Source organism: Apus apus, chromosome 2 (genome assembly GCF_020740795.1).
Source record: "Apus apus isolate bApuApu2 chromosome 2, bApuApu2.pri.cur, whole genome shotgun sequence".
NCBI lineage: Eukaryota > Metazoa > Chordata > Aves > Apodiformes > Apodidae > Apus > Apus apus.
The window spans coordinates 90531830-90603918 of NC_067283.1; the positions used below are offsets into that span (position 1 = coordinate 90531830).

The 72089-nt window shown below is 39.9% G+C and overlaps 2 protein-coding genes across 2 annotated transcripts; one reads left to right on the top strand and one right to left on the bottom strand.

The window, feature by feature from the left end:
• Nucleotides 1-25090: 25090 nt before the first annotated feature.
• On the bottom strand, nucleotides 25091-25864 carry MRPL36 (mitochondrial ribosomal protein L36). Its single transcript, XM_051611439.1, has one exon. The coding sequence runs from the start codon at nucleotides 25862-25864 to the stop codon at nucleotides 25535-25537; it is 330 nt and encodes a 109-aa protein (XP_051467399.1). The 3' UTR covers nucleotides 25091-25534.
• On the top strand, nucleotides 25848-30874 carry NDUFS6 (NADH:ubiquinone oxidoreductase subunit S6). The gene is made up of 4 exons (XM_051611438.1): nucleotides 25848-26294; nucleotides 27240-27293; nucleotides 29448-29570; nucleotides 30729-30874. The coding sequence occupies exons 1-4, from the start codon at nucleotides 25863-25865 to the stop codon at nucleotides 30792-30794; spliced, it is 675 nt and encodes a 224-aa protein (XP_051467398.1). The 5' UTR covers nucleotides 25848-25862; the 3' UTR covers nucleotides 30795-30874.
• Nucleotides 30875-72089: the final 41215 nt, after the last annotated feature.

Sequence of the window (72089 nt, forward strand, 5' to 3'; positions counted from 1 at the left end):
GTTGGAAGGGACCTTAAAGATCATCTAGTTCCAATCCCTCCCTGCATTTCTTTAAATGCCTCTTTTTTGCTTTGTGCTTCTGCTTTAATTGAAAAGAGGCCTCATAGTGAAAAAAATATCAACTCAAAGGCAACAAAATTACAAGATTTAAAAAATCAATACTCCCTAAAAGGTAAAAGCATATCTTTTTATTGGACATGACTGCAAGTATTTCCAAGGCATAGTCAGAAACAGAGGCTCCAAATGGGTACTATTCACTATTTTCATCAAGGACCTGGATGAGGGAACAGAGTGTGCCCTCAGCAAGTTTGCTGGTGACACTAAACTGGCAGGAGTGGCTGACACACCAGAAGGTTGTGCTGCCATTCAGAGAGATCTAGACAGGCTGGAGAGTTGGGCAGGGAGAAACTTGATACAATTCAACAAGGGCAAGTGTAGAGTCTTGTATCTGGGGAAGAGCAACCCCCATGTACCAGTACAGGTTGGGGGCTGACCTGCTGGAGAGCAGTGTAGGAGAAAGGGACCTGGGGATCCTGGTGGTCAGGAGGATGACCATGAGCCAGCAGTGTGCCCTTGTAGCCAGGAATGCCAATGGCATCCTGGGGTGCATTAGAAAGGGTGTGGTTAGTCGGTCAAGGGAGATTCTTCTCCCCCTCTATTCTGCCTTGGTGAGGCCACATCTGGAATATTGTGTCCAGTTCTGGGCCCCTCAGTTCAAGAAGAATAGGAAACTGCTTGAGAGTCCAGCGCAGAGCCACAAAGATGATGAAGGGAGTGGAACATCTCCCTTACGAGGAAAGGCTGAGGGAGCTGGGTCTCTTTAGCTTGGAGGGATCTGAGGGGCGACCTCATCAGTGTTTACAAATACATTAAGGGTGAGTGTCAGAAGGATGGAGCCTGGCTTTTTTCAGTGATGTCCAGTGATAGGACAAGGGGCAATGGGTACAAACTGGAACATAGGAGGTTCCATGTAAACATCAGAAAAAACTTCTTTATTATGAGTGACAGAGCACTGGAACAGGCTGCCCAGAGAGGCTGTGGAGTTTCCTTTGCTGGAGACATTCAAAACCTGCCTGGACACGTTCCTGTGTAATGTGCTCTAGGTGACCCTGCTCTGGCAGGGGGGTTGGACTAGATGATCTTTTGAGGTCCCTTCCAACCCCTAGGATTCTCTGATTCTGTGAAACTAGAAAGAATAATAGGAAAACTATTCCAATTTAGAAGATATTGAGAAGTGTAGAATATTTTCCCATTATTGTCAAGGAAAGTACTGAAGAAAGCGATATCAAAATTGGTTTTCTAAAACAGTAGGGAGATGTATGAGGTTTTTGTCCTGTGATCATTAGATTGTGCAGATGGACTTCAGAACTGGTCTGAATTGATTCCTGCCATCTCAAGTATACAGAGGATAAGAGAGAACAAGTAAGAAACCAACTCAGGTCAATGGAAAGACTTCCATTGACTGCAGTGGCCTTCAAAACATTTATTTTAGATGCCAAAAATAGTTTATTTGGTAGGTGGTTTTGTCAAATTAGGTCTGTTATATGTAACATAATATTTGTAATTTTTTACATTGTTATATTAATGAAATATTTCTAAGGTTGCGTGCAAACTAAGATAAGATTTTGGTGTTCTGTGTACAGTGCTTCCCCTGCTTGCCCTGCCCTCAGTGTGTGGAATTGGTCCTAGATACCAAAATGACTGCCCATAACTCTTCACAGGGTAGTCACAGTGACTAACAGTGCACTGCTGCTTCTGAGAATGGTCTCAGATCTCCCTGGTGCAGTTACAGAACTTGGGACCATATAATCCAGAATTATGAAGTGGGGTTTATCGTCAACAAAATTATAAGGGGAAAAAAAATTAAAATTACTAGTTCTCCACCATTCATTGTGATCCAAATTGATTTTTTTCTTACTTCTTACAGAAAGATTGGAATAAAGAAAAACTTTATTGAATAAATGCAGATTCCAGTAAATATTTCAATAAGTCATGATTCAGTCTCATGCCCATTTCCTATTAATATCAATATAGGGCCAAATTCTTTTGGCTTTATCTAAGTGAAGGAAGCTTTATTTAGCTTGCTGGGACTATTTATCCCAGCTTTGCGTCAGAATATATAATAAATGCAAAGTGCAACCTGATTTGAATGAGCTATTCCTACTGGGAGCTGGAAAGAGAAAAAAAGGGAAAAATCAGTTCTTTGAGGGGAGAAAAAAAAAGAAAATCGTATTCTTTATTATCAACTTTTATTTAAAAGATAGAGTTGTAATTAAGAATGACATTCTTTTAATTTGAAAATGAGTCTCTCAATGATATAAACTGGTTCATGGTTTAAAGTTTGCACTAAGAATGTATTTCATTGCATCATAATTTTAAAATGATATTGTGTGAGTCTGTTCACTTCACATTTGTCCTCTTTCTCCTGCCTTTTTTGCATAATATATTGGTAAGTAATAAGACACAGCAGTGCAGCTACAATTTAATGGAAAACACAACTGTTTATTGAACCAGATACCTATTATTAATTTAACAACTGAATACAAACGCTTCTGGCAAACACTGCAATAATTCTGTTTCCTTGATTATTTAAGGTTTGCCATTGGCTTCAGTAGAAGCTTAATCCAACCCTCAGAGGGGAGAAGTGCTGCTTTTTAACACTTGTAAAGGAAGAACAAGTTCCAGCCTAATTCGGTTATCCTGCATGCATTCCCTCTGTCAAACACAACTCCCATGTGGCTTTTGGGAGAGATTAAAAGTATTCCCTTTTTCATAATTTTCCTAATGTTTTACAACTCTATTGGCATGAAAAATACGTGCAATAAAGAGGCGCCAAGTAATTTTTTGTAATGAGTTACTAGAGCTCATAGTAAAGTGAAAAAGATTCCCATCTTTGTCTGGAAATTGTAGTACCTACTTTTTCAAGCAAGCATTGTAACATTCAAGGTGGAGCACTGCACAATGGGCCCTAGAAAGACGTGAATGTTTCAAAGCTAATCTGGAGCCAGAGGAGTTAACACCAGAGGTTAATTTGGCCCAATGAGACTCTAGAGGGCAGTCTTGGTATAGTAAAAGAAAAATATTTTTTTCTGTCATTATAAACCTCAGTCATGTAGAGTCAGTATTAAATGTTATACCATAGTTAAAAAGCATAGCTATTTTTAAAGAAGATTTTAACTAAGTTGGTTAATTTTATATGGAATATGAATACTTTTGATGTAAGATAATAGTTCACAATAACATAATGAAATTAAAAATTCTATATATTTTTGATATTGTTAAGTAGGATAGCCACAGGGCATAATGAATGCATCAGAAGCAAAAGAACAAAATATGGTTTGCTTCTCTGTTGTAGCTGGTTCAAGCACTAGTCAATTCACACAATGCATTTCCATTAGCAGCTCAGAACTCTACCAGAAGTCCACCAGAAGTCCTTTGCTTAAAGAGGATAGAATAAAATCCAACATACAGGGCAGATGCAAATTTAATGTCTGTTTTTAAAAGATGTGTTTTACTTTATAAGTAATTAATCTTTATACACAAGTTTTGACTATTGTCGGCAGAAATCAAAATTGCGTGCCTTCTAAATTTTTAATTGAGCAATTCCTAGATTAAAAAAATGCATTAGTCACTTTGACTATGTTTAATATTTTAGAAGAAGTTGTTCTGCAAGAAAACAAATCATTGGTAATGAAAAACAATGTGCAGCTTGTAAGTACTTACTGTGCAAACTTTTGAAACATGTAACCTTTGTTTCTTTGCAGGCAAACAATATTGCAGGGTTGTTTTAAAACAGGAATGAACTTCCTCTGCAAGACTTTCATCTGTATATTTCAAAACAGTTAGAAGGAAAAAGAGAATAATTTTTCCCATTGTATAGAGGGGCATTTATTTCTCAGTCGGCCTCAGCAGTCATACTGCAAACTAGTCAGTGGAACAAGGTTAGTCAAGAGACTGAAGGTTGCCTGATTTGAGTAATGCACACAAGGAGGATGAAAGATAAGAAGAGTTGCAAGACAGATGACAGGCCATGCCGCAGGCCTGCAAACTTCTGCTCAGCTGTCCTTCACTCCTGAAGCGTTTGAACTTCCTAGATGCCACCATCTTTGACCTTGAAAATTTTGTGGAGCAAAGAGCCTTACTTCTGCCCATTCTCCAGGCAGGAGAGATCTTTCTGCTGCAGCTCGGCTTGTTTGTGCTCATGCTTGAGCTGGACTGTGAAATTATTGGCTTCTCTGCCCATGTCACATGGGAGGCTGATCAGGCTGATCAGGCCTCTGACCAGTGTGGATTCGAAGTAAAAAATATAGCTGCATGTACTTACATAAGTCAGGAAAAAACAAAGCCAAGTTTAAGAAAAATTATCACCTGGTCACAAACCTTTATTTTTATCTGGCAAGTAGAGCTTTCCCCCAGTACCCAGACGTTACATTCAGTTCCCCTGCTGACCAAGGGCTTAGTGGGAGAATTACAGAGGAGCTTGAAGATGGGCACATTTTAGGGCTGTCCTTGCTAACCACAGGCAGCTGGGATGTCCTATCTGTTAGACAAGGTAAGAAGTGTTTACTGAACAATTCTGCCTTTTCTATGATGTTATTACTGTTTTTAACACTGTAAATCCGTGGCCTGTGCTGATGCAATGCATTAAAATAATAGCAATAACGATCTGGTCTACTGGAAGTCCTATTCTTTTTCTGCTTGTGGATGTGTACCTCTCCCTGAAAGCATACAGAGAAGCTTTCTCAAGTTATGGGTATTTTTGGTTTGGTATTTGAATTTCAAAATTGGATCCACCATTTCTGGAGATTAGTGCTTATGCTGTTTTGCAGCCTGTCTAAAATGAGGCTTCTTTCTCTCATAATTTAAAAATATATATAAAAAAATGACCACCCAACCAAAAACGACGCCATTCTTTGCGTTCTATAAAATGCCGTCGGATTCCTGTTGATGAAAAGGGCCCTTACAGAGGTTTTCTTCTGACATCCAAATTCTTAATTGTTTGTCATTGATTTTGTGTAACGCTTCATTAAGATTAATACACAAGAGCATAATACTGAAAAACAAACAAACAAACAAACAAGAAAACTTGCAAAATCTCCTCTGTCCTCAATTTCACGGCAAAATTTACTAAGGAATAAACTGTAAGTGTGAGCAACTTCATACACACTTAAGGTTTTGAAATATATAGATCACATGAAGCAACTAATGCTTTTGTTGATTTTGTTCTTTTCAAAGGAAAAATGTTTATTAAAGACTGAATTCTTTTAAAATATAATGATTAAAAGAATAGTGTAAGTAAGTCTTTTGTGTGCAAGTGTCCTCCAGCTAATAAAGAAAAAGACCTTAGGACTATTTATTATTTCCTCTTAGACAATTAATTGAATTTTAAAAAATACCATTCAGGAAAGCAATGTGTATTTCATGAAAAATTACTTTTTTGTTACAATTCATGCACTTGTTAGTAGTGCTAGTAACCCTCACAGAAACTGAGACAGTTGAATATTAAAAGCAGTGCTTATGCTAGAGAAATGTAACAGACAGTAGAGTACATGGAAAGCAGTTTCATCTAAACAAATACTATGTTCTTATTATGCAAGTTTGCACTTTTAAAAAATGTTAGAGCAAAGTCCTTCAAAAAATAAAAATTATTACTTTACAAAGGCAATGTCTTTATCCAAAGCAGGGCTCCATGCCTTATTCTCAGTTCACATAGCATTTTTGTGAACCACAGTATATATTTTTAACTGACAGTCTCAGTAGTAGTAGTACCAGAATTTCACTGTTGTGAGAATTCGAGTGGAAAAAATATAAAACTCAGAAGCTCTTTTATTTTCTTTTGTGGAGAAACTGCCAGCATAATAAAATGACTGCATTTATTATTTTCAGTGTTAAAATACAGACTTAGAAATATAGACTATTGTTGCCTCTTACAAGCTTCCTGTTGATCTGTCCTTCTCAAAGGGAGCTCATGTACCATAAGCAAAACCAGCTGGGGTGGCACACATGAAGTGGCAGGACAGCACATGGCAAGGCAGAGAAAAGGGGAAGCTCACTGAATCTGGTGCCACTGTTGGAGACTTAAGTGGAGGCACCATTGAAGAGCAGCAATTGTGTCTCGCCTGGAGCTTGTTGGGACTTTGTCGCTTCTCGTCAGGCCTGGCTACAGGGTTTGAGATAGAAGATCAATTGTCTCCAATTGTTTCAACTGGTCAGTTAAGACATATCACCCTTCTCTACCAGTCTTGTTGGTAGATCTTTCCCAACAACTTATACATGACCCCTTGCCACAACCCCCCAACCTCCTCCCTCCCAGGAATACAAGTAGTTTTAGTTAGATATACATGTAATAATGAACTGTCATGGTTTGGGCCTAACACAACAACATAGAATGAGCCACACGGTCACTCACTCAACTCCCCACACACACACACATTGTGGGATGGGGAGGACAAAGGCCAACTAGAAGGTCATGGATGGAGACAAAGGACAAGGAGGGTTCTTCACCTATTAGGGTCTTGGGCAAAACAGACTCAACTTGAGGAAAAATAAATACTTTAATTTCACACTAATCACACACACACAGGACACAGACACACACAGAGCAGGGCTTGCATATGTTACCCCAGCCCTCCCTTCTTCCCAGACCCAAATCACTTTGTTCCCGGTTTCTCTCCCTCCTTCCCCCCAGCAGCACAGGGGGACAGGGGATGGGGTTTGGAGTCAGTTCACAGGCTGGTGCTTCCTGCTGCTCCTTCCTTCTCAGGAAGAAGGATTCCTTACAGTCCTTCCCTGCTTCCCCACGGGGTCTCTTTCACAGGAAAGAGTCCTCCACCAACCTCTCCTTCATGAGTCCTTCCCATGAGGTACAGTCCCTCAGGAGCAAGTTGCTCCAGCATGGGCTTGCCATTGAGTCATGGGCTGCATCAGGAACAGTCACCTCCCCTGGTGTGTGGTCTTCCATGGCTGCATAATCCAATTCCACTGGCAGCAAATCCACATTCAACCCTCCTGGTGTCTTCAGGGAATCTTCCACCATGTTTCTCCATGAATACCTGGGGACAGCCTGCCATCTCGCCATAGGTTTCAGGGAAGCTTCTGCTTGGGCACTTTTTTCCCCTTTCTTCCTCACCAACCACAAGATCTTCATCCTTCTCCAGCTCATCTCCTTCTAGCTGTCGGCTCTGTTCAGGTCTTATCTTAGTTCTTCCGTATGTTAATCACAGAGATGCATCTATTGTCTCTCTAATGGCTCCTTGGCTCACTGGTATTGGAGCTGGCGGAGTTTCTCAGTTTATTACTGGAGTCACCTGTGGGGCCCTTCCCCCACTACCAGAAAACCTGGGAAACCAAACTAGCACATGAACTTAATAACATTATTGCCCCCAGACACATCCTCAGTTCTTGCCCTTGTAAGCATTTGGAAGGGCACACTGATTTCTAAGGAGAAACTTCATGGGTGTTGACAGGCCTCTAGGTACCATAAATTCCTATAGATGGAAACTGAAATGCTTAAATCCTTATCATCTGCAGCTTAGGCCTTTCTAGGTGTTCTTCTACCACCTGTCAAAGTATGTGGAAAGGAAAGTGTATACTCCAATAGTCGCAAGCATTTAGATACGCTGGATTCAGGATAAAAATGTGTAAAATGTTAATCATATCTGAAGTCACAGTAGAATTTCTTGAAAGTTTTTAATATTGTAGTAGACCATATCATCTAATAAACTTCAGATTGCTTAGACTAAAAGTTGTTAAAGATACAACAGCTTGCCTACCTCATCCTAAAGCAGCAGATGATGTGATAAATTTGAGGGTTTCTTTTTGTGCTGCATTCTAAACCTTTTGAAGATGAGATAGCTGTTTGTAGCAACAGCTAGACACAATTTCTGGTAAAAAGGTTAATATCAAACTAAATCAACGTAACAGTAGTAAAATAATTGATTACAGTCTGTTGATCTCAAATGGTAATTATAAATGACAATACACAATCAAATGGATATACTGTCATAACACAGGTTATCTCAATATTGATGGAACTGTAAATAACAAGGTGCCTACATAGAACAAGCAGATTTTTTACAAAATTACAAAAGGGAAGGGAACACTGTGTTCCTTCCAGAGCACAGAGCAGCAACTGAGAAGCATTTATATTTGACTATGAATAACCAATTGAACTTGAACCCTCCTGTCCATTGCTGAGACTAAGACTATATTTTTACAGTCATCCACAAACAGGTATTATCCATATCACTTAGCCCATGTTCCAAACCAAGCAAAAATCAGTTAGCAGCATTAATATACTACTTAGACAAAGTCAATACAGTTTGCCTTGCTCAGGGCTTTTTGTCTGCTCTTAAAAAAGTACTAACTACAGCCAACATGCATTGGAAAGTGGAGCTGAACTTGCTCATCCTTGCCTAAAAAACCAGAATGTAATGGTACCGTACAAACTGCTAATCTGATCTTGGAGGGAGAGGTCTACTTTTTCAATATAAGTAAAAAAGGAAGAGATAACCAGTAAGTTTAAGGAGTTTAAGGAAATGAGACTACTCTCCACCTGCATTCTAGTGCTCCATGGTCTCAAAAATCTTATGTTGATAAGTCTAACAATAGAAATTTCCTCAAACTTCACTTCTGTAAAATGGATGGTGAGCAGTCAGCCCCTGCTTTAGCATTTTCTCTAATATGAAACACAGTTAGCAAAGCTCGCAGCAATTGCAGATGTTTCTGCAGCTTGCTGGGTTAGAAGCCAGTCCTTCCAGAGACACTGTCAGTACTTCCAGGTAAGTGCATGTACAACACTGCAGCATTGAGGTGGTGAGCGTTGTTTGTGTTCACTGTCTGAGTACACTGAATAATTTTAACCACAGGCGTGGTCAGCCTTTGCAAGAATTTCACCTGGCATAACCTTGAACTCTCAGCTTTTTTTCTAGTCATTATGCAAAAGTCACATGAATATAGATATAAACACTGTTGACTGTCTCATCTGCCTGTACGTATTTACTTCTCCAGGAAGGAGGGTCCTTGTTTCTTCTCCTTCAGGGAGGAAGAGAAGATTTTAGAGACCTACGTCCTGAGTGAGAAATGGAAACAGAATACACAATGCACCTGACTTCTGTTATACAAGCGCTTGGATACTAGCATGGACTGAAAAAAATGGGTGTTTTAGGCAAGGTTATTTACACAGTTGGGTGTGCTGAGACCTTGTGGTACTACAGTGAGTCCAGGATTTCCCCTCCTGAGTGGAATAACTAACAAATAGCTACAGCTGAAGACATTTCAGTATGAACTAAGAGAGATGTAAATCACTGTCAAATTAACAAGGGTGACAAAGTGATTCAGAAGTTCAGCCCTGCTCTCTCAAACTGGGAAAACATAGCACAGAGAATACAAATGAAACCTGTGGGGCTCCTCTTAAGGGTCATTAATCTTCATACCATGCTAAAGGTCTACCCAAAGTTTATTTACAAAAACTGCAAATAGACATTAGTTTGGATCCATGGAAAACCTCAAAGATATTTAGATATTCTTTTCTTTAAGATACTGGGGCAGGGGTACCTCACAGACATTTAAGGGGGATTTGGGCCTGGGCAAATACAACATGCTAGATCTGAAATGGAAGGGTTATTGCTGGAGCAAAGTTAAAAGACCTCTAGCTGGCTCTTCACTGTACAAGGGGAACCTTAGCAGGCAAAGGGCTAAGGAATAATCTCTTCAAGTATAAGGGAACTGTCTCATAAAATGATTAATTAGGAAAGAGTGGCAATTCTTCTATCAAGAACATGCTAGAGCATTACTTGTCTTGCTCTTCCCTGTCAGGATGGAAGATTCTTCTCGGTTGAAAAGACTTGAGTGCTAGCAAGGTCAGCATTATTACTTTTGTTAATCTTGATGTGGTGCAATGTTTCTTATTTAATGCTTGTTATTTGTATATCTTTATGCTGTGCGAAAAAGAGCTGCTGTCTTAACTTCCAATTATGATGTGTGACTGAGGTAATGTGAATGGGACTACAGGAGTGGGAGTATGCCAACACTGATGAGTTCTCTCTTTCTGCTGCTAAGCAGTTGTCTTCTTGTTTATTCTCTAAAATTACTAATTGCCACACTGCAGTCACATAAAAGCCAAATGAAAACATCACCCAGGCACTTCCACAATTTTCTTTTGCTGGTGCATTCAACAGATGCATGAGTCAGGGCTCAAGGTATTTCAGAGTTCTGAACTCTATGTCTCCCCAACAGAGACTACTGTGCCCTCAATGGAAGGGGTATTTTTAGAGCCAACAACAGATGATGTTCATCAGTAGGCATTTATCTGTGGCACTTGCTGCTGTAAACTCAGTCCACACCTTAGCATAGTGGTCCAAGCAGAAACAGTAAAATGTAACATTTAGTTCATTTTGTAAACAACAGAAACATGACAACAGGTCTCAAAGCCCTTTTATCAAGGGAAAGCAACTCTTATTTTGTCACCAAAATGAGTGATACATTTCCTGTCAAAGTGAACTAAAATGTGTGGACAAAGAGTTTAACCTATACACAACAGGAGATCCAGGAGGAAATTCCACTGATAAATTCTACTTTTCTAAGAGCAGTCATGATCACAGAATCATAGAATCATAGAATCATAGAATCATAGAATCATAGAATCATAGGGGTTGGAAGGGACCTCGAAAGATCATCTAGTCCAACCCCCCTGCCAGAGCAGGGTCACCTAGAGTACATCACACAGGAACGCGTCCAGGCAGGTTTTGAATGTCTCCAGTGAAGGAGACTCTAGTCACTGTCACAAAATAATAGAAAAACATTGTCAACCTAAATAAATTATTGTCTTTTTATTTATAAGAATTTTCATGCATGTGTGTGGGAAAAAAAAGTGTGCTAAGACGTGTAAGCATGGCTTTAAACAATTAATGTATTATATGGAGAAGTTCTGACCTAGGAATCTTAAAATATTTTTAAATACACACAAGTATATGTGTTTATATGCATATATAAAAATAGAATTTTTTAACCTGCCCATAAATCAGCTTTGTTAATTGACAAATTAATCAGATTTTTAATATACATTCAAACACAACTGTTGAACAGTAGGAAAGACTCTTGCGGGTATTCCTTCTGATGGTGCCACAGAGAAGCCAAAGGCCTCAAATATGGAACAATCAACACTCCAAGCCTAATGCCTGTAAGTGGGAGCACAACCTGTTTGCTTTTCCATTAAATAAAAAGAAGGAATAGCTGATATGTTAATGAGGCCAACTATTATAGACAGAAATTTTTTTCCTCTTTGTTTTCATTACTACTATGGGATCATGATCAGGGACAACACATGCTTATTTTTTTTTATCCTTGTACCATCAGAACAATAACTCCTTTTAATTCTGAAGCAGTTAGTTCACAAGGCAAAATAAAGAGAAAACCTACATTTTCTACAGTCTTGTTTGAAGCATTTCAATGGACAACTAAGATCTACATAGCTGGTTGGTTTGCTTTTTTTATTCTTCTGTGTTAAAATTATTTTATTCTAGGTTTATACCGCTGCTGCTATTTTTAGCTTCACTAATGTTACTATCACCTTTTCTCTATTTTCAAGTTGTTACTTGTTTGGATTTTTGGTGTTTCTATCTTTGTTTAACTGCTCTTTATTGTTGTTTTCCAGTGTGTTTTCCAAAACCCAGTTGAACCCAAGACCTAGACAATATTTCAATAATAAATGCTGGAATTTTAAAAGATATCTGTGTCAAATACATTCGGAAATTTATTGCGATTCCACTCGAGGAAGAAAATCTGAAGGATGCTTGGCAACTGACGAGGGAAAGTTGAGGATAATTTAACTGTTGTAGGGAAAAAGATGTTATGTAGCAAGCAAAGGGGATGAAACAGACAAAAGCATCCTGTGTGTTTTTATCCTCTGCTCTAGAGAAGTGCCAGCACACCATACAACAGAGAGTAGAGAGGAAATAAGGATCTACAGCTACAGAAATCATTCTGTTGTGCAAACAAACAAAAGAAGTCTCACGTCTGCCCTGCTCCTCCCCAGTGCTGCCCTCACAAGCTCCCCTTTCAGCTGCCTTTAGCTCAGGGAGATCCATGCAGACACCACCAGTGCAGAGGGATGCACTGCGGTTCCCCTCAGTGGCTCCACAGCTAGGGCTAGCACAGAAGGGTACTTAGCTCCTGAAACATGGAGGAGGGCCTTGGCCCATAGATGCCTGCCCTGCTGACACAAGGGTGCCAGTGGTGGCTGGAAGAGGCTGGAAGAATTTAAGAGAGCAGGCTCTCCGATGGGGGGAAGACCATTTGTCCCTGTATGCAGTTGCTGGCTGACCGCTTTTAGATCCTCTGACAACAAATGCAGAGACTTCATATTCCAGGCAAAGGCATGAAAGGACAGAGCAGGGCTTAGTTTCCCTCAAATTTGGAGAGAGAGTTGTCCAGCACAACAGCTGACGTTACTACTGGGCCCTCTGCCACACACCTTGATGAGATCCACCAGGCTGGGCTGGCAAAGCCATTGCTGTAGTTTCCCCACTGGAGTCCTGTGAAGAAGAGACTTTGAAGAAGGACTCCCACTGCTGGTTCTTGGTTCACCACTGACTCAATGTGATGACTCTCAGGCCAAACCCTCGGAGTTGCTCTCTTGGGTGCTCACTATTAAATCCCTGGGTACTGACCATGGACCAGGCACCTTGCATTCCTGACCAAGTCTTCAGGTAACTGCACGCTCCTTCCCCCAGGGAGGTGAGCTGTGCTCACTCTGCAGTTGAAGGGGAGTCTTCATGAGCTGACCGGGAGGCACATATGACTTCTGGGCATGATTTTTAAGAGCATTTCACTACAGCATGGATACATTTTGGGGAACGTAATCCATTCGAGCCAGAAGCTGTGCTTTCTTGGACCAAAACTATCTTTACGATGTGTGCTGTTTCCAAGATCTTTTCTAATGGACTTATGAGGATCATTTGGCCATCTAGCCTTTGACCAAAAGGAAGTGACAGACAGGCTGAACCATCACTGTTTTATGAGCATCTCCTCAGTCTCTAAGGGCTCTGCTATCATTAGCTTCTCTTTTACACCTGTCACAACATTTCCTAAGAGAACTTTCAAGCTGCCCTCCTTTTATCAGGACTTCCTCAGATTCTGGAAATCCTTTTCTGTGATCAGGTCCACTATGACAACTGAGCCAGGAAACTGAGAATTTCAATCAAAAAGTAAAGTCTTCAGTGTAATGAACTAGAACATTTTGGTATCAGAAACAAGAGTATATAAAATTCCTAATAATATGTAAACTTAGGCAAAAATTATACAGCTAATTCTTTATTGTAGCTATTTCAAGGGGAAGAGGTGGGAAATAGGGAGAAGAGAGAAAAATTCTAAACTTTTAACTTCAGAGAAGTGTTGCTGAGGTACTTTCTATTTTGAATGAGTTTTATTTTTCTTGACTGTGGAGTCATAAGATTTGGGGTCAATCAAGTTTCTGAAGGAAGAAAATTCTACATTAAGAACACTCATCTTTCTCTTTGCTTCAGAAAGGCTTTTAACGCTTCTGTACTGTCAACTTTAAAATATAGAGCAAAAGGGTGGGAACATTTAATATGGAGCTGAAACTAAAACCTGGACAATGAAGCATGAAATGAAGAATGCTTGATATCACAGAGAAGGAGAATTAACAAATAGGTAAGACAGGGAAAGTATGTAAAAGAACAATCTTTATGAATAAAAGGACACTAGGATGATTGTATCTTGAAGAGGACAAAATTAAAGATGGAATGCATTTTTGAAGAAATAGGTTACAGCATGTATAATCATCAGAACACTTAAGGATGTATCATAAAAATCTCTTTTCTCCTCTGAAATATTTTGGAAGTGATGCATGACTGGATTATATGAAGAACACCGAGTGCCTCAGAGGTGTAGGAATTTAAATTATTATAAAGCAATTAAAAATTACATTTATTACACTGCCTTGTTTGATTCTATTACATACTTGCCTCTTTTGAAGGAAAGACATTCTTCTGTTTCCAGTGACAAGCTTTCTTAAGGAGAAACCATAACAACAAGAGAAACATAGGAGTTTCTATAACCTTGTAATCACACATGTCATACACAATGTACTCTTTCCCCTCTTTATAGCAGAAATGTTCAGAAATAATATACAATAGATGCTTCAAATTATGTTTTCTGTGACAGAAGTTAATTCTAAAGTAAGTATTGGCTGAAAGAGAAACAGAGAAAATATTTTTACATGTCTATCATTTGTCCTTAGAGGACACAAAACAAATATGTTTTTTAAAGCTTGACACTGGTATTATTCTGTGTGGCCTCCGGCTATGTGCTTTTTCCAGTTTGTAGAATTGAAGGGATAAGAAAACAGCTTTGCATTAAGAGGAACACATTGTACAGGTTAATCATAACCATGCAGAAATCAAAATGCTGCCAACAAAATAATGGTGTACCAGTGCCAAGGGAGTCACCAGGATGACTGTGAGGGAAGCTGTGGGAGAATAACAACTCCTTTGCATGTGGGGAAGTATTTCAGGCATGTGCTTCTAAATTAATTATTGATGTGGCTGAAACAGAAGTTTTTACTACTGTCGACAATAGCAAATACTTGTAAAAAATTAATTGGCTAAAAGTTAATTTCAGTGTTCCTCAATCATGAAATGCATTAATTGAGAAAAGCCTTTTTTAAGATGTTTAAATTTTAAAAGGAAATAAAGCAGAAAAGCAGAATCAGGCAGGGGAATTTAACAAATGTAAAAATGTTGACAGAAATGAGAGTCATTGCTTAGTCAATATTGTATCAATTAACCAAATTAACCGTAGTCCCTGATGAGAACTAAGTAGAATGGCATAATTTTCTAGTTTGTCTGACTCATTCACATTATACATTATGTGTGTACATTAGTGTATACAAATCAGACAAACTAAAAGGCAGAGACACATAAAATGTGGAAGAACTACACAAAACAGTGTTTGTAGGGATTTTAAATGTTCTAAATCCATTAAATAATAAATAAATCATATGTTGTACTGGTGACAGTTGCTACTTTTGAAGAAGAGTGGCTAGTCTGCTCTCAGCTACAAGCTTTCCTTAGGCTGCCAAGAGAAACACTTGCCTGTATTCTAAGCAAATAGAATCCCAGGCTATTGTTAGAAGTATTTTTGGATTTTCATTTTAATAGTTAAAGTATAACTATAAAAGACAAGAAAAGTGAACACAGATTCTTTGTGAAGATGCGTGACATCAGGCTGAGACTGACATAACTGCAATGATAGATCTTTTTAGGCAATACAGACACTAAGTTTTTAATTCAGCAGAGTTGAACAGTGTACTATAGTCATATTTAAATAACTGAAAGAGAAAACTACATAAACTATTGGAGGGCAAATCTTGTAAAATATTTTCTTTTCACTTACTGAGTTTATATTTTTAGCCTTGAGCATGTAATATTTCTGTACCTCTGAAAAGCTGCTGAAAAGAATCTGTACAGAAGGGACAATGTAAAAGATAGCAGCATGCAATATTATCACTGGAGCAGGAGCACAGCCTTTAGTTCCCTTTGAATATAGGGGTATTGTGGGTAACCCAGGATAAGCTCGTATATTTGCTATGCCTGCCAAGTGTCTGAACACATCAATAAACTCCCAGAAATACCTGAGAAGGCCACTCACCCTCCAATTCCTGCGTGGTGAAACTTCTTTTCACACTGATATAGAAACGATGGGGAAGCATAAGAGGAAGTGTTCACAACACTGAGATTCACTGTAACTTCCATATTTTCTCTTTCTGGACATCAATGAGAGTGAAACATGTCAGTTAGCAATACTGCTGGCACACAGCCTCATTTGATGTTCTTGTGTCACCACTGTTTATTCCATAGGGCAGCATCAAATAGAAAAATATGGTCAATTGATTTTATTTAGTTATTTTAACATTGACAGTCATAGATAGCTGGCATTTCTTATAAATTTTTGTATTCATTTTTCTACTGAACTTCCTTCTAAAAAGAAAATTTAAAATGTTACTGATTAGTACAGGCCAGCTTTTAGCTCTGTTTGGATTAAACTGTGCAGGAAATTGTCCTAAGATCATTCCAGCTATGAGGTTTACAGAAATAACACCCACCCCTGCCTGATGTATTGGTTTGTGACAACTATGGTGATCTAACAGGTGCCACAACACACCTTCCCATTGTAGCTGATTGAAATTGATTACCAAAATGTACTACAGTAAACTTGACTAAAGCATACCTAGATCACAGATGGGTACATCTCATTCTCTTTCATCCTGCAGTTCAGAGACTTTAATATACATTCATTTGGAAGAGAGTCAGACAATTCAAATTATGCAACAAATTATAAAAGAAGACTCAACAGACAACCTTTTGTCTGTATAGTTTTGCCAAGACTGATAACACAATATCACTATAATTAGATCTAATCAACAATATTATCCATTGAAAATAAACTATTTACAGTGTGAACTTTGGATTTTTTAGGGACTAACTTTTCTACTGTTCCTATGAAAAGAGTGCAATATAGGTAGCCAGTGGCAAAAGCTTTAGGCAGTGTGTGTTCCTGTTTAACTGAGGCTGGATCACTTATTAAAAGAAAAATCTTCTGAAGGAGCTTATTTGTACAGAAGCTCAAGATTTGGTCTGAAAAGGCTGCTTCATGGGTTAATGTATTCACCTATAAATAAAAGCAGTGACAGCTCTCCTGTCAGTACATGCTGATGGACGGTTTCTTTTTCCACCATTACAGCCTTGTGAATGTGGGAAAATTAATTTAAGTGGTAGTTAATTTCTAATGAATTCCATTCAAGCGGTTAATATGGTCCCTTGATGTTATGGTAACCTTCATGGATCATTGCATTATGTAAATAAATTCTACTTTATGCTGGTTTATTAAAAAAAAGGAAGATTGGTGAGTCCAGTCAAACCTTCACATATACAAACATGCATAAAATTTCTTAAGAAATCACTAAAAAGAGATTGTTTTAGAGGAGTACGCTTGATATCCTACAAAGCATACCATTCATCTTTATAAGACATCTAATTTTTATATCATTTTGGCAGGATCATCTATTATTTGGAGCTTAGAATAATAAGACTTTTGGAAAGGAAACCCTCTTCACTCAAAATTGTATTAGAAATGCAGCTTTCCTGTCCTTGAGGGCCTCTCCAAGCCCCTTAGATCAGCTGTTTTGCACAGGCATGAATCACTGGACAGGCTTCACATATCCCAGCTCCTACCTTATCCCCTTCCCAGGAGACACCTCTGACAGACTGTGCTGTGCAGAGAACATATACATGGCATCTTACTCTGCAAAGTCACTCAGCTTCTTCCCACTTACTTCAGTGGTATTTAGATCAGGCCTACGTGATTTTACTGAAATTCTATAATCTTAAAAAAACTGTGCAATACTTCTTTTCAAATGTTAATGTATTTCAGTATCAAAATTCATTTACATCTTTTGAAAGACAATGAAGGGTTCTTTTTACTCGGTCATACATATTAATAGAAACACAGAATCATAGAACTATTTAGGTTGGAAAAGACCCTTGGGATCACCGAGTCCAACCATCATCCCTACTCTACAAAGTTCTCCCCTAAACCGTATCTACCAGCACCACATCCAAACGACCCTTAAACACATCCAGGGATGGTGACTCAACCACCTCCCTGGGCAGCCTATTCCAGTGTCTAACCACTCTTCCTGTGAAAAATAATTTTCCTAATGTCCAATCTAAACCTCCCCTGTTGCAGCTTGAAGCCATTCCCTCTTGTTCTGTCACTAATTACCTGTGAAAAGAGACCAACAACAACCTCTCTACAATGACCTTTCAGGTAGTTGTAGAGAGTGATGAGGTCTCCCCTCAGCCTCCTCTTCCTCAAACTAAACATTCCCAGCTTCTTCAGGCGTTCTTCATAAGATTTATTCTCTAGGCCCTTCACCAGCTTCGTTGCCCTCCTGTGTACTCACTCCAGCACCTCGATATCTCTCTTGAATTGAGGTGCCCAAAACTGGACACAACACTCCAGGTGTGGTCTCACCAGTGCTGAGCACAGGGGGACAATCACCTCTCTCCTTCTGCTGGTCACACTATTTCTAATCTAAGCCAGGATGCCATTGGCTTTCTTGGCCACCTGGGCACACTGCTGGCTCTTATTCAGCCGCTTGTCAATTAGAACCCCTAGATCCTTTTCTGCCAGGCACTTTCCAGCCACAGTTCCCCAGGCCTGTAGCATTGCCTGGGGTTGTTGTGGCCCAAGTGCAGGACCCAGCACTTGGCCTTGTTGAAGCCCAGACCATTAACATCAGCCCAACGATCCAATCTATCCAAGTCTCTCTGTGGAGCCTCCCTATCCTTATGCAGATCAACACTCTCTCCTAGCTTGGTGTCACCTGCAGACTTACTGAAAATACACTCTATATCCTTATCAAGATCATCAATAAAGATGTTAAACAGCAATAGTCCCAACGCTGAGCCCTGAGGAACACCACGTGTGAGTGGCCACCTGCTGGACTTGACTCCATTGACCACCACTCTCTGGGCCCGACTGTCCAGCCAGTGCTTGATCCAACAGATTGTATGCTCATCCAGGCCATGAGCAGCCTGTTTTTTTATGAAAGTTCTATGGGGAACCGTGTCAAATGCTTTTTGGAGGTCCAGAAAGACAATATCCACAGCCTTTCCTTCATCCAATAGTTGGGTCATCTGGTCATAGAAGGAGATCAGGCTCGTCGGGCAGGACCTGCCTTTCACAAACCCATGCTGACTGGGCCTGATCCCCTGGTTATCCTCTATATGTCTTCTAATGACACTCAAGATAATCTGCTCCATGACCTTCCCTGGTACTGAGGTCAGACTGACAGGTCTATAGTTTCCTGGATCCTCCTTTCTGTCTTTCTTATAGATGGGTGTTACATTTGCTACCCTCCAGTCCACTAGGACCTCCCCAGTTAGCCAGGACTTATGGTTAAATAATGGAAAGTGGCCTGGCAATCACACCTGCCAACTCTTTCAGCACCCCAGGATGTAGCCCATCTGGTCCCATAGACTTGTGTGCATCTAAGCGGTGTAGCTCTTTCATTGTGATGACCTCATCCTGCATCTCCTCCCGTCTCCTAGCTCATGTGGCTGTGAACTTGAAAGACAGGAAAAACACTCATGTAAGCACAGAGACTTCTGTGGTGCATGTGTTGGGTGGTTAAGAAATGCTTGGAGTTTTTGACATTAGTGGTAGTGTGTCCTGAAACAAAACTTTTCTTGTCCTCATGATGAATCGAATACACATTTGCAAGCATTTTAAACACAAGTTGTTTTCCCTTGTGAAAACATGAGTCCTTACCTATGTCTAAGCTTATAGGGGAGATAAGGACAGCAAAATAACCTTTGCTATTATTTACTGTTTCAAACAAACAAAAAAAACCCCCAAACCCCCAGCTCTTGTTCAGTCTTTTTGTAGCCTTACACAATCAACAACTTGATGACAGACAAAAATTAGTGTTTATCTAGGCACAAGTACAGATAATTTATGACCAGGAAACTTTAAATTTATGACCAGGATATTTTTGACCTATTGATTTAATAATTTTTCAAAATACTGAAATACCAGAAGTTGAAAGTAAGTACCACAAGCTTGTAAGCTAAATTCCAGTGTAAGTTTTTTGATACGTGTCATGCTTTAACCCCAGCTAGCAACTATGCCCCTACACAGCCACTCGCTCATTCCCCCAGTGGGATGGGGGAGAGAATTGGAAGGACAGAAGTAAGAAAACCCATGGGTTGGCATAACACAAAAGCCATGCACACAGGCAAAGCAAAACAAGGAATCAAATAACTGCTTCCCATGGGCAGGCAAGCGTTTAGCCATCTCCAGGACAGTCGGCCTCCACCTTACATAATGGCTACTTAGGGAGACAAATGTCATCACTCTCAATGCTGCCCCTTTTTTTTTTTCCCCCCAGCTTTATATGTCATATGGTAAAGAACAGGCAATATCCTTTAAAGTGCCTGGAGACACTGCAACTACGTAATGCTTAACGTTTCGCAGGCCTTAACACCAACGGCTGCTCATGCCATACACAGTCATTGTATGATTCACACTTAGTACCCAACCACACCACCTCTCACTGAGTGTCTTAATGTGGGAGGCTTTTAGTTTTGTTCTTTACTTCTTCAAGCAGCATCAAGGGATGCACTCAAAACTTGCCAGATAGGATCTTCCATCACAATCTTCTTGTCTTTCATTGCCCGTTTTCTGTCCTGAGCCCCCTTTGAACATCACACTTTATAAATCTTAAATTTATTGAAAAAAAACACCCTGCATTTCCTTACTATGTGCCCAAGATGATAAGATGGGTGATTTGCAGCCTTCCATGTCTGTGCTTTCATTGGATGACACTAAGGATGTGTGTGCATGCAGAAGGCCACAGTATGAAGTAATGTGAGAGGCTGGCTGGAATAGGACCAGAGACCTGGGATGGGCTGAAGGAACCAGCCATACTCTATATGAGAATAAGCTAGACTAGTCTAGACACTGAAAAGTTTCTGGGCTTTTTCTGAGGAAAGAAAGCATCCTGGAAGCTGTCCATTGTGCATGCAGGGCAGATGATCAAGTGAACAAAATGCAGGAGCAAAGCCAGAGTAATTAAAACTGACTCATGAGACGTCTTATGTTTCAAAACCTCTAAAAAACACCTAGTATACGTATACGAATTAACCACTGCTTGAATAACAATGTCAAAACATAACTGCCAATGGGAACAATCATGAAATTTTAATGTTTTTCACTGAGTTTCAGGGGTAATAGGACAAGTGACAGATAGCCTGTGTTTTTATTAGTGACTCAGGAGTGATATACCTCAAGCACTGATAAATTCAGGGTAATAAAAATCAGCTAAGAAGTAATAATGACAACTAAGAGGGAAAATTTTATGCTGCTCAACACTCTGAAACTAATCATAACAATTTTGTTTTCTTACCTTCAAATTCAAAGTTGTACATCTAGGGATCAGGCATTGCAGCTACCTCTGCAGAACAGAGGGCTGTGAAGTGTTCAGCAGCAGAAAGCCCTTATTGGTCATAGAAAACTGACAGCAAACATGAACTCTTTATGGAAAGCTGTAGCAATAATGTGATCTTCAGGTAGAGGAAGCAGAAGATTGGTGATTGCAAAAATCAGGAGCATTTTAAACTCATTGTTCAGCATTGCTAAGGTTGATTCTGCCTATAGTTCCTGTGTCTGTATTTTTAAAAAGAAATGGGGGGAAGGTGCAAAAATTAGAAATATCCAAAGGCTAGAAAAAATACTTTACAGCGAGACACCTAAAATGATTAATCTGATTAGTTTACCAAAAGACAAAAGAGTGATTCCAATTTAGCAACTCTGTACCTTCTGAAGAAAAAAAAATGCAGAACTCTAACAACGAAAGGCACAAGAAAATTCAGTAACTGCAAATTAAAGCAAATGAGCTCACATTTTTAACAGTGAAGTAACAGTTATTTCCTTTGTAGTGATGTGTCCCTTTTTAAACTGTATAGACTCTGAGACTAATTGTTCCCAACATTTTCCTCATTTAGGCACTGCCCGTTACCAATGTTCAATCATGTACAACAGAGAGACTTGAATTCCCTGCCTGTTCCTTTGCATATATTCAACCACTAAATGGAATCCATGTAATTTTAGATTGAACAACTTCACCAAGTTATTTATTTTTTTTCCTTTTTTGTACCTGGTGGCACATAAAATTTGAAAAATACTGCTCTCTCTCAACACTGCATTCACATTCACAGATTCCAAAGTCCAATGCACAAGCTTCTAGGTGAAATGGTGAATTTTTCATTTCTGGAGGCAGATGGATGACTCCAGCAAGTGACAGCTTTATCTTGGGTGCCAATATTCTCCCCGTATCCACTTTCAACATTTTTAGATCAGGTTCAATGTCTTCACTGTGATGCTCTTATAAAGATTGCTGCCTCCACTACAAGTGGGATATGGAGCAATAACAAAACTGCTGCAGTTTATCTCCCAGGGGTATAGAAGTAAAACACCGTCACTTACCTAAATAAACTGGGCTGTAAAGTGTGACAGTTCAATAACAGCTTAGTGGGCAGTTCAGCTATTCCTACAAAAGACAATCCAGTCCTTGAGAACAGAGGAGACCGGACAGGTGAGGATATGGCTCCTCACAAGCGTGGTGAGTTAAACTGTGCCAGCTATTCAGAAAGAACTCAGTCCATTCTCAGCCTCTTGTGACTAACATGTTTAGCCCCCCACTCCAACTTAAGCTACTGGTACAGATTTCAGGCACCAAGTTAACAATCTGATGAGCTGCAATTGAATGAATGCAAGTATTTAAATGCATAATCAGCCTTATTAAACTGACTGGGACGACTGTATCCTTAATTTGCATCTTAAATGTCATTTGATGGCTTTCAGCAGTGTGTATCCAGGTATACCCACCCTGGTTGATTCAGAACTCTAGAATATGGTAACACTGCAGATAAAACCTCTCTAGTATCAGGTGCATGGAGTTCATTCAAACCACGGAAAGACCTTGGTATTACAGAGCAGATGCTCTGAGCAGTGCCTGCAATAAGGCATTGTGTCCGTTTGCACTGTTAAACAAGAGAAAGCAGCCTGCTTCTCACTTCCTTTTTTTTCTTGTTTAAGAGTATTTAAGGTTTAGTTTTATTTTTCTTGTAAAATAATATTTCCATCTTGTAATTTTCCTTTGTCTAGCTAGAGACGCATGGATATTATGGAACAGCTGAGTCGTCTACTTCATCTCTACCAGTAAAGTTTCTGACTGTTGATACTTTGCAGAAGCAGTAGCAATTACTCTTAAGGTTTGCTCTTTTTTTGTGGTTTTTTTTTTTTTGTTTTTTTTTTTTTGCCTTCGTACATGGCATGATAAACGCAACACTGCACCTGCAGAACCAAAACATAGCTAGCACTTTAAGACTGGGAAACTGACTTTGGTGCTGTCAGAATCTAGAAAAGTTACCTGTCAGCCAGCTCACCTCAGCATGTATTGCCTTGACCCAAGCAGACACAGCTTCCCCAATAGTAGTTTTCCAAGACTCCTCCCTAACCTGTCATTATTTAAGAGCTATTGTCCTAAATTCAGCAACCAATGCTGTAATTCCCATACAGGCAACTACAGACAAAGTCTGACAGTTGTTAACATGCTTGAACTGTAAGATTTATCCTGCAGTTGACCTAAATAAATCTCTTCCTGTTGCATATCAGGAATCTGACAGTCTCATTTCCTGGAAGAGTCCCAAAGAGTTAAGCAAGTTCAGTCACTCACAACTGCAAATTATTTTCGTAACTTTACAATGGACACAGTCACAGGTGACATCAGTTGTCATGCTCCTACTGTGGGGACTTGAAGAAGAATGAAGAATTTCTGGAAGGGGTAACCTAAACACAAAACCAGAAAGAAACCAAAAGCTGAAAATTTAATTGGAGGATGAGTCTTAGTTATTTCAGTGTGTTTTAGTTCAGTCTAATTTCAATTTTCAGTGTTATGGATTCTTCCTCCTGAGTGATTTGGTCCTATTTGCCCCCTAAACATTTTACAATCTAGCTGCACCTTCCTCATAATTCCTCTCCTTTTCATTCTCTGCCCACATAACATCTGTGGAAGAGGGAGAAATAAAAAACACATACAATTATGGAACTACTACAGATCTGAATTTTTAGCATTCCAGGACTAATTTTTTTTGCCTGGGTATCTTAAGTAGCATTTGTGTATTCTATCCTTTAAAAAATGCTGTAAGTGGCACGATGTTCAGAAAGTCTGTAATGAAGGATGTGAACCCTTAGCTACCAACTGATACGCTACTTGGCTGACATTATTTCAGCTTCTCATTTTGTAGGAGCTGTAAATAAGCCTAAAATAAACACACACCACCAGCAGCTCTACTCACCTTCCTCATGTCATCCGAATTACAGAAAGCTATAGAATACGGGTTTTTTTTTTAGAACACTTAACAGTTTGTGGACATCAACTGAAAAAAAGGTACTTAGAAGTGTGAGAGCCAATACTCCTGCCTAACAGGTGGAGAAACTGAGACAAATGCAAAATTGTTTTTTCAAAATTATATAGCAAGTCAATGGCCACGTACAATTACAGTTCAGAGCCTTCTCATTTCTAATCCTATAATCCTCTTTCCAAAATCTATTAGCACAACCAAATAGGCTGTTTCAGTGATGACTGTGAATGCTCCATTCTTTGGAACACTCCACCCCAAGTATCACAAACTGACCACTCAGGTGATGGCAGATGAGTAATTTACAGCTACAGTAAACATCTGAATTCAAATTACTTCACATGGCTTTGTGAAACAATTTTTCCTAATTATTAGTTGTTGAAATAGGCCGTTGAGTTGGCATTGTAAAAAACCTTAAGCCTTAGGTTAAAAGGGGAGGTGAAAACACTAACTTGTGCCTCCCTCTCCTTATAAATAATCCTGAATTTCACTCCCAGCTGTTGAGCATAGAACCACATTTAACAGACACTGACCCAGCATGAGTAAATCTGTCCCTAAGTCCCACACACTATTAAAGAAGTCTGGCCAGAGATCACTTGCTTCTCCTAACCCTGGGAACTTGCACTCACAACTGCCTCTTCACCATCTGATGTTGTTCTTGACAAGCAAGCCCTGATTTGAACAATGCCCCAGCAACCCACCCTTACAGCATGTTTTGTACTGGAGAGCTGCCCCTTTTTTTCTGACAGAACCAAGCTGTGGGATGAACTGTTTGGGAGGCAATAAGGCTAGCTGCTAACTACCTTCCTTAAAAAAAACCGCAGACCCTCACTTAATCTGATGGCAAACTCATTCCATACATTGGTATTCCTGAAGCTACATGGGACTGTCTGCTGCATTCAGTACTTAAGACTTTTTACCTCACCTGTGAACCAAGACAAAATCTGAAACATCGTATTTCAATATAACGCATTTAATATTATTTGCTGCTTAACAGCCCACCCGAGCTTGAAACTATTTGATCTGTTATCACAGTTTTCAACATCTAGGTTTATTCAAGAAAGATTAACAGTATACCGCAATAATTCACAATCAGTGGTGTTTATTTTCATTTTGCTTTAATGAAACACGCAAGCACCTCAGAGCCCGATTCGGCTTTGCCCTTACTGAGCAGCGAGGTGACGGCAGGTTAAGGCTTCACGGCTAAGGTGGCTAAGAGGTCCCGAAAGCTGCGACTTCCCATTTCAGTTCCCAGCATCCACGATCCGAAGTTGGGGCAAGCGCCGTCAAAAACTCGACTGGCTCCGAGTTCGCCTCCAGACGAAAAGCAGGGTCGCCGCCGGCAACCCCGTGCGAGCCGTGTCCCCAGCGGCAGGACCTCCTCAGGCCCGGGGGCAGGGTCTCCCCAGGCCCGGGGGCAGGGTCTCCCCAGGCCCGGGGCAGACACAGCGCTCCCTCGCAGCGGCGGGGAGCGGGGCCCGCACGGCTCCCCTCCCCGCCAGCCGCCCGCAGAGCCCCCGGCCCCGCGGCTACAGCTTCCGCTGCTTGTGCCGGGGGTTGGCCTTGCAGAGCACGTACAGCCGCCCGCGCCGCCGGACGACGAAGCAGTCTTTGCAGCGCCTTCGCAACGCGGTTTTCGTCTTCAGCCCCGCCAGGAGCGGCGGCGGCAGCGGGCCGGGCGGCGGCGGCGGAGCCAGCAGGCCGCGGGGGGCGGCGGCAGCCCCGCAGCGCAGCGCCGGGGCCCGGCTCCCCGCCGCGGCCAAGGCCGCCGCCCTCCACGGCGGGACCAGAGAGGAGAGGGCCGAGCGGCCCAGCCCGCCGAGCGGCCCGGCGGCGGCCCTGGCCAGGAGGGACAGCATGACCCGCGCCCTGCGGGGACGGCGCCGCAGTCAGGACGGACGGACGGAAGGACGGACGGAAGGACGGACAGACAGACGGACGCCCCCGCTCCCCCCCCCCACCCCTCGCAGCCCCTCCCAGGCCGCGGGCACTGACCGGCCCCGCCGCCGCCTCGCGCCGCAGCCCGCCGCCTCGCGCCCTGCCGCCGCGCACGCGCACGCGCAGGCCCCGGTCCCGGCGGGAGGGGCGGGGCAAGGGCAGCGCGTGCGCCCGCCGCGGCGAGGTCACGTGGCCGGCCTCAAGATGGCGGCGGCCGCGGCGACCTTCCGCCGCCTGCGGGCGCTGGGCCGCCTGCCGCCCTCCGGCCCCGGCGCCGCCGCGGCGGCCCCGGCTCGGCCCTACGGCGTGCGGGCCTCCGCGACGGGCGAGCTGGTCACGCACACGGGGCAGGTGAGCGCGCGGGGCAGCCTCCCGGGGAGCGGGGCCGTCCGTCGCCGGGCCGGGCCGGGCCGGGCCGCGTCTCAGCGCCGCGCCTGCAGCCCCGGGAACGGCCCGCCCGGGGCGGCGAGCGGCAGCGCTGCGGCGCCGCTTCGGGCGGCAGCGAGTGCTCCGGGGAGACGCGCGGGCACGAGGTGCCGGCGGCTTGAGGAGCCAAAGCCGGGGCTGCTGCTCGGGGGCCGGGTCAGGAGCGCTGCGCGGCCCGAGCCCCGCGTTTGGCGCAGGTGGGGAGCGGAAGGGCAGGACGGACCCGCGTGTCGGCGCCTTCTGGCGCCCGGTTTACCTGTGCTCCGGTGTGAAGGCTGCGCGTGGGAACCGGGAGGTGTGCGCAGGGAGAGGGGCTGGGGAGCTGCGGGAGGGGGGGGGGGCTCCCTGCGGTCACGGCAGTCGAGCGTAAATCGTGATGAAAAACTTGGAATGGCCTCACTTCGTTCACCTTACAGATGGCAGCGTGGGATCAAGGAACAGCGTTATAAGTCATATTTCTTGTGTTTGTCTCTCTCAGAGCTAAGGCATCTGTGTCGTAGAGTGGTTTGGGTTGGAAGGGGCAGATCATGTAGTGCAGGAACACCTCCCGCTAGACCAGGTTGCTCAAAGCCCCATCCAACCTGGCCCACTTCCATGGACAGGGTGTCTGCAGCTTCCTGGACAACCTGTTCCGGTGCCTGCCTCTTACTGGCTTTAAACCACCACAACACCCCTTCTTTTCTGCTTTAAGTATCTTTTCCTTCGTGAGATAAAGCTACTTTTCCTGTGCTGTGCATACTTGTAATCAGTGATGGCAACACTTGAAACTGAGGAAGCTATTTAAGCTATTTAGTCTTGATAGTGCTGTAAGCCTTTGTGTTCTTTATTTATGGTCGTTGCTTTTAAAATAAAGATTATTTTGTACGTTAGGTCTATGATGAAAAGGATTATAGAAGAGTACGATTTGTTGGACGACAAAAAGAGGTAACTCTTTACTTTTACTCAAGGTGTGTAGGTGGGGGGGGTGGTGTTTTTATACCTGATATCGATATCCTCAAGTTGATTGTAATTTTAAAAAGTAATCAACAAACCAGCCAAACTCCAAAACCAGGACCAAAACCAACTAAACAAAAAACAAAACAAAAAAACCCTATCAAACCCAGGCTGGTTTGGATTTTGGGCTTCTGCATTTTTGTTTTTCACTGTGGTGAAAAGTCTTATTTTAAGACAGCTTCTGTGTACCTCTCTACTTTTGGCAAATTTGGAAAATTTGAGGCTAAGCATATACCTGTTAAGTGCTTACAGTGCCATTTGTGTTCAGAAAAATCACATCATTAAATGCTCTGCTGAATTGTGCATTTATATGTCTGTTTAAATGTGTGTTTTGAAGCTTACTTGTTTCTGCATAGTTAAAATCTTGATCTTTACCCAAAAAGTTTTTAAAGAGGCCACTTCATTTCCAGGGCCTGGGAAGCATTTGCTGAAACAATGATATGACCAAATAAAACTAAAATTCAGAGAATTTTGAAATGGCAGAGTCTCAAAGGCAAAGTTTGATAACACCATCATCAGCCAAATGTACTACTGTGAAGTTAGCTTGTAGGCCTGTTGCTAATCAGTAGATTAGTACGTGAAATTTACATTTGTTAGCACCAAGTTCTGTCTAATATGTGAGCAGCACAGCTCCATGAGGGATCTCGCAGCCTTTGGGAGAGAAACAGTCTTTGTTTCAGCTAAATGGTGTTCTTTCATGCTTGAGCATCTGATTAATTCTTTAGTGTTTGTGCTATAGATGTATATTTATAATAGAGGCATTAAATATAAGGTGTGGTAGATTCTCTGTGTAGTTGTCTATGATTGTTCCCTTCCTGAATTAACCTGAACTCATTATTCTGAGTTTTTGTATTGAGCTCACCTCACTCTTTCATGGACACAATTTAACTCGTGCTGTGTGGCAAAAATGGGGATTCTACACAGGAAATAAGTAAATGACAATGCCACTTAAAATGCTGCAGGAGTTCACACTCTGTGGTGAGGAACACCCAGGGTTTTCAGTTCGGCATAGTTCCTTCTTCTCCAGCAAAAGGTGATCTTGAAGTCTGAAGTTGTGTACGAGAACTATACAAAAATACTATTGTGGTTTTTAGGGATTCATTTAATGGACATTTAGCTATTTTTTTTTCCTAAGAAGCTCATCTTCATTCTAGTACCAGCATGCTTATGAACCTTATGCACAGAGCAGGAGATAATGCCTTCTTTGGGTGTACATGTTATTATATACTCTTGCATGTGTAATGTTACCTTTGAAAATGGGCCCTTCCTGGAGCATGTTTACTTGAGGGATAGGGTTGGTTGTCAGCTCAGTGCTGGTGCAGACCAGGTTGGAAGAAGCTGATGTGGATGAGGGAGGAAGATGCAGTGGCTGGGTGCTGTAGGTCCTGCAGTGGTGAACATTGCTGTGTTCAGACCTGTCCAGAGGTGAATACATTTGCTGGGCCACGTAGGCGTGATCTAGGAAAAAGCCCTACTTATCAGCATATTCAGGAAGCATGTATAAGGTGGATTTATGAAGTGGCATAGTGAAATTTAGAGATTTTTTCTTTATTCTAATGCTGAGCAGTTTGCCTTTCTGACTGATGTTAGGTACCATATTCATGTTTTCCTGAGATTTCTGTGTGGTGATGGAATAAGGTACATGGCAGGAGGCTCTAAATAACCAGCAGTTGTTTTATCTCACTCCTGACCATACTTGTCCCACCATTATGTTTTAGTTATCAGCAGTGAGTCTTCTGCAGTTTTATCGAAGCACAATATAGAGGCAGTGTCAGTTAAATATCGTCTGGTTTTAGCTGCTTTTTCCTGCTTACCTACCTGCTGAATCTGCTAAGGTCATGTTGTAAACCTGAGCACTGTTGTGGCCTGTGTGTCAGGGGAAGGGGGTTCCTTTTGCAGAGCTTAATGTGTAGTTCACTGATCTGGCTTATAGCTCAACCTAAGAGTTGGTGCAGGAGGTGGGAGGAAACCTATGCAGGATCTTCTCAAGATGGCTGTAGTAGAAAAACTTGGGGAGGTAGTAAATAGCAATTCCTTTCTGTCTCAGTGGGGAAGGTATCTGAAAGCTTCCTTTTTCTCTTACAGGTGAACAAGAACTTTGCGATTGATTTGATAGCCGAACAGCCTGTGAGTCAAGTTGAAAGCAGAGTGATATCATGTGATGGAGGTGGTGGAGCTTTGGGACATCCTAAAGTATACATAAACTTGGTAATATCTTTATTTGGCATGTTTTGCCTGTAAATTCTTGTTTGTAAGATTGGCATGATAGTTTAACAAAGTAAAAGTAATCACCCAAGGTGCTAATTTTACTCGGGCCCTAATAATTAAGATTTCTAATCACAAGAGTTAGAGGGTTTCCATTTGAAGCTTAAGAAATTTTGTTTTGAAATTTTTGTTTGATGAGATAATAATGTTTTTTTAAAAAATAAATTAACTGAAGTAATATGAGCAAGTAATGCTTTGGAGCAAAAACCAACATGCTTGCCGTGTTTTGAAACACTAATAATTTAAATGCCACTGTGTAGATCAAGGGTACATTTGCAGTATTCTTAGGAATGTGCAATTTATTTTGAATCTTGCAAGTTCAAGAGGAAAAAGATGCTGGAACAGCTTGCCAGGGAAGTTATGGAAGCCTCATCCCTGGTAGTGTTCAAGGCCAGGTTGGACAGGGCTCTGAGCAGCTGGGTCTAGTGGGAGGTGTCCCTGCCCATGCAGGAGGTTGGATCAAGATGATCTTTAAGGTCCCTTCCAACCCAAACCATTCTATGATTCTATGAAAAACAAACCAACCCCTCTTTCAGTCTTTGGTAATCTTGCTAGTTCTGAAGATTGAACATTTCAATCATAGTCATAGAATCAGTGAGGAATAAATGTCTTCTTATCCTCAATCCTGTAATACGGAAGGGGAACCATGAGTTTACTTTGCTTCATGACTGCAAATAGGTATGTCGCTAAATAACAGATTACTACAATAGCAGCTCACAGTCACATTTCTAAAATTTTTAAAAAATGTATCTTTTGGACAGAAGAATAAGATTTTATACAGTAGTAACTGCTCCTTTTCTTCAGAACATTTTCTTTTAGAATTTCTCACTGAAGCCTACTGAAATTTCCTCCTTCCTGCAACTAACTCTGTCAGTTTACATTATTGGTCAAACTTCCTGTCTAGATATAACTTGGAAATGCCAAATCCTATTCTGTATTCAAATAACTATGAAACTACCTTGCTTCTAGTGTTTCAAATAAGATTAAACTCTGCATTTCAGCTATATTAATCCATTTTAAGTTGGCACTTACGCATAAGAGGAAATTTGTAGTTTCTGATGATTTTATAAAGTGAAACTAGCAGCTTTTATATTTTTGCAGGACAAAGATACAAAGACTGGAACATGTGGCTACTGTGGACTTCAGTTTAAACAGAAACATCACTGAAAGGTCATCACTGCATGCTTGCAGATTCTATTCAGATGTTAATGTTTAACGATAAATAAACAATATGTTTAGAAACCCAAGATTAGTGCTTGTGTTTATCTTAACTATGGAAAGTCAAGTCTGTACCTTTGTAAAACCTAGCTTGTCAGGTATTCGAGAGCTGAAGGGTATTACAATATCTGCTTTGTACTTAATTTGTTTTTTATGGAACAAATGTCCTGACTTGTTTGGCAGACCTCTCACAGGCCTGGAAGTGGCCTCTGGGTGCAGCATAGGTTTGGTTTATACTGGGTAGATTTGTTTTCTTTTCAACAATGAATTGGATGTAACTGTTTACCAGGGGATTAATCATCTGAGGTGTTCATCTTTTGGTATTGTTTGACACTCCTAATTTATTCATGGCCTGGTATCTCTAGCTAGGTTCACAAATGGAAGCACAAATATATGATATCAGCATTACAACACTCTCTTCTGGAAGCAAGATTGTCATCCCTGAATTAAGTAACTACTCTTGCTACTTGTTTTAAAGAAATAGCCAGTGCCTTAGAATGGTAATCAGTGTGAGCCAGAGAGTCAGCTAAGCTGGCAGATGTGAAAGGTGATGATGACATAAGCATTTGTCATTCAGTTCAGAGGATCAGAGTGTAAATACTTGATTCTGCTTGGGATTCACACCCTTGAAACCTCTTTAGGAGCTGGGTCTTGTCAGGATCAAAGTAGGGATTGCTCCATTACAGGTAGCAGCTTCTGCTACTTTAATACAGATTTATCTGACAATGAGAGCATCCACCTATATGTAATACTGCCTAGGCCATGTGAGGTTGTAGGATGTTATCTACCTTCTTGCTTAAGTTTACTTACGTAACATTCTGTCAGGGTGTGTGTCTGGAGGAGGAGGGTCTGAGCTTTGGTCTTTGCTCCAGAGAGCGTTTTAATCTATTGTCACTAAGTGATATCTTATTTCAAATGCTGGTGATGGAGCATGGTCTCAGGTAGTAATTGCTCCTCAGCCAAATTGAACAGGGTGTGATTCTAAGCCTGCTGTTTATTTTTGCTTTAGTTAAATTTGTGTGGTGGTATCAAATTGAACCAAATTATGCAGGTCTATGGCTGCTTAGCTTACCTGTGTCAGTTTATAGATTATGTTGAACCAACACAATCAGGCTTGAGGCAAGATCTGAACTATTCTATCTGTGGAAGTTGTGTGGTTAGAAGCTATTATTTGCACACCTTCTTTTTTCATTCATTCCATCCATGAGAGCTTAACCTCTCTTTCTGTCTCTTCCCCTTCTTCCTTTTTTCCATTGCTTTTTGGTTTCAGTGCTCATCTTACTGGCCTTCAATTAATTCTTTGTAATGACTTAAATTTAGGAATTCATGCATTGTAATTTCAGTGTAGGTAACTGAGCATTGACTTTTCTATAAGCCCAGGGCCTGACTGAGGCTGTAGTGTTAGTGCAGTGGCCAGGTTCAAGAAGACAATAGATGCTGTATTTTGAGTAACACCTGAGTGTGTACAAAAATGGCAAAGGATCCGTACATAAAACCCAGTAACTTACATTCAACCTGACCTTATGCAAAGAATCTGTCAACCGAGGATAAACATGACACTATAAATGGTCTTCTGGTAAGTCCATTTCATGGTCTAAATACACAATTACTTGAACTTGCAGTGTCTGTCTTTAAGTGTGAATCTGGTTGCTCTGCAGTCTGGCTCTCTACCAATTTGTAGAGTGTCTTGGCTGGCACAATTCTCTTATGATACAATCATCTCTGCAAAGAGGCCTGAAACAAGTAATCATATGTGGTCCCCTTTCTTGGCCCTTTGATTTTCTTATGAATAATGTATCTGTTTGGATCACTGCTGCTCATAATAAATTAACAATGTTGAAATTGGCACAGCATCTGCTGAGGACCCAGACAAATCCCATCCCACTAGTTTCAACTGTGGAATGCTATTCTTGCATATTCTCCCTGCAGTACTTACGATATGTGAAGCTGTTGTCACCTGTGAAACAAAGAACGCCCCTGCTTTGCTCTGATGTTCTTCATAAGAAAACATCAGACTTTGTTCCTTATAATTTCCCAGGTCTTAAGTTTATAAATATCTAGTTGGGAATGGCTGTTTATATGAAGCCTTGCACTTGGAGCCACAACATCCGCAAACCTTTGGAAAGCTAATCTTGATCTGCTGGAAAAAGAAGAAACTGCTGGAAAAGCAGAAACTCCTGCTGTGGTGGTCACAAACAGAAACGTCTGAAATGGATCTATGAGGACAGACTAAAATACATCAGTATCAAAGTGAAGATAGGCTAAAACAAGTAAGTATCAAATCAACATTACAGTTCTGGGGCAACAAATTCAGACTAAAAAGCAATACAGAATAAAACGCTCTTAAATGCTATCAGTCACTTTTTTATTTTTCATAGATTATTCATCCTGGGTTGGAACTATAGTCTCCTAGTTGCCAGAGTACAAACCATAGTTAATACTCACTTACTATGGAAGTATGAAGTTTTCTGCATCTGTGTAGCTCATGTTAACTGTATCTTGCCTTTGCCTACTAAAGCAAGATAGCCTCTTTTCTCTATACATATATATATATATATACACACACACACACATATATATCTAGAATATCTATATAAAAAAAAAATAAACGAAGCTTTCCTTGGTGAAAGTCACTATGTATTTAAACTTCCAAAACAATTAAGGACCATCCTTCCTTTTTGCCATATTACCTTGTAGCATTCTGACCTCTAGTGAAGAGGTAACTAAAATTAATTTACAAGAGAAGTCCTGTTCACAAGAGTGCAAAGCACTACTAATAACTATGGCGTAATATGCAAGTGCACCTCTTTCAAAAGCTTTTTCAGTCATATGGCACCTGACTGTGCTCTGGAAGTTGCTCTTGTAACAGGCTTCTCCAGCAATTGGTATCCCTATGCTTTTTACTCCCTGACCTGTAATACTTGCACTTTTTATTTAATGCTGTTGGCAAATATCAGCTAAAATACAGCATACTGTACCAGCAATCAAAATGTTTGGTTCTGTAATATCAACACTGTTGGCATTCTTTGGTGTGTTCACTGCTATTGGTCTATGTTGTTTTGAGAGGCAATTACTTTCTGTGGTGGTCTTGAAGCATGTAATCTAAATTTAAAGCCAGGGAATCTTGAGAAGCTCATTTGGCAATTCAGTCTTGCCAGTGGAATAGACTGATAACAGAAAACTGACTCTGCCTTCTCACCTTGTCATAAAGTTCATGGCATAAATTATGATACGTCCCCAGTTCCAGAGGTCCATCAGGACTTGTGTAATTAGGGAAGAATATTAGTTTCAGTTTTTATAATCAGAGGCAATATAGCAGAGATAAAAAGTAGAATTAAAAACAAGATATGCATCATTGCTGTAAATGTCACTCTGATGTGGATGATCATCCTTTCATGTGTTGTTGGCTTTTTGTTGTTGGTTTGTTTGTTGTTCTGTTGTGGGTTTTTTTGGGGGTTTTGTTTTTCTTTTTTTTGTGTTGTGTCTTTTTTTGTTTTGCCTTTGCTCACTGTGAGTAGCCTGTGCAACAAAATGTGTGCTGAAGACCTTGCATGCCTAGGTAGTGCCAGCTTTTCCTCCAGGCTTTCCAGATCCCAAACCATTTCTGCTGACTGATTGCAGCGGGGGACGCGAGTGGAACATGATGTTTATCCATTTTTCCATGCACAAAGCAGCTTGTGGGATTCGGATGTCTTTGAGATACAGTGAATTTAACTGACAGGTACTGGGTCTTAGTTTTCTGCCCCTGAAAGTTAGGCAGTCATTATTGATTATTCCAGGTTTGTGTTGCCATCCAATCATTTGATGCTCATTTCAGTATCCAAAATCATCAGCATTCAGGTGTCAAAAATTGAGTGGACAAAGCAAAAATTGCCATGCAGAAGAACAGATGATGAAAGTACAACAGAGAACCAGGAATGCAGTATGTGCAACACAGAAATGATGTGATGGAGCACTGGGAACATTGCCTTAAAGCACCTCTCTTTTTTTAAAAGGGGCTGTTAGTTTCCCTTAGTGTGATACAAATCCTATGAGAATAACCATGCTTATCCATGTATCTTCTGCTGATACAACATCCTGCTTTAGTAACTCTTCCCCATCAGCCTGCTGTGTACACATTTTTATTGACGTTGGCAACTGAATGCCTGGATAAATGCTATCAACAGCACTTTCTAGTGGAGGTGTCATTTCAGTGAGCACTAGAATTCAAGTTAAAAGTTTCTACCCTAAAGCAGTATAAGTGTGTGAATCCAGTTGTGAAATGAAAATATACTTCAGCATTATGAAATTTGTAAAACTAGCTCTAGTTTGTAGGTATTTTCCCACCTGTTCTAAACCTTTGGCTCTGGATTTATATTGTCCTTCACATTTTTGAAATTCTATTTTCATTCTTGTGTTGGTCCATGTTTCTGTTGCTCCTTCCCCCCCACCATCCCATTGTTAAGGACTTAGTCTTTGACAAAGCAAAATAAAGTTGTGTCTTTGGAACAGCCACTACTGCTTATCTCCTCCTTCAATAAAAGAGTGCCTGACTCAAAAGCCTGTTCTTTCTGAAACTCTGTCACTTGGTCTAAAGCATAAGTTAAAGTGATCTAACTAGACAAGCTTTTGGCTAGATTTTCTCTTAATGTTGTGTGAATCTAGAACTCTAGATGATTCTCACTGCAGTTATCAATTATTGAAATGAGATCTCTTCATTTTGGACTAAGTACAAACATCGGAGAACGGTCCAAGAGGAAATTTGAGACTTTATTATAATCTGGTAAAATACTGTATAAACTCTACTAATTTTCACCTAAGATTTGTCTTGACACCAGGTAATTTCTGGCTGTGCTATCTTTGTCTAAATATTGAAATTACTGACATTTTTTGGCATTAATAACTTTCTAAGATTTTAGTTGAGGAGACATAAAGAAGAGGAGGAAATTAGCAGAGAAGCCTGCTGTAGTATATCTGTTTGGGACTGAATGATTTTTAATCATTTTTTCCAAAATACATAGTTAGGAACACACATGATTACATATTTTTCTGGCCATATACATTTCTCTATGAAGTGTTGATTTGTTTTAAAAAAGAATAGTTAAAAAAAACAAAAACAACTTAGAGTAAGGTGGTCCTTTGTTTTCAGGAAGGAATTTTTTAAGAAGGGAAGGAGAAAACAGCACAAGATGCATCTTTTCTCTCCTCTCTAAATAGTCTACAATTGGTAGCAGACCTATGATTTACTACCTAATTAGACTTAGGGAAGTATCTTAATCTTTGGACTATAAAGTGCTCTTTGGAGGCTTTTCACCTTTACAAATGGTTCTTGGGTATCAGCTGCTGAAAGGGAATCTGAAATATGTTTTAGACACTAAAAAGTGGATTTCTAAACAAACTGGTCTATCAGTGACTGTATCAGAAAACCTCAAATGGTGGTACAAAACAAGACTACTAGCTCTAAGCATCTGTCCATTATTTGTAGGGAAGAAGCTAATATTGTATTGGAGAGTTTTTGTGACTGATGTGTACGGCAGATTTTGTGTTAAGAGTCCTAAATCTTAACCTAATCTACCAAATTATGTCCTGAACTCTGACCTGAAACAGTAAGGACAGGCACTTTTTTTTTTTTAGTGCCTCTTGGTAAACAATTGTGAGGCTTGTTTTGGTTTGTTGGCTTGTTTTTTTTTCCAGTGCTTCACATGGGTACTGAGTCTGTCCAGAAAAACAACTTCATTCACAGCATGTGGGTAAATATGGAAAGCATATCAGGTAGGTGCTAGGGACAGACATCCTGATTAAGATAAAGTTGCTTCAATTTAATATTCTAAGATAACAGAATGCCATTATCCCTATTGTGTTATGAAGGCACATTGGAAGTACTGCACTGTGATTGAAGAGTGGGATCTGCCTGACCTAACTGGAATCTGGAGTGGCTGGGTGTAGGGGAGGTTGAACACTGAAAATGAAAGACTGTCAGATGGAAAAAGGTTTTCTTCCATGAATTGAATCCATGTGACATTCCCAATAGCCCAGGTCCCTCTGTGAGGGGAAGGTGCATGGACAGATTTGAAATGAAGCATTATTCTGCTTTAGAGAGGTGGTTGGACTAGATGACCTCTAAATGTCCTTTCCAACTCCAAAGATTCTGTTATCTTAAGGGCTGAAGTCAGCAGAGGGCTTTGTAGCAGTTGCCCTCCTGATTTGCTGCAGAGCTGTGAATCCTGTGGAAATGTGGCCTCCTGCAGAGTGCTCTCAGGAGCAGCACACCTGGACTGAGAACTGGATGTGCTCCAAGTTCAGTTTGTGCCAACTGTGAAAAACAAGCTGAATGACATGCAGAGAGGGGATACAGGGGCTAATGTTCAAGTGTGCTGTCCATTAGTCACTCATTACCACCAAGAATGAGGCTATTGCTTGTCTACTCTTGTAAGAAGATTCTTACCTAATATAGTTTGTTTATTTATTTATTTATTAACATTCTTGAGTTTATTTTGATTCTTGTTCGTTATGCACAGGTATATTTCTGGAGGTTTAAAATACTTGGACTTTGTGTCTATGAATTGGGTGTGTTGAAATCTGTTACTTTAAAATTTGGTAACTGAGTTTCTTAGATTTGTGGCTGGAAGTTTGAGTTGGCTCTGTTCATACTTGAGGACGAAGGTTTGCTTGGGTTTCTGGGAAGGAACAGCAGCATATTTGAGCTGGCTGTTTTTTTATTCCTAACAGCCTTTGGCAGAAGGATTACTGACTTTATCTGCACATATGTGTGTTGTTCTGTTGCCTGCAGTTGTGGTCTTCACAGAACATGGGTTTTGGTCTATTTTTCTTGGCTTACACTCCTTGATGACCTTCCAGTAACCACAGCAAAGAAGAAGTGTAAGGTCAGGAGAAAGAATGGGACTGACATACAGCATTGATCTCACTATGATTTGTAGTCAGGGCTTTGGAGTTTGGGAAGCCATGTCCTGTGGCTGAGAAGTAGCCCTGCAGCCCTGGTTCCTGAAGCATGGCAAGAGCTTCTGGTAGCATAGCCAGAAACGTCTGAGATTTATTTCCATTTCATTTTGTACAAAGCTGTGCCAGTTAAACACTGTTCAACTTATTTGTAGAAGGCCTGGAAAAGGGGCTGGAAACTGAGAAAGAAAAGCTTCCTAATTAGATTATTTGAGATAGTAAAGAGAAAGCTAGGCTCTGAACCCCTGAAGGAAGTTTTAGACTCACTGGCAACACCCCACACACCCCAAGCAACTGTTGTGGTGAAGATAAATGTGAAGTGGTGTATGTGAGCTTAGTTTCACTTAAAAAATTACGGATCTGAGTTCTTTCCAAGTATTATCTGTGCTGAATCAGACAGGAGTGAGATTCTAGAGTTATCATACTTCCATTTAAAAAATAAAATCAGCTCAAAGCTCAGTAGCTGTCACAAAATCAAGTCTGTATTAGGAATTACTGAGAAAGGAAGAGTGTAAAACAGAAGACAGGTATGCTGCTGCCTCAATTGTTTACCCACAACTTGTATTTTCTGGACCATTCTGGTCCTCCTATTTTAAAAAAATAAAATTATTAGAAAGCATATTAGAATGAGAAAAAGCTTAGAGAAGGGCAAACAAGATAAAGGCATGGGTAGTTTCAGTAGAAGTAAGGATGGGTTGAGTAGCCTGGGATTCTATTAGTCTATTTAGGCTTATGATAGAGGTCTACAAAATACTGAATGGTAGGGAAAAGGTGGACTGACTCTTTTTTAAGGCCAAATCACATATTTTTAAAATAGAAAATAATGATGAACTGATTATTTTGGGAGTTTTAGTCAGGTTAAAAAGAAAAGCTTGAAAATTAAAAAGAATTTGGGTGGGCTATATAGAAATTTTACACGTTAGCTCAGTACTAACAAAGGCCACATGGTTTAAAAACTTATGCCCATGTTCTGAGAACAGCTAGTAGAGATATAAAATTAAATAATATGTATATTTTAGAAATCTGAAGGAAAATGAGGAAAATAAAATGGAAACAAGACTGATAGTGAATATAACTAAGGCTGGTAAGACGCACTGAATTACTTGAGAGTCAGAAAGTCTTAACAGATTTATTGGTCTGATATGAAAGGGATATGGTTAAATTGTTAAGTGATGTAAAAAAAATAGGAAAATTAAAAGATGTATCTATTATATAATTGTATAATAGGAAGTCAATGAAGTAACTTCTAGTAATAGGCACTCAAGGGGTTGCTCTTTAGTAGCTGCTATATTTAGACATTTTTAAAATGGTGTGCCCAGATAATTAGTTTCAACAGGGCTGTCCAATAAGCTTTCTGGATCATTAATGTTGATTTTTGATAAGCTTTGAAATACTGGAGAAAGAAGACAAAAATGGCTAATGTGCCAACATTCAAAAAGGGGAAAAGGCAAGACCTGGATAATTACATGTCTGTCAGCTTGACATCACTTCTGGGCACAATAATAAGGGACCTAATTAATAATGAATTAAAGAAGTGTTATATAATTAGTTCAAATCAACATGAATTATAGGAAAGCCAGACCACGTCAGGGTAGCTTGATGTATTTTTGATGAAATAGAAGTAGTGGTTGATAAAGCTAAAAGTGTTAATGTAATATCCTCTGATTTTTGTGAAGATTAGACTTAGTAGTAGTCTGTATTTTGATTCAGAAATGTAAGTCTTGTGTAATCAACCAGCAACACTCCGCATGTTTTACATGCATTAAATGGTAAGCTACTTCTTGGGTGTGAAAAATGTCAGTGTAAAATGAGACTCATCACTGAAGGGATGCATTCCTCTTGGGCTCTTGATGACATCCTTTCTCAACCCTATGGTCCTTAGCTTCTCATCACTATCCTAAAAACATGTAAAAGCTACTAATGGTTTGTTGAGGATTGAAAGCTTGAAGCATTGTTAAGTAAGGAAGAGGACTCAGCAGAGATACTGTTTGTTGCCACTTACCCAGACAAAGTTGGCACAAGGCTGAATGTGTTTCAGTGCAATGAGCAGTACAGGAAAAAGAAAACGCTGTTGTTCTGGTTTAGTTTGGTGGGTTTTTGGTAGCAGGGGAAGGGTCACAGGAATGGCTCCAGTAAGAAGCTGAGAAGCTCCCCCTGCTCCAAACCCAGCCAAGGAGCCATTAGAGGGACAATAGATGCGCCTCAGCAATTAACATATGGAAGAACTGAGGTAAGACCTGAGCAGAGAAGGGAGAAGAGCTGTGCTGGGAAGGGAGAGCGGTGCTGGTGGTTGGTGAGGAAGAAGGGGAAGAAGGTGCCCAAGCAGAAGTTTCCCTGCAACCCATGACGAGATGGCAGCTGTCCCCCTGCACTCGTGGAGGAACTTGGTGGAAAATTCCCTGAAGGTGCTAGGAGGGGTGAACTTGGCCAGTAGACTTGAATTTTGTGTCTAGTGGATTTGCTGCCAGTGAACTCTGATTGCGCAGCTTTGGAAGACCCCGGCGCCAGGGGAGGTGGCTGTTCCCAAAGCAGCCTGTGACTCTGTGGCAAGCCCAGGCTGGAACAGCTCCTGACCTGGTGGGAAGGACTCATGAAGGAGAGGTTGGTGGAGGACTCTTTCCCACGGGAGGGACCCCGTGGGGAAGCAGGGAAGGACTGTAAGGAATCCTTCTTCCTGAGGAGGAAGGAGCAGCAGGAACCACCAGCCCATGAACTGACTCTAAACCCCATCCCCTGTCCCCCTGTTCCGCCGGGGAGAAGGAGGGAGAGAAACCGGGAACAAAGTGATTTGGGCCTGGGAAGAAGGGAGGGGTGGGGTAACATATGCAAGCCCTGCTCTGTGTGTTGTCTGTGTCCTATGTGGGTTTGATTAGTGTGAAATTAAATAATTATTTTTTCCCCATGTTGAGTCTGTTTTGCCTGGGACCTTAATTGGTGAAGAACCCTCCTTGTCCTTTGTCTCAACACATGAGCTTTGTCCTCCTCATCCCAGAGTGTGTGTGTGTGGAGGAGCTGAGTGAGCGGCCACGAGGCTGTCCCTTTGTTGTCATGTTGGGCCCAAACTATGACTTTATTGGTGAGCCAGGCAGGAGAGAGAGACAAGGAACCACGACAGCTGTCCATATTGAATGTATTTCTGTGAAGTGATAACTGTGACAGCCTGAGTTGTGATTCATCATGTGTGAGTAGCACCTTGATCACTCCAGGAAAGAGGAAACATTGACTATTACATTTGACTAGGGGAGCTTGTTGATCATCAGATTTCTTTGAGTTTCCAGTTCAGTCCTTTGTCTTAAAGAACCTTTATGAACTTTGGAGAAATCAATAGAGATGTATCAAGTAGGCATATCTTTCTGAATTCGATGTGAATGCATTCGTTACTTGAATACAGTGTCCAGTTTGATGTCTATGGTTCATTAATTGATATGGCTAAATTTGAGAAAGTTCAGATAAAGCCATGACACTAATTACAAGAGTAGAAAATGTGTAGTGCAAGATCTAACAAGCTTATTTTTGCACTTGCTCATAAATGATGGTTCAGAGGATCAGAGCCTACCTGTGCAAATGCAGGGAACAAACCTTGATGATGGGCACTTTAGTCTGGCTAAAGAAGATAAGATCTAGTGGCTGGAAGCCATAGACTAGCAGATTCAGACCAGGAAAAAGGAGGCTTTAGCAAGTGTGTGTGGTTTACCAAGGACAGCGGTAGATTCTGCAAAACTCCTGATTTTTTTTAAGGTTGCTGTTTTCTAAAATATGTATTGAAACAAGGCCAGAATGTGGAAGCCATTGCAGACTGTGTTGCAAAGGTAATTAGATAATTTTAATTGTCAATCTGTACAAAATGAAATATGTATCAGGCCAGAGACACTGGATCCATTGATCAGTGATGGTATTTTAAGTGTCTTCTGGACCTGGTTCTCAGTAAGGCACAAAAAGGGACATGAACTTTGTTTTCCCACAAAAATACTCTAGGAGTCTGAGAAATGGGGAGACTTGAACTCTGCTGTTGCAAGAGAAGCTCTGTCTTGGTAGCAGTGTGGAAGAAGACCAGCAGTCTTTCAACGCCTTAAAAATATTATTAGCTACAATGAATGTAATAACCTAGCATATTAAGCATGTTGCTGCTGTATGCAGAAATAAAATAGCTGGGAGTGAATGCCCTTTGTATGCAAGGGAAAACATTCACCTACTTGGATAGCCCAGAGCTGGAAGCTTATGCAAACTTGGTTCTCTGCTATGCCCTTTAGATCCTCACTCATTGCAGTTCCTATGCTATAGATTTGCTCTGTAAACTAGTTCTGTTCATGATTGTGTGACCTTGCCCTTGACCGTATGAAGCTTCATTGAGCTTAGAAGCTCTCAGTTGCATGGTTCAGATAACTTTGTAAGCAGTTCTAGCTCTGCCTTTTTTTCACTCCTCTGCAAATATTTGCATAATCAGATATGTTTTTATATTTATTTCTAATTCTGGATAACAGTTTTCTTGGTATCAGGCCCATTTAATTAAGAATTGCTTTCAACCTCTCCTTCATATTTTAAGAGGGGTTTTTCCAACAATTCTACTAATGTTTCTGTTTATTATTTAGTGACAAAAAATGTTTGGTTTTTTGAGGTTGCAACAGTTGCTCACATTATTTGGTAAAGTTCATAACTTCTACGTTTGTAGTTGTTCTTATGAACTCTGTAACTTACTTTATTGCTACTGGAACAAAAAACCCCACTTTGAATAAAATGAGTGAATCAAAAAACATGGTCTACTGTCCTGCACCCATTCAAGTCACAGAAGGAGAAGGATGTCAAACTTGCTGTCTTGAAATGGCCTGTGCTTTATGTCAGGTCAGAAGTATGAATAACTGGTCTTATTATGATATATGTGGTCATAATTTAGGAAATACACTCATAATTTAAGAAATGGGAAACAAGCCTGCATACTCAATGCTCAAATTCATGTGTTGCTGTCCTGGTTTGACTCCAACATTAAATGTGACAGTTGCTAAAACAGATAATCTTATTAGCCAATGTGTTTCTTGGCAGGTAGCTTGTCAGTTTTTTAGAGAATTTCCATTTTGTAAGCATCCTCTTTTTTAATTTTTTACATAAGCTGAAAGAAATAAATATATTTAGAAGCTGAAAAGAAACTGATATTAAGCTAGAATGATCTGAATACTGCTTTTTTTCTACAACTCTGTAAAAGCTTTTCACAGGCTCCACCTGCTTTCTTACCTCCTTTTGGGCCAATCCATCCAACTCTGTGTAATATGTGATGGCTTACCTGCCACCTCTCAAATTTATGTTTAATAACCCGGGACTTTGCTGGTGTCTGGGGATTTGTGTTGAGCCAGTGACATGTCGGTGTCCACTGTCAAGGAAGCCTGGCTGAAACCAGCCCTGCTGGGTGGCCCTGAGAGCTGTGCTAGGTCGCATCCTCACAGGACCCTAGGGTGTCTCATCCCAAGAGCTAACTGTGCCGGTCCCAGCTAGAACCAGACAAAACTAAACCTGCTACACCTGCACATACACCAAAGAGGGAGAGGGGGTTGGCTTAGGAGTCAGTCACTTTAGGCTACAAAAATCTGTAGCCCTCCAAGCTCATAGAGCTCTCCTGTAGGGCAGCAGGCTGCATGGTCACCATTTCCCGCTTCGGCAGGGACATGCCTCAGGGTTACTCCTTGAGCCTGAGGCACCCTTGGTCTGGCATCTGACATCTACGATGAGGTGAGTGATATTTTACATTATGTTGTGTGACATATGTATAAATCCACCTATAACTGAATTATTGGAAGTGTAGTAAGTAGTAGTCTTTAACCACTGTCTAAATCGCTGTCTAGCTAACATTCAGATATTATTTAATCACTGTTTGATTGCAATTTGATTTTTAATTCAATCATCCATTAATTACCATTTGATACTAATTTGATCATTAATAAAATGCTTGGAGTTTATTCCATTTTACTCTCTATCATTCATAGATTATTGTGCTCTGGTTTGGTAGAGGGAATTTTTCTGTTTCAGAGATCATCTAATGTAAAACAATGTAAGGAAACATGAACTGGGATCCTAAACAATTTTGCACCTAGCTGAGTGTCAGTCTCTTAAGCTAGTAACTGCTTTCCTCCTGCATGGTTTCTTTCTGAGTGCATGGATTTCTTCCAAGTTGGTTGGATGATGGCAAAATATTAGCAGAAAGATGGATACGTCTGCTTCCTTACAGAAGTACTTTGTTGTATAAAGTGTGCTTAGCAATACAATGGCTGACACTGCAAATATCAAGTAATGAGTGCAGGCATCAGAGCTTTGATTCTTTGGCAAATAATCTAACAACATGGCTATAATTCAAGTTCATTTAATGACAACTGAGGTAGAAGCACAAACAATATTTTTGGTCTCTCAATCCAAACATACACTTTTTTTTTTCTTTTTGTCAGTCTTCAGCTTTAAAGATTTAGCTTGCTGGCTGATATCAGGCCAAGTCTACAAGTTGATATGTTTATCTTTTGCATCTTTTGCTACATAGGAAGTATAAGCCTGATAATTTCGGGTCTTGGACCTGGCCATGTGATTTTTATGTGCTGTAATTCTGTAATTGCTATGTTTCTCTCCATCCTGGCCCAGTTTCCCAAATAATGTCTTATGTTAAAAAACAAAACAAAACTAGAATAATCTCTCTTTTTTCCTGTCCTTTATGACTACTTGATATAATTTAAAAGGTAGAACTGGAGTGTATGCAACTAAACCAAACTGGTCAATATAAGAGGATAAACTTAGATTAATCCCTACTTTTTACTTTCTGTACTGTCTTCACTGGGCCATAGCCACTGCATGAGGATTTCACTATATGGATATTAGTAAAATATTTTTTTAAATATATGAAATATTTGTATAAATATAAGGATACCATTCCATGCTGGTCAATCTTAACTTCGTTACAAAGCAAATATGATGCAGTATTTTCATCATTATGAAGGATGGGAGAAAAGAGTTTTATGTCATTCCAGTAAAAGTATGTGTGTGTATGTTAGGGAGTTGGAAAAAGTTGAGGGGCTTGGAAATAAACAACAATGATTGAATACTTTTTTTGGTAGCTTGCCAGTGAAGCCAAGGAAAGTCACGTTGTCAGCTCATCACTCTGAACCCCATGGTATTATCTGAAGTGCTTCATGTATCATTCATTACAGCAGGTAGAGGAACAGTGAAATGTGGTTCACTTTAGCAGTAAACTCCTTTAGGACTGTTTGGTTAAGTGACTTAATGGCTTATTCTTAATGTTCTTTTCTTTTATCTTGAGACCTCATAACTCAAAATGACCAAAAATAATTCAAATTCTTCTTGGCAGCAGGTCACCTGTGAAATATTTTCTGTCCAACTTTATTACTTTTGAACACAAAATGCAAAGAAAAATGTGTGTGCATATCTGGGTATGTGACAGATTTACAGATGTATACATCTTCTATGTACATCTATGGCTTCTATATATCTTCCATATACTTTTGTGGCTTTTTACAATGGCAACAAAGAGAAGGTATTTTAAATCATATAATCTGTACCTCATTATAATCTGCTCTATCTTAAAAGCATTTAAATCTTGACATAAGCCACTGATCAGTGACATATAAGCAGAAACAGATGAGAATTAGAGGCAGTGGGACTTACTAAAATAGGAAAAGAAGTAATAAAGAAAATATGAGAGCTAGTGAGTATTTGGGGGAAAGATGGGAATTCACAGGCAGCAAACTTTGGTTTACATTTTTGTCTGTTTTTTGTTTTTTTCTTAATACAGAAAAATATCTATGGATGTTACATGGAAGAATTTTTAGAAAACATTCAAAACCAGGTACAAATAAAAGACCTTAGAAACTCTATTTAAAAATAAAATACCTCAGAACTACATAGAAGGGCAATTGCATTCATTCTCCATACATCCTTTAAATCACATTATCAGGAAAGATAAATGAACAGTCAAAATGAACATTTTATGTAAATAGAAGCTGCTCCCAAAAAAATCCTTTCTTGGGTAAATTGCAGTTGTGTGCAGTAGAGAAGAAGCTGCAAGTTCAAGGCTAGTGGTGTCCTGGGTTGTGATCAAGGAAAATCAGAGTTAACACTCCCTCTTTGTATGACTTTGGCATAAGCAAATGTAGACAAAAGCAGATTAAATAGAAGTCTGACAAAAGGAAGTGAATGCAGGCAAAACATACATAAGGTGAAGAAAAGCAAATATCTGTTATGTAAATATATTCTAGTTTTTGGATTTTAATTAGCCAGCAAAGTGAAACCTACTCATTAACGTTTTGCGGGCTACCTACTAAAAGTAGTGAAAGGGAGAGGTGCCAGGCAGCTGTTAGAGGCAGAGCAGGAGGTACTGCAGAGTTTCTCAAATCTGAGCCAGAGCCTGAGTGTAAGACTGCTGTTCTCCTCTTGTACTCCTCTTCCATAACACACAAACCATCCTCACACAAGTATAAAGGAAGCATCCTAATTATATTTAAAACAAATACCAAAACGAAACCATGATGAATTTGCTTTGAAGCTGGTCTTCAAGGACTCTATAGATTTCTAACCTTCTAACATCTGTTTTGAATAAGAAATATATTAACTAATTATTTTAATAATGAAAACCTGAGTGGACAGTCTACCCATGAATTTCCCAAAAATTAATTCTGCTTCACTAACAAAAAGTTTGCTTTTAAAAAATTCTTGATGTTTGAGAAGAAAAAAAAATATATTGTCAGGGAGAAAGAGCTCTTTTTGTCTATTGCAAAAGCACATTTTCAGATTTGGCAGACTTGTAAAACAGGGAATATTGCTTTTGCAGTAGACCGGGAGACCTGTTAAGGGCTGGTTTCTACATTTTTGGGTGTTCAGCTATAGTTGCCTTAAACTTTGAACTCTCTGAACCTATTCTGTCATACCCAAAAACCTCTGCAGTTACGGTTCCTAGCAGGAGACAGGCTTAACAAATTGGCCAGAATATGAACATGTTAAGAAAGAACAAAATTCAGATGGAAGGATTTATAAAACAAAGATAGGCTCACAACAGAAATGTAAACAGTTTGGAAAAACTATAAGCTGTGTTTCCTCATAATACTAGGCAAGCAGACCAATTCTTGCAATCTGCCTGATTTCTTGTAGCAATCCCTGACTGTCAAAGTCAAAGCTACCCAGTCCTCTTCCTGGAGCAGGCAGTGCTGGTCCATGGTCAAAACAGAATTTTAACTGATCTATGATGTGAATCTCATTTAAATATATCTTTGGCCTAGAAGGATATGCAGTGGTCTTAGAGAGAAATTTTGGGTTTGCTGCTTCGTCTCACTGGTGGACATCATAAAATGAATTCTTCTTGAAGCCCTCATATTTTTCCCAGCTGGGACAACATCCTAAAATTTCCAGGTGGCCAGAGAGAGCATTGTGAGTTGAATCTGTGAGAACTGTCAGATTTGACACCTGGTTGTTAGTGCACTAAGACTAAAAAGAAGGCAGTGGTTGTATGGCGATCTCTTACCATCTCATGGCTGCCTTCCTTAGCTTGCTTGTGGGGAATAACAATGATATGTAGGCTAGCAGATGGGGGGGGAAGCAGGGGGAGGGAAGCCAGGTAATTAGTCTGCTAATAGAAGTTGTTAATATGATGAGATGTTGGCAAAACTATATGGATTGTTTGTCAAGAGTCCTCTAGGACCTCTATTGTCCTTTGAGTTCCCAGGATCATTGTTAATGCTTTGGAGAGTTTCCTTTGATGACTTCTTAGGAAGAATTTCTTTAGACCGTGCTGGCTTAACCATACCTATTTTCTTTCAAATAATGTATAATATGTTCTTTCTATATTCTAGCTTGTATCTCTGCCTTCTTATTAAGGTTCCTTTTGATAAATGTGTGTACAGTTTATCTTTGCTTAATTCTTCACAAAAAAGGAAATGAGTGGTTTCTTCACACTTAACTGTATTCTCACCTAGCTGCTCTTTTTCCTAACTGTCAAAAAGCTTGGACATAATTTTACTTGCTGGGTTTTCTTTCAGTGTAGTCGTAGAACTGCTTGATGTTGCCCTTAGTGTTCATTCTTAAGCAAATCATGCTTTGTGCCTTATCTTTCTGATACTCTATTGACATACTTATGCTGTAGCTTCATATTAATTTTTCATTATGTGCCCCCAGTACCACTTCCTTTGTAAATCCTTTCGTGGGCCAGACTGTTCACTGAAGATTTCTGTAATGGCGTATCTGTACCAGAAGCTCTTACTGAGATCTTCCTGAGCCATATTTGCTCAGGTGTAAAATATTTCTTCAAGACTTCTTCCAAGTTTACCTGGTCTAGGTGAAATAAAAAAAAAATATTTAAAAAAAGTATTGTTATGGCCTCTTACAGACATGCACGTCCAAAGAAGTATCTTCTGAACAGACCATGGGAAAAATAAAACTAATGAGCAGGTGGAAGTACCAGTTTGTGGTTCTATAGTGATGCAGAATGCTAAAGTAAAGGAGGATTATTTTCTTATTGCTAGGAAGACAGGTGCTTTCTGACAGGCAGTTCCTCAGTTAGTGACTCTGGAGGCAGTCACAGAATAATCTTGAGTATCAACTCTTAAGCCAGGATGGAAAAAAAGAAAGTGAGGCAGAGCAGCCACATTCTCATACATTTTAGGCGTGGCAGATAAATGCCATGAAAATTTTAAAGAACAGAAAGTTAGGACAGAGACTGGGAGTAAGAGGAGGTGGGCCCTTCATGTAAGAATGAGCAGAGACTGTGTTTTACAGTTAGATGCTGTCTGAGTAGAGATACATTTCAAGCCTCAGGAAGGATCAGTACATCTTGGTTTTCAACATCCTCCATGCCAGTGCTCTTTGCAGTCATTCCAATCCACTTAAACTCAGGTTTTGGGTAGTCCATGAGAAACTCAAGGAGCTTTACTGTACAGATGCATCTTGTGTGCTCCAACTCTATGTACCAGCGGCAACTACCCCCAAAGCTTCGATGTTCAAGGAGAAGAAAAAGCATCAAAATTACTATTTCTAGTACTTTAAGTACTACACCCAGGTCCTTAGTTTTTATGCCATTAATGACTGTTTAATGTCATAGCAGTTTCCAACTGTGCACTTTAATTTGCTTTTTCACACATGTAGTCAAGAGGCAGATCATCTGTCTACAAATCTGTATGTTAGTTCCTTTATAATGTTGTGTTAATGCAGTCCTTAGGATAACAAATGATAATGTATAAGAGTTTTAGTGAAAAAACAGGCACTTGGAAGAATCTCTGGAACTTTTGATGCAGCGTACTGGGCTTGCGTGGCAGGATTTTGATAGCAAGGGGCTTCAGGGATGGCTTCTGTGACAAGATGCCAGAAGCTTTCCCCTACATCCAGTAGACCTAGTGCCAGACAGCTCCAAAATGGTGGACCCGCTGCTGGCCAAGGCCAAGCCCATCAGAGATGGTGGTGGTGCCCCCGTTATAACATATGTAAGAAAGGATAAAAACTGCTGGGCAACAGCAGCCGGGAGAGAAGATTGAGAATAAGTGAGAGAAACAACTCTGCAGACACCAAGGTCAATGAAGAGAGGGGCAGGAGGTGCTCCAGGTGCTGAAGCACAGGTTCTTCTGTAGCCGGTGGTGAAAACCATGGTGAGGCAGACTGTTCCCCTGCAGCCCAGGGAGGTCCACAGTGAAGCAGGTATTCACCTGCAGCCCAAGGAGGGCCTCATGAGGGAGCAGGTGGATGTGCCCAAGGGAATCTGTGACCTCATGGAAATCCTGCACTGAAGCAGACTCCTGGCAAGACTTGTGACTCCATGGAGCACCCGTACTGGAGCAGTCTATACCTGAAGGACCACCCCATGAAAAGGACACATGCTGGAGCATTTTATGAAGAACCACAAGCTGCTGGAAGGACTCACAATGGAGAAGTTCATAGAGGACTGGTAGAGAAATCTGCAGCAAAGTTAAACACAGGAAGAAGGGAAAGGCAGGGGGGAAGTGTTTTAAGTTTTTTTTTTTTCTCTTTTTTTTTGCTACATACCTTGTTCTGTTACCACTTTCACTCTCCCTGATAAGAGATAGTGGCACACAGAAAGGCTGATCTATATTATTTGATCTTGATTAGGTGATGTATCAAACTTACTAAAGAATCTAAGTGTCAGGTGTGAAAATTCATAGCTGTTTAAAGACCCTTCATTTCTCTCCAGCAGTGTGGCCACTTCTTGATGTCAACTCAGATGCTTTTCCAACAGCTACTCCAACTACTGAAATTCCAGGCAGGTTGCCTGGAACTGTCTCTTCTTTCCAAATGTGAGGTTTTACTGTTATTGGATGAAGACTCAGGAATTCTATTGACAAGTGAACTTGATCTCACTGAGCATTTTGCACAGCCTACAAAAAACCCTACAGAACCCGTAGTGATTTCCCTTCTTGTGTCCTTTTAATAGAAGTAATCCCAATCCCCAAGTTGAAGTTAAAGCTGTGAAACTACTTACATGCTGTGTAAGGATAGTCAGCATCCCTCACTCTACAAGATTTTCTTAATCATGTTTTAAATCCATGTTAAAAAACAAAGAACAAGATTACTATCTTGCATTCAGTATATCTTTTTGTTAACTGACATTTGTAGTTCTAGATCCTCTTATTATTTCTGTATATTTCCTGGAAACTTGCTGAGAACTTAAAAGTCTTCGAAGAATTGCAGCAGTGAGTTCCCTAATCCACACACATTTTATTGCAAAAAGATTTTTTTTGGGGGGGATTTAATTTTCTGTGTTTACATTTCTTGACTGCCTTGAGAAAGGTAGAATAGATAGAAGGTCCTGAGAGATCTTCTGTATATCCTTTATAATGCAAAGGAGAATTGATAAATAGCCTGTATTTAAGGATGCCTATTTCTTGACATTTTAAAGAATACGTTTAAGTATTTCTCTGAAAAAATTACACAGCTTTTCATATTTTTCAAGTGAAAGGGCCTTGGGTTGTAGAAGTGCCTTTATAATTGTCCTGGAAAATGTCATTCCTATACAGTGGTAAGATTTTTTTTCCCCCTTTCAGTTGCTCTTCTTAAGGATATCCAGTCTGTCAAAACTGATAAACATCTGAAGAATCCAGGTTGTGCTACTGCCAAGGCAGTAGATGCTGCTGCAACAACCAGAACCACAACCATAATGGCTACTTCTGTGTTGTAAATGCTGACGTGTGTCTGTAGCAGAGCTTGTAGTTAGAGGCTTCTGCTGCTAGAGTTTTACAGACTCCTGTCAAGTTTTGGTGGTTTTCTTTAAGCTTTGAGCAAACAAAGAATCAATCTTAAGAATTTACTTAAAAATATATATTTATATATTAGAAGACTATTTCTATTGTAATTTCAACACTTAGAATCAAGAACTGCACTTACAATAGCTTGCATGTTCTTTCTGAGTCTCTGTCCTACATCTGCAGTCTGATTCAGAATTGTATGTTCATATGCAATTTTTCCCCCCTCATTAATCTTGCCTCATTTAGAGTCCAGGGTGGAAAAGTCAGGGGGCTGTAAAAGCAGGTTGTGTGAGCAATAGTGGAATTGCTTTTTAAGTATTTCACTTTTCAGTAACACTTTCCTGATGTAATCCCTTACATATAGCTTAATGTGGCTTATTATGTGTCCCTTCTTATTCATCTATTTGCTAAGGTTAGTGATTTGAGTCATAGAATCGTAGAATGGTTTGAGTTGGAAGAGACCTTAAAGATCATCTTGTTCCAGCCCCCCTGCATAATAGGCAGGGACACCTCCCACTAGATCAGGTTGCTCAGAGCCCATCCAACCTGGCCTTGCATGCTTCCAGAGGTGAGGCTTCCACAACTTTCCTGGGCAATCTGTTCCAGTGTCTCATAACCCACACGATAAAGAATTTCCTCCTAATGTTGAACCTAAATCTTACCTCTTCCAGTTTTGGTCTATTACCCCTCATTCTCTCACTACAAGCCCTTGTAAAAAGCCCTTCCCCAGCTTTCCTGTAGGCCCCCTTCACGTACTCAAAGGCCACTATAAGGTCCTCCTGGAGCCTTCTCTTTTTTCAGGCTGAACAACCCCAACTCTTTCAACCTGGCTTCATAGGAGAGGTGCTCCAGCCCTCAGATCATCTTTGTGGCCCTCCTCTGGACTTTCTTCATGAGCTCCATGTCCTTCTTATGTTGAGGGCTCCAGAACTGGACACTACTCCAGGTGGGTTCTCATGAGGGCTGAGTAAATAGGGAGAATCACCTCCCTTGACCTGCTTGCTATGCTTCTTTTGGTGCAGGCCAAGACACACTCACACCACCCTGAGTGGGATGAGGGAGAGAATTGCAAGGGTAAAAGTAGAGAAAACTCGACAGGTTGAGAAAAAGACAGTACTTACAGGTCTAGGCAGGAGAATACTGTATTTTATGTGGCATTACCAATGTAACCAACTTTCTTTTGAAAACTGCAATTCAAATATCTTAAGAGATTAAAATATTTGGAAACAAGGAATTCCTAGGGTTCAATGGCTTTTCTGGTGATAATTGTACCTAATTTTAAAAAAAATATTAGCAAGTTATTGATGTTACAGCCTACAAAAGCCCAGAATGGAAGGCATCACCAAAGCACCAAGGTGGACATGGAAATGGAAAGTTTCCAGAAAGAACACCCTGCTCAAAAAGACCAGGAGAGGTTACAGAAGTGCAGATGCAGTCACCAAAGTGCCAAAGAGGGGAGAATGAAATAATTTATATTATTTTAGGTTTATTTATTGTCCAGTCATGAAGGTGCAGAAGCTGTGCTTGCCAGTAAGAAGCAGCATTTTTTACATTTTTATGTCTTACTCTCTATTTGCTCTGGTTTTATTGCATCTTTTCAGAGGGGACTGGGGAGTAACAGAAATTGCTGGCAGTACACCAGAGACACATGCATTATGTTAGATATAGGATCATAATGATTTTTTAGTTTTCTTTCCTGTTCCTTCATTAATAATTTTTTTATTACCTAGTTACCATCACTAAGCACATAATTTTTTTAACAGAATGACTGACAACTTCAGTGTTCTTCCTTGCATAGATTTTGCAACAGTATGGATCCACCTTGAGAAGAATCGAGTTATCCATGGCACAGGGTCCACCTGCCACAGGGATGACCTGACAGTACCCCAGCCATCCAGGCTGTCTTGTGTGAGATGGCTCCAACAGTATTGCAGGAGTACCTCTTGCTAGGTGTTGCAAGAAAGAAATAAAATATAAACTACTGAAGTGACAAGAAAATGCACATGGGATAAAGCTGTGATGTGTAAAGGCATTCATGCTAAGGAGGGAAGACAGATAAAGTAGAAAATGCAGAAGAGGGAGGGAAAATGAAGGAGAAATGTCAAAGTTATCAATGTCTGCAGAATGCCAGAGGCTTGGGCTCCCAGTGAGAGGTAGAGGGGCAGCAGTAGGGTCATTCTCTTGGCCTTTTAAGAGTTGCTTGGGGCAAACATATTACTGCTTATGTACAGGTTGGGAAAGGCTTTGTCTTTGTGGCCAACTGAGAGAACAGCTGGAGCTCTGTATTAACAGCAAATAAAATGTTTGTCATTCAACTTTCCTGCTTCAGAAAATTCTTTAGAACAGAAGGATTATTTTGTCCATGCAGTATAAAATGTAGTCTTCTAGTAAGAAACAGAAGTGATGAAATTAGCCTTAATGTACTGTGTTGATTTGTTATATCTGCTGGGGATTAGTAATTTCTTGGATGGGAAACAACTAGCTTTAAAAATGGCATATTACCCCTTAAAAAAAAAAAAAAAAGAAAAAGTCTAACGAGCTGTTTTTGCATGCCAGTAAGGGGTAAAGTGCAACTACACAGGCAGATGATGATGGGTAGTTTATCTGATAACAAACCACTGTGAGTACAATCTCAGTGTTGGTCTAGAAATATGAAGGGTTCAACTCAAAGAAGCATCAGAAAAAAATTCAGAAAAGTGATTAAGACAATGGACACAACAGAGGTAAAATAGTAACGCTGCATGGCGTATGGAAAGCCAGCTGCAGATTTTTTTTGCTAATATTAGAACAAAAAAAGTAAACATGACACATCTAGAAGTAGAAGAAAAATATTTTCATTCATAATGTGTAGTGAACTTGTGAAAGTACTCAGTCAGTATTACAGAATTAAAGGTAAAAGATATTTTTTGTAGAATCTATTCTTAATTCAGATTTTTTTTAATCTGAAAAATGCAAATTATTGTATTTGCTCCTGGTAAATATATATTCCAGAACTTTGTCCCTTGCTTTTGTGTTGTCTTTTCACCTCTTCCCCTGAACTGGTAGTTCCCTGAGTCCCTGCTAGATGGCATGGCAAGCCACCACAATAATAATGTGATAAAGCAGATGTACTAGTGCATTCTGCACAGTAGCCAAGCCAACTGCTTAGCCAACGTTATTCCTTTCCCTTTTTCTTCATATTTTTAATCACGTTTTCTTACTTATGTATGGGAGATAACAGTTAGGGTTTTTGTTTCATTATTAAAGCAACAAAAAACAGACATAAAGTTTGTCTTTCTCCTGTGTAGATGAAAGGAAATGAAATAGATAGTGCTTGCAGCTGTATTTCAGAAAGCACACTTGAGTAGTAATAGGTGTTCTCACTGCTTTTCCAATCTTTCCAGCTGTAGAAATGCTGTGATCCAAGCTCTAGCAGTGTGCCATTCCCTACCTCATGCCAAACTACAGATGAAACTTTCTCTGTCATCCCATAAAATCTTGTGAATCAATATACACTGTCCTGCTGCACATCTCTCTCTGGCTTCATAAAGACCATGCTGGGCTGAGGGCACGATGTTTGAATGCTGGCACTAACAAAGCAAAAAGTCAGTTTTGCCTTGTTTTTCACCCTCTGAGTCTGTTCAGACAACCTGGCTCTCCTGTCTCTTCTTTTAGGGTGAAATTCAGAATAATTCCAGATCACTCACAGGGGTTAGTCTGGTGTAACTGCTGTTAGCAAAAGCACAATTAGATTGCAAAAGATTTACATGGGACCATTTTCAAAATGACATTTCTGAATGGATTTTATAAAACAATGTTTTTATTACTGCTGCCTTACGCAATAATTGCTTTTAAAACAAACATCAGTGCAACAAGGAAGGACCAAATATAGATGGTATGGCCATGGATTGGATATGGACATATTATCTGTAATAGAATACAGCCAATATTTGCAGGTGCAGATTTACAGAAAGGAATAAGGACACAGAGTAGTCCCCATCTCCAGCTCATTGCCACAGCACTGGGAGCTTGGGTATCCATGGCACAGCATCATGGCTTCTCCTTGGCATCTTGGTCACAGGAGGCAGATGTGGAACACCAAAGGGGATCTGTGACACTGTGACACTGCTGCTGTGCAGCAGCTGGCAAGTGGGAGCCTTGTCCAGGCTTGTGTATGGTGGGGCAAGAGGGATCACACCCCAGTTATGTTAGCAGGTGTGCAAAAGGTAAAGCTCATCATCTGTCCCTCACCTGTCCCAGTCACATGGGGACTGCATTGCCCCTGCTGCAGCTTGACTTGGCAAAGCACTCAGACACTAAAGAGAGAGGCTACAATATTAGAGAGGTTAATATGCAAAGATGCCATGTAAAAACAAAACAAAAACAACAAACAAATCCAACAACCTCTGTTCTCATTTGACCAGAATATAACAAAGTTTTTCTACACTCTAGTGTTAGTAGTCCTACACATATAGAGGGTACACAGAACTAGTGAATTTATTATAGTGTTAAGTATATCAGTTCTAATCTCATTTGTTTTCTTAAAGAAAAGGAAAACATTAACCAACTCTTTAGGATTTTCTTTAGCTGCATTTCAGGAAGCATCTAGCTATGGAAAACTCAGGGAGAGTAGTAAAACCAGCTTATTTAAAGCCTGCACAAGTAATTTCAACAGTGTTAGTGCTGAAAGTATTACACAGAATGTGAATAATGGATAGGAAAATACAGTATTGCATTGTAGAAAATGCCCTGGAGAGGCAATATGTGATTATAGAGTCTGAAGGATCTTTTGTGTGAGTCTTAATGTGAAATCTTTGTGGTTCGAGTCAGTGGCAAGGACAGTGTAATGACACCTGAAGGAAGAGGAGTACAGAACCAGTGTGTTGATTATTGATACTGTCTTTCATTAGAAAACTATTTGAAGCAACGTATACCTCCCTAGGTCATCCTGTAGATAACAAGGGCTAGATGTGTAAAAAGACTAAGCATCCATGTGTTCATTTTGGTACATAACTCTAGTCTTGAGGAACCAGCAAGATTGTTAAAGCCCCAGTTCGGTGGCTAATGAGCATAACACATACCCACAGCCAGTCTGGTCAGGATCCTTCTTCATAATGACCACAGTAAAATTCCTAACAGATTCAGACTCCTCAGTTTAGCCAAAGGAAGAGTCTTGAAGGGCTGCCTTGCAGTGACTATGGTTATTCTCCATTCATCTCTTCTCAGATTTGTTACTCCATGTAATTCAGAGGAAAAACTTGAACCCAGGTCTTCATCTGTGCCAGAAGGAGTGATGCAGCCTCTTGGCTGTCAGATACACAGAGGTGAGGGGAAGAGGAAGGGGAGCTGTCTCCTGTTAAAACTCTTCCAGTATATACAAATAATGACAATTCATTACAGCAGAGACAGAGATTGATGACAAAGGCATGTAATTAGGGCTATCACCTGAGAAGTGTGAGAGTCAGGTTCTGGTCCATGCTCCAATGAATATTTAATTATTAACATGAGATGGAACAGCTCTGTCAAGCCTGGGAAGGCTGCACCTGCAATTCTTCAATGGTTTTCTGCTGCAGGTAGTCTCCTGGCTGGTTGGAGAACTGGGCTGAGCTTCCTGTTTCCAAATTAATACATATCTCAGAGCAGATTTTTCACCTTCTAACTGAGAGCATTTACCACTGAACAATGTTGTAAGACAGCAAAGTTTTCAGTAGTTTTGTTTGTTTATTTTATGGGGTTTTTTTTGCGAGAAGTCGTGTGTCTTAGACATTTAATTTGAAAATAAATTGAAAACTGATAGCAAACTCTTACATCTTCAGGAGGGGTTCCCTCATGTTGTGCCATGGTGGCCAGAAGTGAGGTGTAAGGACCCATCTAGTGCATCCCATAACTTCTGTGAACTCCTAAAGAGGAAGAAAAGAAACAGCCAGAAAATCTTTTCAATTCTTTCCCAACTAAATAACAGGGGACTAAAAATTTTGGGGTGCAAGGTCCAGTTTCACTTAAATCTCTGGAGAAAATCTATTTTCTAGTAAGAATGGAGTGAAAAGTGAGCTGCAGCCCCAGGCACTCCAAGGAGATCTAGCTAATGAATTCTCAGGAAGGAGGGGAAGATTCAATTGCCTAAACAGGAGTGTCATGTATCACTTTTGGTATTGGCTCTGACATTTTAAGCCTGCCTGGCCTCCACTTGCTGTTTTGCAAGGGAGTGGATCTCCCTGAAGTCCTGCCTCAGACCTACCAGCCCCATGCAGATGTTGTGGTTGCCCCCGGGCATCTCAGGTAGCATGAGGTGACAGTGTTTAGGCAACTGAACACCACCCATCCTGTCTGTTTTGCACATACAATACCTCTAGCCTCTGAAAGCAGTGCAATTCCTCTTGACATTCTGCTTCACCAGCAAGACCAGTGGCTACTAATGTGACAATCTATCTCAATCTGCACAGCAGTTAAAATTGTTCTGTTGCGGCAGGGGAAGGAGCAAAAAATAAATCAATTTGAAAACCCTTGTCATCATGTAGCTGGTCCGGTAAGACTTTTCACTGATGCAAATCATCAGGCTTTCCTTTTTATTGCTCATAAAGAAACTTCATGGTTTACAGTACAACTTTTATAAAGACTGACTGCATTTTCATAGGTGTATATTGGAAATGTGTAATTTCCTTTGCTATCAGTTTTTTCCTTACTGGTTTTATTGATTTTCTGGTAATTATCATGTGGCAAAAAAGGAAAAAAAAAAAAAAAAGGCAAATTCAGTTTTAAGAGACCAAAAAAGGCTGAAATCTGTAAATAATTTCCCATTGGAAAATAAGAAGACAGAAAAAAAGACAAGGAAGATGGTAATGGGGAAAGATACAAATCAGGGACATTTTGCAAGCTGTTGTGTAAATACAATGCATGCCAATAGCAAGCAGTTTCCGTTCTCACATACATGCAGCTTTGCATCTTGTATCATTCTGATTTCTAATTCATCTTGATTGTCTCATATTTGAAATTCTCCTTGCCCTTAATGTAAACAGATTTGGTAAGATTTGCTATTTTACTGGATTTCACAGTCTAGGTTTCATGACCTGGAGTGACATACATTTGTTATGAATTACATTTTATTAAAAAAAATCCATTGCAATATAAGCAATTCCTCCCTCTTGCTTGCTTTAGTAACAATTGCTGAGAACCAAAAAAAAAAATGAATTGCAGGACACACCGATACAAAAAAGCAAGACTGAACCTTTTTGTGAGCAATGTTCTATGAAGTGCTCTATTTTACAGATAGTTTCTATTCAATGTGAACATGGATTCAACATTGATTTTTTTTTTTTTTTTTTAAAGAAGTTGTGTGGAACTACTTGTCACCAGTCATTCCTCTTGGAAATGCTACCCAAGCCTTCGGACTTGTGTACCAGATCCCTTTTGGTTGTGTCTGTTGGCTGATGAGCTAGTTCCAGTATGAGGCTATTGCTGAGCACAAACCTTTCCCATTTCCTCAGGATAGTTTTCAAGCTTTGTGTGTAAGTTTGTATTCCAAAATGCTATGTAGTGTGTCAGCTACTTACACTGTAGAAAAAGGCCAAATCTGGATACAAGGTGGCAATGAGCTTACACTCAAGCATTGTCCTATGATCAGTATAGCTCTGACAGCTCAAGCCTTGTCTGCCCTCATGCTCTTGCCATTACTGTACTGCTTTGGAAACTGGCCATTTCTAAACAGCCATGTGTACACCAGGTATCGAGAGGGCTCTGGTCTGGTGCACTAAAGGAAAAAGAGTATTCATTAATGTCTTCAAAAAAAATTTTTATGATACAGAACTTCACTGCTAGCAGAGAGCCTATGCACAAGGCAGGAGGCTTAGAAAGTTCATTGGCTAGTTGGCAAGATAATAGTGGTGGGTTATGGATGACTGCTGGCCACTCCTGGGGGCAGTAGGATAACAGACATTAGTGTGAGTTGGTAGCTGCATCACAGCGGGTTTTTGATATTAGAAGAGTAGAAGGGCAATTTTGGTGGAGGCCATCGACCGACCAGCCATGGAGCTACTCAGGTAATGGGACAAACATAACCTCCTCCCAGTGACCTATACAGAAAAAAAAATAGAGCAGCACCCTGAGTTTTGGATTAGTCTCTGGATGTCCTGTGCCAACAGTGCAAGTCCCAGTTAGCTGTGGGACCACTTCATGGTAGTGACCATCAAGTGACCAGGAAGATTTACCTTAGCAAGGATGAATTAGTGAGGATGGGGGATAGACCAAGAGCTTTTTCCTGCCTTCTGAGAATGTCAGCTACAGCAGTCACTGAATGGAGGAGCTGCAGAAGCAGCATGGTAATTTTGTTCATCTGAATCTTTGAATGAACTGTGTTATCTTTGCAGAAATTTTCTCATCCAGCAACTAGGATATAATGATCTGACTACACATGAGCAATTTTAGAGCAAAGTGTTAAGAGATCGGCAGAAATTATTATTACTGAAAAAGACTTTTATAATTAAAAGTATTTGGTATGTTAAACAAAGGCAGTGCCCCTCCTCTGATAATTTAATTAACAGTGATAGAAAACAAGTCAGCTACAGGCTGTGAAACTAACATACTGTAGAGGGCCCTAAGTCCTCATACAAATCTGAAACTTTTCTCATTATTGTGACAAATTATTTTCTCTGTTTAGTAAGAGAGAAAGAGTTTGGGCAAGTAGTGGATACTGGAGTCAGTGTGAAGATGGAATTCCTTTCTGGGGGCAGCAAGATAAAAACTGTGGGGGTTTTTCTGAAAACAAAGGAGACACTCTAATCAGTGATTGGGAACATAGGAAAGATAAATCTGTAGGCTAATAATTGATCATGTCATCACTTTGGGGAACCATCAAAGAGTGACTGAATAGGAAATAATATATTCAGAGAATCTTTTCTGCTTGCTTTCCCTTTTCTACATGTAATCAGAGATGTTGCTGTGCTCTGCAAACTCTTCCACTAGTGGTAACAAATCAGTGTTTCAGTTTCAAAATACATCTACAAACTGTGGAGGAAAGCTAGAAAAGGAAGAAAAATAGAACCTGTGTGCAAGGCTGTTCTGTGTGTGTCCTTGTTTTTCACAATCAAACTTCTTTGTGCTATTGTGCATTTTTAGTGGAAATAACAGTGAAGAAAAGAATGCAGCTTCAAGGGCCAAACTTTAGTCCAATATAATTTTAGACAAGCTGGAAATATTTTTTCTTCATTTTCTCTGGAGAATTTGTATATTTTTTTTCTGGATGTAAATAATCCAGTCTACACATTTTTAGACAATTTACAACATTTCTAATATCTCAGTACTCCTCTTCCTATTATAACTAATTCCTCTCACTCTTAAGGATTCATACTATAAATAATTAACCTGTTTCACCTTGATCACTACTTAGTCACAATAAGTAACTTCTTAAAATCTTTTTTTCAAACAAATCTTGTCAGATATCTAATTTTCATTCTTGCTCTCCTCTGGTCTCCAACAAATCTGTGAGTATATTTTTCTTCAGAGGTTGCATTCTAGCCTGAGGATTGTCTTTGGAGTCAAGAAAAAAAAGCAAACAAACAACTATAATACAGTGCCAGTATGAAGAAAACAGGTCTACAAACCAATTTTTTTGAATCTCAGAGAATTACTATCAACAGGTAACAAAAACATACAGCTTCAATAGTTTCTCTGAAATACTTTCTCCCACATAATTTCATTTATAAGAGAAATAGATTATTTCTTGAGAGCATTTATTTATGTACTCCTCTTTTCTCTGATTTGCATCATTTTTATGGGGTGTTTTGTTATTCTGCCACTATATGGAAAGTAGGAATATTTTTTTTTATCTACTCCACACTGAAAAATACTTTGCTTTGCTTAGGCTGAAGGTCTTCTGGTTTGTCACTGCAAGGCCCCTTTACTTGCTGATTTCTGCTCATTAAAGTGGTAGTTTATCCACCTTCAAATGTCTCTGCTCTGTGTCACAGACACTTATTTGTTCTCCAGCCATCAAAGTGTATTAAAATTAACAGCAGTCATCACATGAGTGCAGGGTAGCCCTTCTCAGACACACAGATAGTTATATACTCACAGCAGGAAACTTGCAATCAAATTCTAACAAAAGGTCACATTTGCAATAAGTAAAGGAAAATGTAGGTAATTGGTTATGGAACCAGTTAATATCTTTGCAGGCCTTGAAAGGCACTATGATGGACTTGAAACCCTTTTGTTCAAGTAATTAAAACTGAGGTATTGTTATAGTATTAAAAAAACTCAGGAAATTCTTGGGGCATGGTAAAATAGCATCACTACAATGGAAAACAAAATCAAGAGGGGAAATGATTTGTGGTTTGTTTGAAAAGACGTACAGACTCAGGTTCTGGCTGAAAATGGAATAGGGAATGAAGAGCAGGACAACGTGAAGGTTAGTCCTTACAAAATAGGTTTTTATGCCCAGCTTTTAGTGCATGCTCATTAATTCCATCAGCTGATTTAGATTTGTGACCACTTGAGACCCTGGCGAGATCATGGTGCTTATGCCGACTTCCCTCAGACTTCAGGATACTTGCCAGTTCAGAAAGCAGTGACTGACTTTGCAAGGCTGGAAAGCATTTCAAGTGTTGACTGGTTCTTCCAGTGGTACAATGCAGTCCTGAGCAGTTATACGCCACAGCTAAAATTTGTAACTGTATCTTAGGTTGGGCAGGTCTCTGAGCCTCCAGGTACGTGCCACAGGAGGCGACTATGAGCAGCCAGAGCATGGAGTGGGGTCCTGCCAGTGGCATTAGCTAGGAGAGGCTCTGGAAATGTACTGTGGTTTTCTTTGACCATCAATCATTCCTTTTCAAGTCTATTTCAGGTTAGGAGTTTCTGACAGTTTTTGTCATGACTGGGAACCAAGTCTTTAGGGCGCCTGGTGAAAGCCCTTCCTTTGCCTGTAGAAAATCAAAGTTGGAATCTGAGAGCCCTGAGCAGGAGGCTGTGGGCTCCCTCAAGCAGAGGGTACCATAGCCCACACCTTCCCACTTATGCTCTTGTGCTTTGAATTGTACAAAAAAACAAGTCTGCTGGATCAGATGGAAAAGGTGCGTGAAGATCCAGACATGTCCTGGGTCTGTGAGCAGGGGCACTCAAGCAGGAAGAGGGAAGGCATGGTTTAAAGCTTCTGCTTGAATAAACATTTTAAATAATCAAACAGCCATTAAATATACTCCAGGAGTTCCTTTATGCCCACCAAGTGTTCTGACTACTAGTCTAGGCTGTCAAACTCACACCAACTTATCTATGTCTTAGTTCACATTTAATGGTACCACCATTCAAATGTTGACCCCTTCTACAGGCTGGAGGTCAGGCTGGTTTTGCTCCAGAGTAATTCCAAGTCTGGCAGTCAGGAAGCTTCCTGGTAATGGAGGGAGAGCCATCATTGAACCCTGGTCTCTCCTACCACCAGTGAGCAGTTTTCTTGCTGTACAAACAGAAGGTAGACCTGGCCCTTCACAAGTATGGTGAAAGAACTCCTCCATATAGCACGAAGCAGCTTCAGGTTTCTCAGAGATCCCCAAAGAAGTCCTGGGAGCTTTCTTAGGTATGACTGGAAATGGAGATAGAGATGTGAAAGAGATGCCCTGGGATTTTCAGGTGCTCCTAGGCTGAGGCAAGTGTGCCTGCATTGTCTCAGAGGAACAAGGGGTTGAAGATTGTAATTCTAAATCCCTTAAATGAAAGTAAAAGCTAACAAAGCAGAAAGTTTTTTTCCTCCTTCCAGAAGTGCTCTCTGCAAATGTTCTAAGAATGTATTAGAAATTGGCAGAAATCAAATGACAGTTTGGGAAGAGGGATCATTTTTTAGCTGGGAATACGCAAGGCAGAATTTTCTAGTCGAAGCCTAAGCAGACAAAGAAATCTGAATATAAGCAGGGGTGAAGTTGTTGCAATTAGTTTGACCAACTAAAGAACAAAAAAATAGAAATTCTGAATAAAAGTAGTAAGAGCCTATCAATATTTTGCCTCTTTCTAGACTAAATTTTGCTGAAAATATCTAGTCTAAAGCAATTTTCAGTAATTTTTAATTAAATCAATTTTTTTCATAATAAGGTTTTTTTCATAGTAGGATTTTTTGGGGGAAATAGTGTGGAACTCTTTGGGACATTCTCTTTCAAAACATTTTGCCATCTGAGATTAAAATATTCAAGCCCTATGGCACAAGGCTTTCAGAGCTCATCTTGTTTCTTAGTTGAAAAGAAGATCAAGATGCTACTTCATCACTGGCAACAGGAATTTCACAGTGGAAAAAAGGTCTGACAGTAGAGGATTACAATCTTGTTGACAAAAGCATCCAGAGATCCTACTGCAGGTAGACATCATTACTTGAAATACAGTAATGTTTCCTTGCTATGAGGGTAACAGAGCATTTTTTGACTATACATCTAATCAGGTTCCCATCCTGGAAGTGTCTTCCTCTGTGCTGTCCTCTGCCTTTGACTGACTGAAGTGTCACAGCCCTGGGGCTTGAGGAAGAGTATTTGATTGATTCAGGATGTGTGAAATTTAGTTTCCCCTAGAAAGGGACCATATCATGGTCTTTTCTGTGCTCAAAGCCTATGAAAGATACCAAAATATCTTGTTGAACAGGCTTGGGCTTACTTGGGTTTTTTTCCAAAATTTTTAATTAATAGTTTGTTCTTGGTTTGTTTGGTTTATGTTTTGTTGTTACTGTTGTTCTTTGTTGGTTTTGTTTGTTTGTTTTTCTTGGGTTAATTACTTTTCTCTTGTTAAGTGATCTTTAGTTTCTTTGTTTAACAAAATCCCACAATACTGTTTACATTGCATTTCAAAACTGACCTCTGTCTTCTTATGAACCTGAAATTTTTACTGTCATATTTTCCACTTTCCTTTCCACTGTAGTTTTCTAATGTTGGGCTTCCCCATTCAGATGGAAGAAAGCCCAGTGTTGCACCAACTGCAGGGTGAGTGCAGTATAGACTAAATGTACATTTAAAAATTGGAGTTATTTCTGTAGAATTTGTATTTGATTCTCCTCATGCAAATTCTCTATCCATCATCAAACAATGGTCAAAATACATTTCTGGCACTCTGATAACCTTTAAAAAAAACACCAGAAAATAAAATTGAAAAAAATTGTATTGTGGACTTGGAGGCTGGAAGGTTAAGAGCAACATTGATTAAGCTGATGTTCATACAGTTTCACCCTCTCCATCTAATTCACGACTTCAGCTGCTCCTGCTGATTCCAGCCATGCCTGTGCTCATGGCTACAGCACCCAATCTGCCCTCTTGTCGAAGATAGGAATGTGTAGTAAGTGTTTTCCTGAGCTAAGGAGACCATCATTCTGCAGAAATGAGCACTGCACCCCCAGGCTAACTGGATACTTGTTGACAGAGGCATGCCTTGTTGGGTAGCTTGATAGTGCCAAGAGGCTTGGCAAGATCACATCAGTTGTCTGGACATTTCTGAGAGGGGTTAGGGCAAAAGCCAGTTTAAACAGCAAACAAGTCTCATGGCCTGGCTTTCTAACTCTCTACCTGATTTTCTGGGGAAAAGAGTGTACAAGTAAGTTTTCTTGGTCTTCCAGATGTCAGTGCTGAGTGTTGACCAAGTGACAAGGACTCTTTTTCCTCTATGGATTTCCAGAAAGAGAAGTATTGAGGACATAAAAAATTTGGTTCATGGTAGGTAGATGAGTTTATCATATGTGGTTTGTAAATATTAGATGGTTCAGAGAACAAAATCATAATCCTTAGCTATAAAATATTTATAGTTTATCTGTTTATAATGCTGATAAACAAATAATTTCATAAAACCAATTAAAAATGTCCTTTTATTTTTTAAAATCTCAAATGGGTTCAGCTCTCAGGATAATTCCTGATGTAAATTTTATTGCATATTTAATACTATTTGGTTTCAAGTAATTATCTGGTTTAAATCTTACTGTTGCTGTTTTCTTATGTGCCCCAAGGCAACTGTGTATAAAGCTATCAAAAACAAAAGAACAAAATATGCAAAGTTTTGTCATATTTTTACAAACTCACGTATAATTATAATAATTTCTAATTATTCTTTTTACTTTACTGCATATTATTAGTTTAACTGAACTGTAAACTTTAGACTAATAACACCAATTTGTCTTTCATTATACTTTGCTCTATTAACTTTTACAAATGGGTTCATCTCAGCCACTGATTGATGGGCACACAGCAACTGTGTTAGATTTCTTGTCCAGAGACAGCTACATTGCATTTCCTGCTCTTAGAAAATGCTTTCTCTTTTTTCTTTATTTTTTCCCTTTTTTCTTTTTTCTTTTTTTTTTTTTTTCCGAGGATATGAGTTTTTATTTGTTATTCTTGGGGTTTGAATACAAGACACATTTTGTAACTTTCCTCTTCCAAACATTAGAGCTTCTGGCAGAAACCACCAGCAGTAATAAGAGCTAGAGCTGTCAATAATTTCAAGGGATCCTTTTCAAAATAAAATGCTTGATTCAGGGTTCCAGTAAAGCCCCGTTCACTTCAGAATTTGGGGAATTTACATCTCCTAGTGACCTTCGTAGGCAGGGCAGGCATTTTTCTGTCAAGTGGTGGGAATTCCATGAAAATGTAAAATCACATACATGTCTTGGGGAAAAAACCCACATAATTATAGAATTAAATAAAGTAACAGAAAAATTGAAAAGATCTATTTCAGGGACACTTAGCAGATTCATAGCTTGTTTAGGGCTAAGACTCTTTTAGCAGCACAGTCCTCATATCCTCTTCTACTGTGTTTACAAATCTAATTGATTTACAGGCAGAAAAATGAGTATTGAAAGTAAACTGGTCTCTCCCAGCTGGGTCTCGTCTAATCTGTGGTCACCTGGACCAGCTTCACAGGCTCTGCCTTTTCTTGTCCTGTCACCGAAGATCAATTCCTTGATTACTGTCCCTGTCCTGTGAAGTCTTCTGGATATCCAGTCCAGCTGTCACACCTTTGAAAAATATAGAGAACAAACAATATTCTGTGCATTCTTTTCCTATCTTTGCCATTGTTACTGAGTGTCTATTTCTCAAATATCTTGCAACATCATTCTCTTTCTCCCTTGTTCTCCTTCACCCAAACATTTGCTCCTTTGTACTATCTGTTCAGCTTCTTACACTTGGGCCTCAAACGGAAGTACCTTTCCAAGACTTCATTTGGGCAGAAATAAAAGGAGCTCCAAGCCATCTTCAGCCAAGCAGCCAAGATCTGCAGTGTCACCAAAGAGCATAGGGAAAGTGCAGCTGTTGTCACAGAGACCCTCTTGAGTCTGAGTCCCACAGAAAAGTATGGAGATAAGCGATTTGAGTAAGGGAGAATGTGTGTGACCCACAAGTCCAAGATACTTTTTAAATTAGCTCTGGATCACCAGATTTGAGATAAAATTAGGACAAGCAGAGGGAAAAAAGTGGAGGAGAGATGAAAAAAATGACAGCCTGAGAGGTAATCAAACAGAATAAGAAGAGCATAGGAACAGAGAGGGGATCCACGTGAGGAAACTGGGAAGGAAGAGAAAAGGGAATGGAAATTAAAACCCCCTGCAAAGAGTATGGGGGGATGCAGGGGAGCGGAAGCAGTGTGAGCTGCAACCCATGCAATCTTATGGAACCCAGAGGACCTCTTCTGCAATAGGAGTTGCAGTTTCTTGCTATGGAAATACCTTTTTGTGTCAGTAGAAAGAGGAGTCTGCTTATTCCAAAGCCATAGCATCCTAGGAGCAGTGTCCCTAAACAGCAAGCTTTGTGAGGGAAAACAAGTCATTTTGGAAGCAGTATGAGGCCTACTGGTGGGAAGTCAAACCTTGGGAATGCAATAATCCACAGAGTAGTATCGTCGACAAAGCCAGTGTCTCACCAGGTAGAGGATTGGGATGCCCTTTTTATTTAAACTTTGAATTGTTTTGAGGTATTAGTGCTTGTTTAAAATATGGAAAAATATGCAGTAACTCTACTGCAAGAAATAGCAGAAAAGGAGTACAGAACGTTCTGCATTTTCCCATGTCTCTATCACAGTGTTTTATTGTGTTCAGATGTCTTTTTTTTTTTTGCACTGACCTTAGTAGAACTAGACTGGAATTTCCAGAGTTTCTGTGAGTTTCCAGCGGGTTACCAGTGTTTCAAGTGAATGGTATAACTGCTGGATTAAGAGTTAAAAAAGAAGACGTTCTCTCTGTTGTTGGAGGTTGTTTTCTGTAACTTCAAGCAGCATTAGTTTCAATTTAGTGCAGAAAGTGAGGATAGTGAAGAGGAGGAGTGCAAGTGACAGCTGCAAACCGCCTACAGTAATAGCTATGGCACAGTAAAACACCTCAGTGACATTTTATTAGGTTAGTTTCTATGTCACTACGCTCGGATATTCACAAATGATGATTCAGGCCTGTAAAACAATTAAATCATTAAATGAATTATGGGACTTTATAATAAATAATGCATCTGGGGATTCTGTGTTTGCCATCTGCGTTTTGACAACACTCCTGGAGTACAGTGAGGTCCCGTTTTCAAGCACTTTCAAGCAGCCAGGTTGGCTGCAATCTGCTTTTCTTAACAAAGATGGAGATTCCCCAATAATCACATATCCTCGTAGGTCATGGCTTCAGAATGAATTTCAACTATATCACTGCTCCAGAAAAAGCTGTGAGAGCTGGCAACATTTCTAATATCCTGCAAAGCATTTGTTATGAGTATGTATCTTGAATATTTTGTAGCTGATGTCCAAGTTTTGAAATCTGAGATGTGATATTGAGTTTTTCATGGATGCTTAAGTTACCTTATATGCTTCTGTTGTTTGATGGCTTTTATAATGGAAAACAGGTATAACTTTTATGAAGACAAAGAAGCTTCCTTTGTCTGTGAGTCACCACACCCTGTATGTCACATAAAGGGACAGCTAGTGAGTGTATAACATTCTGCAAGAAAACATATCCTTACTGTATCATTGAGCACCAGACCATACAGTTTATGTAGGTAAACCTGTGATTATGTGATTTGTATTTAAGGCAATTATATCTTCACAACATGCACATTTGAAATGGCAGTAAACTTTTTACTAGGCAGCTATTAAATTCTGATGCTGTGAATATTTTTCGATAAATGAGTTAGCTAGTTTCTGTTATCTCTAGTACATGGATCTGCAAATGTTATTTACAGTGGAAAAATTAAAACGTCTTCCTTCACTTGAATATAGTATTTCATAACATTTCTCTGGTTTATGCTGACACTTGCAATGATGAATTAGTTCAGGTTTGCTGATCTTATTTTAAATGATCAAAAGGAAAATATAAAAAGGGATAAAATACTCACTTTATCTGTTCTGAAATCAGTGAAATCACCGTAAATTATTTACTTTTTTTTTTTTTTTTTTTTACATTTCTACTACTCTTTGCCTCAGTTTCTGTGTTGTTCGTCCTGAAAGGTAGTGGCAGAAAATGGAAGGCATCATTTTGCTGGAACAGAAAACACAATTTTCTTATTGAGTTGCTCACTGTGGCCATCCATGTCCTTATTAGCAAGTTATGTTGTAAACTGCTCACAAAAGCTTTTTCTTAGTTTTTTAAATGGCAACATAGGTAATAACTATTAATAAATACAATTGTTATCTATGGTGCATTAAAGTGAAAAGGAAGAAACTAAAACCCAGAAAAAAACCCTGAAATACACATGTCCAGTTTTATTCCTTATTGAAATATATACTTGATTCCTATTCTTATTACTGAGAGTGTATTTCACCTGTCAATTATTTAAAATGCTAACAAAGTTTATTGCTGAATTTTTTGAAAAAGATGTGTAACTTGATTTTTAAGCTGGCACAAAGTTTTTCACATGTGTAATTAGGAGAGAAGTAGGTTAGTTATTACCATAGAAAGAATATTTTTTCCTCTGCATGTTTTAAACAATTATTTTCTGGACACAGGCTTTTGGGCTTGAAAAACTCCGCAGCTTATGAAGTTGTTTGTTATTTTGCTGTGATTTTATACACAATGGAAGGGTGAGGAAAAGGTCAGCAATAACTCTGCTGTTGCATTTTCACTGGGAAAAACATAATATTGATCGATAAGAAAATGGAAAAAGCACAACTATTAGCGTCTTACTTGATCTTCTCCGACCTTTACCCTGCCATGTTGATTTTATTCTTAAATGTTATGTCTGTTGTTCCAAAGGTTTGTCCTGTTTAGTATTTTATTTAATTAATACATGATCGTCTTTACTCTCTCTAATGTTAAAACATGAAATTTGGTTTTATTCCTTGTTGAACCATTGTCCTCTTTACACTCAGCAATGCACACTGGATAATAACTCTGTGTAGGAATTGGACTGCTTAAAACTACTTTAGAATCACAATCAGTGGGTACTTATGTTGATCAAATTGCTTTCCAGGTCCGTAGAAAAATTAGCTTTAAAGATGTGCAAGCTCTTTAAAAAGAAAATTCAAAACTTACTCTCTTCATATTTCTGGGTGTACACTTGAAGAGCAGAAAGTATGGTATTGAACTTCTGTATCTACTAAATGTCTGTGTATCTGCTAGGTAGCGACTATAAAATGCACCAAAGGAAGCACTTCTGCTTCCGTGAGGGTAGTCTGCTTACAGTACTGTATTTGATGCATTTTCTCACAAGGGGCAGGGTGCCATGGCAAGGCCACTGGAGTGCCCTTTTGGCACAAAATCATCTCGTGCACTGTCAAAGATGACAAACCATGTATTTTGGCACTAAAAAGGAGTAAGGGCCTGTTTGTATTCATGGAGGTAGAATAAAATAATTGCATGAAATATGCAAAGACAAACACATACAGAAAGGGCAAGAAGTTGGATTTGCAGATGTTGTACATATTGGGCTGCACGCCTGGCTGAGGAGGAAGCGATGGCAGTACAGCTCCCGAACTTGCCGGGAGCAAGGCACGAAGGTGTCCCTGCCCTGCAGGCAGATAGGCGCGTTCTTGTCCCAGCACCCTGCCCTGGCTGGCACCTTCTTGTCCCCACACCACTGATAGTGGCTAATGAACCTCGTGGGATTTTTCCTCCCCCTGCCTCTCCTTGCATTTCCTCTTTTAAAAAGGGACACCAAATCAGCCCTAAACTGTCTTGAAACTGAGGTCACACTCATTTGTAGCTTCCAAGAAATATGTGGGGAATTCAAAATTTCAATAATTTAGCTTGTAGCTATGTTCTTAGTTGGCACCTGGGTTTATAACTTCTTCAGGTGCTCTTTAACATTAAAAAAGTGGTCACAAAGTCATATGCTCTTCTAGAACCAAGCAGGCTTCAGAAACAAGTGAGACAACTATAGTAAGGCCCTTTTTACAAATAGAGTCCTGATCACTTGACTCCAAGAGTTTTAAAACTCTTGGGGTTGGGAGGGTTGTTCCTGGTAACATTTTAAAATTTCAGAATGGCAGGAAAGTTCTAAAGGATGGCAAGTAAATTTGTATTTTAAAACAATCATTAGAGTAAACCGGTAAAGGTGACACTGAGTCTACCAAAATAATGGGATAACTGATATGAAAAATAAAGGATGAAAATTTAATTATTTTCAGTTGACATATTTTATATTGTTTTACATAAAATAGTTCTTGCTGGCCTCATTTCCTTTCTTAAGAGATGAGTCTGATTAAAGGTACCTCTATTAGCCTGGTCAGGCTGAATGTCTGTACAATTTTCCACATATTGCCATGCAAATTTCTCAGAATCATAAGACAATATGGTATTTGATAAACGAATAACATTAGAATCAGAGAATCATAGAATGGTTTGTGTTGAAAGGGACCTTAAAGATCATCTAGTTACAACCCCCCTGCCATGGGCAGAGACATCTCCCACTAGATCAGGTTGCTCAAAGCCCCATCCAACTTGGCCTTGAACACTCCCAGTGATGGGGCAGCCACAGCTTCCCTGGGCAACCTGTTCCAGTGTCTCACCACCCTCACACTAAAGAATTTCCTCCTAATTACTAGCCTAAATCTCTTCTCTTCCAGTTTTGATCCATTACCCCTTGTCCTCTCAGATCCATCCATCAGAGTAATTACTAGAGAATCATAATCAAGTACATTTCCACAGAGGTCTCACACAGACCAGTTCTTAATCCAGTGCAGCCATAAATCATTAACAAAAGCACATACGAAAATATAAAATAATTGTTGATAAGGTTTGCAGGTGCCACACAAGCAGATGGAATGATAGAAAAATCATGATGACAGGTCATTTGTACAGGATTCTCTGCATTGTTTTGTAAACTGGGAAGAAAAAAACACATTTTAATATAACCCAAGGCCAAACATCCAGGGATAAAAAGTACAAGATTTAACATTAGGGAGACAATATTTTAAGAAGCACTGGGCCTGAAAAAGCAGTATCAATATTCTCTCATCTGGTGATACAGCCAAAATAATTAGTGTGAGTCTGTGGGTTTATAAACATAAAATCATCAAATAGAGGCAGAGAGCTGTGTTACCTCTTTCAACAAAGTTACTGACACCATTGCCAAAATGCAGTCTGATATCTATTCTTCAAAAAAGATAGTAAAAGCTTGGAGAGTGTTCAAAGAAGAGCTACAGGAGTTATTGTACAGACAGGAAATTCCACCTTATGACCAAACCTTCAGGAAGCTTTAAGTTTTTAGCCTATCTTTAAGAATGGTACTCCAGGAGATGTATGTATACTGCATATAGTTCTCTAACTACCAAAAGTGTTTCCTTTTAGTAGGGCACTTGAATTTAGAAGACAAAAGTACCCACTCCAGCAATCAGAATATGAAACCATAACACTATGGATAGAAAGTTTTTTTTTTCATTTAGTTTGAACATTTACATAAAAAGTGATTTTTTTTTTTTTCTTCCTAAAGAATATTTTGCAGTTAGTCGCAAGTTCTTAAACTGAATAACAGATGAAATTAAATGGCTAAATCATTCAGAAAACCATGGAATATCCTGGTCTTAAAATTCTTCAACCTCTATGAATCTTGCATACACCAACACTTCTCTGTGAAAGACTTTGGCATGATGCCAGAATAAAAGGCTGCGCTTATCATTATTGTTTGTTCACAGTATTTTTTTCTCAAAGGTGAACACTTGTTAAGCAAATATTACAGGCTATTTTGTAATACTGAAC

Excerpts from the sequence above, each read along its gene's own strand:
- NDUFS6 (XM_051611438.1), top strand. The coding sequence starts at position 25,863 with ATGACCCGCGCCCTGCGGGGACGGCGCCGCAGTCAGGACGGACGGACG. Across the intron at positions 26,295-27,239 it reads TGGTCACGCACACGGGGCAG|GTCTATGATGAAAAGGATTA; the intron begins GTGAGCGCGCGG and ends TTTGTACGTTAG. Across the intron at positions 27,294-29,447 it reads TTGTTGGACGACAAAAAGAG|GTGAACAAGAACTTTGCGAT; the intron begins GTAACTCTTTAC and ends TTTCTCTTACAG.
- MRPL36 (XM_051611439.1), bottom strand. The coding sequence starts at position 25,864 with ATGCTGTCCCTCCTGGCCAGGGCCGCCGCCGGGCCGCTCGGCGGGCTG.